General features: G+C 49.1%; 3 protein-coding genes across 12 annotated transcripts; 2 read left to right on the top strand and 1 right to left on the bottom strand.

The window, feature by feature from the left end:
- Nucleotides 1-1,545: 1,545 nt before the first annotated feature.
- On the top strand, nucleotides 1,546-30,542 carry LOC122367840 (centrosomal protein of 104 kDa-like). Of its 4 annotated transcripts, XR_006254121.1 has the most exons (17): nucleotides 1,586-1,912; nucleotides 3,038-3,182; nucleotides 3,763-3,901; nucleotides 5,282-5,502; nucleotides 5,940-6,132; nucleotides 8,876-9,087; nucleotides 9,517-9,929; nucleotides 10,837-10,966; nucleotides 11,327-11,544; nucleotides 11,783-12,046; nucleotides 13,599-13,806; nucleotides 18,005-18,309; nucleotides 19,335-19,483; nucleotides 20,672-20,773; nucleotides 26,974-27,096; nucleotides 27,927-28,984; nucleotides 30,323-30,542. XR_006254121.1 is itself a non-coding variant. In XM_043341280.1 (16 exons), exons 2-16 carry the CDS (start codon nucleotides 3,117-3,119, stop codon nucleotides 28,742-28,744), a joined length of 3,561 nt encoding a protein of 1,186 aa, XP_043197215.1. In that variant the 5' UTR covers nucleotides 1,546-1,912; nucleotides 3,058-3,116; the 3' UTR covers nucleotides 28,745-28,857. The 4 variants fall into 4 exon arrangements, 3 of the variants coding, with proteins under 3 accessions (XP_043197215.1, XP_043197216.1, XP_043197218.1); XM_043341280.1 differs by lacking the exon at nucleotides 30,323-30,542 and having other exon boundaries at nucleotides 1,546-1,912; nucleotides 3,058-3,182; nucleotides 27,927-28,857; XM_043341281.1 differs by lacking the exons at nucleotides 3,763-3,901; nucleotides 5,282-5,502; nucleotides 30,323-30,542 and having other exon boundaries at nucleotides 1,617-1,912; nucleotides 27,927-28,857.
- Nucleotides 30,543-30,568: 26 nt separating this feature from the next.
- LOC122367841 (threonylcarbamoyladenosine tRNA methylthiotransferase-like) lies at nucleotides 30,569-37,548 on the bottom strand. 4 transcript variants are annotated; one of them, XM_043341284.1, is made up of 10 exons: nucleotides 37,296-37,548; nucleotides 35,225-35,518; nucleotides 34,797-34,876; nucleotides 33,981-34,131; nucleotides 33,479-33,667; nucleotides 33,024-33,226; nucleotides 32,519-32,664; nucleotides 32,016-32,196; nucleotides 31,533-31,679; nucleotides 30,569-31,147 (listed from the first exon to the last, which is right to left on the bottom strand). In XM_043341284.1, exons 2-10 carry the CDS (start codon nucleotides 35,511-35,513, stop codon nucleotides 30,917-30,919), a joined length of 1,617 nt encoding a protein of 538 aa, XP_043197219.1. In that variant the 5' UTR covers nucleotides 35,514-35,518; nucleotides 37,296-37,548; the 3' UTR covers nucleotides 30,569-30,916. The 4 variants fall into 4 exon arrangements, with proteins under 4 accessions (XP_043197219.1, XP_043197222.1, XP_043197221.1 ...); XM_043341287.1 differs by having other exon boundaries at nucleotides 37,355-37,517; XM_043341286.1 differs by having other exon boundaries at nucleotides 37,147-37,347.
- A 230-nt stretch (nucleotides 37,549-37,778) lies between these two features.
- Nucleotides 37,779-51,394, top strand: LOC122367842 (transmembrane channel-like protein 7). Of its 4 annotated transcripts, none has more exons than XM_043341288.1 (24): nucleotides 37,808-38,099; nucleotides 38,750-38,829; nucleotides 39,127-39,285; nucleotides 39,845-39,947; nucleotides 40,710-40,799; nucleotides 41,247-41,394; nucleotides 41,736-41,887; nucleotides 42,507-42,583; nucleotides 42,891-42,979; nucleotides 43,348-43,496; nucleotides 43,869-44,019; nucleotides 44,346-44,540; nucleotides 44,911-45,062; nucleotides 45,333-45,435; nucleotides 46,681-46,790; nucleotides 46,921-47,077; nucleotides 47,418-47,548; nucleotides 47,963-48,040; nucleotides 48,289-48,378; nucleotides 48,752-48,882; nucleotides 49,085-49,285; nucleotides 50,016-50,192; nucleotides 50,723-50,789; nucleotides 51,151-51,394. In XM_043341288.1, the coding sequence occupies exons 1-24, from the start codon at nucleotides 37,996-37,998 to the stop codon at nucleotides 51,164-51,166; spliced, it is 2,910 nt and encodes a 969-aa protein (XP_043197223.1). In that variant the 5' UTR covers nucleotides 37,808-37,995; the 3' UTR covers nucleotides 51,167-51,394. The 4 variants fall into 4 exon arrangements, 2 of the variants coding, with proteins under 2 accessions (XP_043197224.1, XP_043197223.1); XR_006254123.1 differs by having other exon boundaries at nucleotides 37,840-38,099; nucleotides 49,987-50,192; XM_043341289.1 differs by lacking the exon at nucleotides 50,723-50,789 and having other exon boundaries at nucleotides 37,779-38,099.
- The last annotated feature ends 546 nt before the right edge of the window (nucleotides 51,395-51,940 follow it).

The raw sequence follows: 51,940 nt of genomic DNA on the forward strand, positions 1-51,940 counted from the left end.
GTTTTCATTACTGAATTATTTATTTATTAGCACCAGGCAGGCTCTAAGGTGTTTTGAATAAGAAGTGGTTAGCTGCACTCGACGGAACCTGCATAGTGCATGTAGGTAAGCCGCTAATCTACCATTCCGTTAAAATGTTCCATATCACATTGATTGATGATTATGATGATGATGATGATGATGATAATGACTAGGCGTCAGTCTTGGTACAGACAAGAACGATGGATATACAGTTACGCAGTATCGTTTTCTCGGATTTTTTTTTTACAACAATTAAAAACGAATTTAAAACACATACCATGCCCATTGCCCTCCTGCTAGCGTAAAGGTAGGGGTGCTTTTAATCAGCTGACCACATTAAGTCACATCACACCAACTAATTTTAGAATTCCATTTCACCTGCGGAATTTAGCGCTGGAGCTTTTCGTGTCCGTAGTGGTTCTTGTGCCGTCGGCAGCTATTCCAATCAGAGACGAATAGATAGGGTGCGTGCCTGAGACCGTTTGGAGGGCCATCCTTCTGTCCGAGAAATGAGCCGACCGTCCACCGCGACCATTTACGACAGAAAGGGAAAAGATGACAGAAACCTGGGGCGGAGGGCGCAGGGGACAAAAAGAAAGAAAGAAGGCCAGGAGGAGAGAGACTAGGGAGAATGAAAAAGAGTAAGAATAAGATAAATGGAAAGTGAGAGAGAGAGAGAGAGAGAGAGAGAGAGAGAGAGAGAGAGAGAGAGAGAGAGAGAGAGAGAGAGAGAGAGAAGGAGAGAGAGAGAGAGAGAGAGAGAGAGAGAGAGAGAGAGAGAGAGAGAGAGAGAGAGAGAGAGAGAGAGAGAGAGAGAGAGAGAGAGAGAGAGAGAGAGAGAGAGAGAGAGAGAGAGAGAGAGAGAGAGAGAGAGAGAGAGAGAGAGACAGGAGAGATAGCTTTTATGTATCATAAAACAACATGGCAATAGATAACGTTGTGGATGCCCTCTGAACAGTATCTAGATGTCAGCGATTGTCAGCGATTGAGCTGGTGCGACGTCGCGCCGGGACCCCGTGCCGTACGCTCTACTCTGGAAACACTCCCCGGGGCGCAGGTGCCCTCCACAGCCGGCACCCTGTCGAGTCGACACTCCTGTTCCACGCCAACATCCGACACTGATGGCGCCGATTGTGCTGTCAGCTGGACGCGCCTCGAACTAAATCTAGCACAATTTAGCCCGCCCATATTGCCTCTTCAGCAAGCCCGCATGCAATCTGAAAGGCAATATGTTGCCATCTGCGTCATTTAAGTCTAGCTGTATCGGTGGCCAAACCATTTGTATGCTTAATTTAGCGATAGTAACGGTTATTGTGTGCTGAGTTTTGTCGATTCTGTTCTGTTTTACGCGATTAAACAGGCATGTATTGAGATCCATTCGTCCCCATGGAGCTGGTCATGCCTTCAGCCGAGCACATTGATATCCTTTTGGAGTTGGTGATTGGGCCGTTTCGCTGGGCCGGCGCCCGCGGCGGTCGCTGTGGTGGCCTGTGGCGACCGATCGGGGAGGTCGGGGGAGGGGTGGGGGAGGGTAGGGAGGGGTGAGGCACGGTTACGTGCGAGGTTTGTATTCGGCGCGTGCCGTGTGACGGCTAGTGACGAGCCGCGGGGCGGCGGAGCTGCACGGCCGGGGGCCGCCCGGTCGGTGCCCATTAGACCTGTGGCGTCTGGCAGAGGGTGGGAGTGGTGGCTGGCGTTGGAGATTGGTGGAATCAGTGACTGATGCGATCAGGCGGCTCTGACAGACTTTACTGAAGAGTGCTACGATTGGCCAACACAACATGGGCTGAGGTGTACCAGACTTAGCGACAACTTGGTTGGACCGGCTCCAAACCTTGGAAGGACCACTTCGACCGACCGGTAGCTGCGTCTTCTTTCAGCCGGTTTGAAGGTAGGGATGATAGGAGCTATTTCTAGCACCAATCATCAGATTGCATAGGTATCTCTAACAAAGTTCGTCTATCGTTTATTTTAGAACGTAGTGTTTGACGAACTCAATCAGATATGAGCCTCATAGGGGTTATATCTACAGCCAACAGATAATGAATGCAGTAGCTTTTACTTGGTGCCAGTTGATTAATCATACTGCTGGCTATGTCATCTCTCCGAACTTCCTAGTGCGTGCGGTTCCTATGATCACCTCAAAGCTTGTTTTCAGGGTGCTGTCATTTACACTCAATGTTCACGGCACATTTGCTCAGTCATCCCTTCGACGCGAAATGGGAAAATACCGAGTGAATTCCTTCTGAGTTTCCTCGATATACCCACTAATCATTTTGTTTGCCGTTCACTGAGGCCCACTATGGCCTGTCTCTTAGAAAATAAGCCATTGCGGGCCACCGAAGCACACAAAACTGACGTCATCTTCTTCAAATTATGTTTACTGCATATAGGGTCGCCAGACGGAGGCCGATGCCTTCTTCTTCAGCTTTGGCGTAGCTACGTATAACATAGATATCTTTCTCTATGGCTACATAGCCCCCAACTTCCAGCAGACAGTGACACACCCACCCGTCCATTGGTCTCTTTTATCCGTCTTTTGATCAAACAATACAAAAGTCCGAAATTTACCGTATTGGCCACCAATACCGAGCGCATAGTTATGCAATGGAGTAGCAGGATTCTAAGCTGCTGCACAAGAGAGGCGGGATAATACTTGGCGCAGTCTAAATGCAGACATGTTAGAATATCAAGGCGATGATGAAGCGTCTTTATTAAAATACTTTGCATTTTAATGCTCTTTTAAAGAGACAGTTAGTTCCTGCTGGGGAGTGCTGTGAGGCACAACGACCTAAAATTAGTCATCTGCTTCAAGGAATTTATTTCATATAGCAACGCTCTTAGAATTTTTGAACGAAATACCTACCAGGGTTTTACCACATACAACATGTTGCCTTATATGTGTGTTACAAAATACTTCCGTCTCCATAGAGATACGAGCGTGTCCAATTTAGTGTTGTCGACTGAGAGGTCACAAGACTTTGGGACAATCTGTCGTTCTCCGAATGGCCGGCAGATTGGTGCCATCATTTGCAGTGTCACCGAAGCGCATCCGGGACTGATCACGATACTCGACGGAGACGTAACCCGTTGCCATGGCGACCAGAATCGGTTACCACGCGGCGTTCTCGACTAGTGAAGATCATGAGCACCCGGCTAAGGTGAGGTGGAGCGCCAGAGTTGTGTGGGCTTGCCGTGAAAATTCTGCCTGCGGGGTCCCTTTGTGTCTGTTCATGGTCATTGTCAGCGGCACCTTTGTGTCTTTCTATGCCAGAGAATGTCTCAGCACTTTTGTGTCCGTCCATGGAGAATATGATGAGAGCCATAGGGCATATCTCCACAGGAGATAACACCAGAAATCACGTGACCGACACAGCGCCAGCGGATGCTTCTCACATTCCGGGGATCCGATAATCCGATAAATTATTATCCTTTGTCGTCTTACTTTATATATTTATAAATCCGTTTGCGGTGTGCCGTTTTGTATGCAGTTCAGTCACGCCAATTCTTTGCTAAACGTGTTCATTAATATGAACTTTCTATTTGTGCACCGCTATTACTGAGATAACAAGTTGCATTATTCATATTGGCGACGCTGTAAACATGCGAATCAAACGGTTCCGGTAATTACATGGGCTGCGCCTGCGGAGGCGATTCGATCAGCAGACGCGGAGCGTGCCACGAACGCTGATTGGTGGCCTGGTGGCGACAGCTGTCTGACTGATAGGATCACGTCGCCAGGAACTGGACCAGCAGGGCCCGCACACCAGGGGATGGAAGTCGCGCCAGTTCTGCATCTATCCGCAGGAGCTGGCATTCAAACTGGCCAGCCGCACACATGTCAGCAAGATACAGGTGCTTCTACATCAGCTGCTCATTCGTAAGTCGCGGCTAAACAGAAAGATCAGATTTTGTTGACAGTGTGTGACAGTGTGATTTTAGCTCAAACAAGATGCTGAGGCTAGAATGCCGATGTTTATTGCGATTAGTTTGCTGTCGTGCTCATTGCGGAACGATGCAAGAGAGATCGATATGTCGAGTGATGCTGCCACCTGACAAATTTTATTTGGCTACATAGGGTCTTTCATAATGAATGTTACTTTTAAAACGCGAAGTTGAAGGTGTTTGTAAATAATTAAACCATAAATTTTTGTATTTACCTTATTGCAAATTTCTTGGAAATTCTGTTGATGTAATTAAAACTGCCACACTTCACCAAACTTCCCTTTTGTGTGGACATGAAATGCATCCCCCTATAACACGGGTCAGCTCTTTTTTTCACGTAGGCGTTTTGGGTGGTCGTGGGAAACGGCTCACTGAAGCGCACGGCTGTCCACCGTAAGATTCGGGGACACTTTTAAAAGAAGCACAATGTCCGCTCTAAAATGATCACAGGCTTGTGAACAGATTCCAGAATGTCACGACTCACGGTTGATTGCAAGGAACAAAACGCACGAAAGGTCATGTTTTGGGCTGCCGTGGTCGACGGGCGTGTCTTCGTCCACTGCTTCGCTTCTGGCTCATCAGTGACCGGGCCAGCTTATCTGAGGCTGCTCAGTGCTCAAGGAAGAATTCTGGCCTCATGTGCCTGGCGGGGTTCAAAGACAAGGCCGCTGGTTTCAGCAGGACGGCGCTGAAGTGACAACGGCGGCTGGGCGCCAGTGGTTGGATGGCAACTTTGACAGACGAGTGATCAGCCGTCTCACTGAGCGGCCATGGCCAGCTTGGAGCCCTGATCTCTCGCCGATGTACTTCTGATTTTGGACAGTCGTCTTGGAGGCCCCAAGCAGAGACCCTTCCAGTGACCCTCATAGAGCTACAGGTCACAGTGGAGAGGTTTGCTGCAATGCTGTGCGCGGAGGATGTGAAGCGCGTGGTGCACCATTTACGGCCGCGGGCCGAAATCTGTGTTCCAAAGCGAGGCGACACAGTTAAAAATCGATGAAGGGTACCTAAATGCGAGTCATGTGTACATACTTTCCCATGATTTGTTATTTCATTCGGGTATTGACAATAACTTTGTGATGTATATCACCTGAGCTATGGCTATTTCAAAAATAGCATTCATTATGAAAGACCCTGTATTTGTCGCAAGGGAACATGACTTCCATGCTGCTGACAGCAACATCATTGCATGCAAACTCAGTCAACATGCAGCCCCCCGCTGCACGTCCCACAGCAGTGGCACAAAGCAGGCGGACTCTGTACCTCCCATGTGCCTCGTTTCTGTTGATTGTGAGGCCGCATAACCACATTCCAGCCGAGAAAATCGAGTTCCACATTGGAGACGTGGAGCGAGGCAAGGATGAGAGCTATGCCAACGCCAAGTTTACACCACTAGGCAGCGTCACGCCGTCTACCAATGAAGAGTCGGGACACAAAGCCAGAGAGGTCACGGCTGTGAATGTCGACTGCGAGGGTCTCTTCGTCAAACTGGTCATTTATAAAAATCACCTAAACAAGAGCAATAGATTTAACCAGGTGAGTCCATGGCTTTATATAGCTGTTGGAAGGGTGGGTGCCTGTTGTAACATATTGCTGAAATAAAACACATTTCCCTTCTACGTTAGCTACTTCCCAGTTCAATGCAATAAATCCATTTTCATGTGAAGGACAATCGTGTATTTTCATCAAGTAATGATACATATCGTACATGCTAGTAGTGTTGATTGTAACCATGATTGGATTACTTCAGTGTAATGATGTAATCTGTAGTCCAAACGAGTCGTAGCGTGCAACATCCCGTTGGTCTCAACCCCAAATGAGAAAATTATTCCTCCGCTCCAGAGTGTGGAATGGTAAACAAACTTATTGCAGCCAAACGGGGACGCCGGGATCCCGGCGGTCTTATATGGGCCGGCGATACATTTTACCACGCCGTCAATGTAGAATTTCCGCCCAGCGCCTTATTCCCTTAGGTGAGTATAATGGGAATTAACTTCCTCGGCGAAGAAAAAGAAACTAACAACAACACGGTCGCGAAGGAGACCTCTGGTGCATCTGATCCCAGTCTACCGAACTACGAGGATTTGACGTTCAACATGTACGTTGACCACGACTGCGTCAAGTACATGCAGAAGCTGGATGCACGGAAGGCAGTTGCAGCAAGAAGTAAGTTTATACAAATCATTTATTATTGTTTAGTCTAGAAAAAATAACATGACGTATTTCAACTCGAGGTAAATGGGCCATTTATTTGTCCAATCACTATATAATATACATTGCTAAAACTTAATGTAGATAAGCACACAGTTTTTTTCATCTACAATATTTCATCCACAGAAATACAAATTTTGAATAGCGCTGTGATCCGTAAGGCTTCATCTTACTGGTTGCCATACAGCCACAGTGTGCCTACACACTGCAAAGGAAAACACTGAACAGTTGAACACTAAGGACCTTTGTTGTAATCACTAATGTGTGTAAGGATACCTCTGATAGACTTTACAGACATCGCGCAATATTGCCAAGCACATGATGGACAAATCACGTCTGTATTCGGGTTCCTAAACGCCGAGCCGCACGGCGCAGTGCAGCATACGGCAACACGTGTACGGCGGCACAGCATACTATTCAGGCATGCGACTACAGAGCCATCTCTGGGCTGGCGCGGGAACTATAAAGCGACACGCGTTATTCTGTCGACTCTCGCCGTTCATATGAGAAAATTGTGCGTCAGTGCGCGCTGATATAATTGGTCAAAGTGTCAGAATGCTGCTAGAGAGCTCGCACAGCATGATCTCTTACTGTCGGGGCAACTTTGTGCTTTTCTAAAACTCGCACTGTCAGGGCGGTCGCGTGCGTCGCTTCTCTTGGATGTGGACACTTGGACCTCTGCGTACTAGTGCAAATTCATCCATCTGAAATATACATCTACCAAAAATTTCTAGCTAAATTACTACATCTAATAACATAAAAGTTCTAATTAGTAGTTAGGTATAAATGACAAAACCCTAACAAAACAATATAGTAGTCGGTACTCACGGGCCCTTTCCGTCATCATCATTAGGAGCTGTCTGGTATCAATCACGCAGCAAGGTCCCGTACATGACTGGATGGAAAATAAGGTTTGTAACGAAATGGCACAGGAAGGTGCACATTAGATATGAAAGATCGTTTCGCAGTTTCGCGGATTAGTCTCACCCCTGGTTATCTGCTAATCTAAGGTGTCCAGCCAGCCGGTTGCAGCTGTAAGAATACCCGCCAGACGGTGGATATTAAATATGTAATACCACGGCTGGCAGGACGGCCTTGGGAGCAAATAAGATATTGTGTGATGTCCTCTTTTCTTGGTGATGCCTCTGCAGGCACTTTGGTAGATCTCGACTGTTTCGCGTATGAATTACGTATTTGGCCACATAGACTTGATTGATAAATAATATCCCTTTACCATAAAGCTTAGAAAGAAAACATCCTTAGGACTGTCTGCATGTGTCACACATATTCTAAGTGCTAAGCTCCGCTGAGTGACTGGCCACTCAGTGCCAGTTGAACTCGGATGGCATGGCCCGCGGCGATACCAGTGAAGGTCCGGACCTTGAGCGTTCCGTGATCGATGCTATGAACTGTCGGTTTGCCAGCGGACTGCGCGGGGCAGCGCTAGCCGGTCGGCCCGTAACGTTGCCACAACAGTTACAGTACGATCCATAGCTGCACCGGCCAGTGACGTCACGCCCTAGTGCTCTCGGCATGGCAACCTATAACCAGCGCGCCCCGCGTCCCCATTGCGGAACGCTGTGAGGAGGGACGGGGTGGGGGGCGGGCTGAACGCACTATCTATGTCGGAACGCCGAGGTATGCTCACACGAGCTAAAGTTAACGCGATGGAGTTCTGTCACCGAAGAGAGCCACAGGAGGAGAGTTCACACCGTCGTGTGTTTTGCAAGTGCTGCTGAATAATTCAGAGGGTATTGTGTCTAACGGTCTGTTTGGCTGTGGCTAGGGAGATAAACGTAAGGAGCAGACGCGAGTCTCAGTCCAGTTGACTCCGTGGTTTTCCGCGACTAACATCGCCTTAATTCGAAGGTGGTTCACTATAGTTGGAAGACACGTATGGGCCCTGGGCATTTACTCAGCTAGGTAATGAAGCTTATAGTCCCGTACTAAATGTTTATCCCCCGGCCCGTGAGTTGCCTCAGAACACATATATTGGTTTTCTCGTTGTTGCCTGTTTGACAGGCGCTGGGTGGCGCGCCTGTCAAACCTATCTCCCAGTTTTCTCATCGATCACACTGCTTCTTCATCAGTTTACATGGATTGAAAGGCTTTAAATGGATGGTTTCATATCAACGAACACCAGAGCCAGCGTGACTTGGGATTTGCGGGAAGTTATGAATGAATATGTTTTTTTTTTACCATCCGGCCTTGGTCTGAGGGCTTCGACTATCTGTTTGATGTGGCCACCATTTCTTTTTCTGTATGTGCTTTTGAAATAGCTGGAGCCATGTTCCACTTGAATTATCAATGCAACAAATACGCACATTATTTCAGCGACTTGTGCGAGCCGCTAGCCTTTCAAGTGTCTCGGAATTGTGAAAGTGACACCGATGTTCTCAACATCTACTCTCTGGTAAATGGTGCACACTCACGAATTCAGATTGAAAGTGACAGTACTATTTGTACGATTTTATCCACCGAGTGATCGTGAATTATTCAAAGCGCGCTACCTTGGTGCATCAGTCAAGTTACTGACAACAATTATGTACCTTTTTTCTTTTGCAGAAACGCGAAAACGTGGCTCGCAGTCTTGGAAGTGTTGATCATGGATCTCTTGTCTATCGAGTGTGAAGGGTTGGAGTCAGAGTAAGTTGGTGCTTACGCATGCAAACATATAAAACCTTTCCGATTTTGTCAGATGAACGATTCGAGTATGCCAAGAACTGCCGAGACGCGGTGGGCCTGCTTCATAAAGCCGGACTACGTCTTGGAAAGTACCACATCGAAAAGCGAATGGCCATCGAAGAGGAAAGCTACGACAAGGCTAAATTGAAGAAGGACCACGCCGAGGAGTATAAAGAGGCGGTGATGGAGGCGCTGAGGGTCGACCAGCTTCTGGAATCAGACGGGGTGAGGCGGTACTCTTGGCAGTAAGTTTGACGCTCGTAGCCATTGGTAACATAATGTACCAGGTAGGGTAGCCACAGTATTCGGTATTCATAGAAGTTGGTTTGTAGTAGGTAATGAGAAGCGTGCGTGTTAGGAACATGTTTGTTGGGCTACGTGTGTTTCGCGTGTTTAATGCTGTCACAGTGATGATTGATTATAAAAGCTAGTCCGGTGAGGTAGGTATACCTTGAATTAGCAAAATGTTCTTACAGATTCTGTGGCACGGATTTTTAGGAACAATATCGGTCAAGGTAAACAATGTATTAGGCAAAAAATACAACAACAATGTATTAAGCCCTTCGCTTGGCCTTTTATCACGATAATTCAACGATAGATTGGCCGATGAAACACATTGACTGCTTCGCTTAAAATTATGCGCACGCTCTCCAGGTGGATCCAAAGAACAACAAGACTCTGAACCTGGAGCTTCCGCCGCCGCCGGGGAAGAAGAAGCGACCTCCGACGCCGCCCCCCGAGCCGTCACCGCCGCCCCGACCCAAGTCCGACCCACTGCCGCCCATCCCTCGCACCCCCGACCACCGCCAGAACTCGTCACAGTCCACCAAGAAACCGATGACGCCGCCTCCGCCGATTGTCAGCCCTCCGGCCCCGGCTCCTGCTCCCGCCCCGGCTCCGGCTCCACCTCCTGCTCCGGCCCCTGTACCCGCCCCGGCACCCATCCCCTCCCCACGGGGCCGGTCCCCTCCCCCGGCCCCCAGCTACCAGCCAGCCCCCGTCGCACCTTCACCGCTGCCGCCCCCTCGAATCCGCTCACCGCGGCTCTACCAGGAGCCTATATCCAGGTAAGAAATGAGATAATTGTGGGTGAAAATGACGCCTTTGCTTGCACGCACTTTTCAAGTAATCGCGATATTGGTTTATGGTGCTAAATTGATATAGTTTATTGGAATGATATTGCAAAGAACCGAGCCAACTGAGAAGGCGAAGCACCTTTTAGACTTACCTCGACAACTTTAGGAGCTTTCAGCGGAGTTTCATTGAAGTGCAGAAGCACACGTTCGAGCTGCTGCTCACGGTAAAAGTTCTTCGAAGTTCGCTGTTCGCCGCATTGTTTCTTCCGACCTCGAGTTTGACTAGTACTGCTATTGCCGTGCATTAGGTTTGTTTTTGTTTTCTGATCAAATAACCAAGTTTGAGATAGAGTTTTCACGCTTTTTTATCGATCGAAACCTTTTTGTTCCTGAGGGTGAGTGTAGCCCATGCGCACATGCACATGCATCCTAGCTATTGATCGCTAATGCAAAGCATACAGGCCAGGGCGGCTTTGATTTCATGCTGTCAGACGAAGGTGGTGACCAATATGATATGACATTCCGTTTCCATGCCTGCGCATTCAGTGCTAACAGTGTGACCTTGTCCCCGTCCATAGTGAGTTATTGCAATGGTATTAGATCAGATGACGTCACCGTTTCAGGCGTAAGCTGTATGTAAGTATGCCGTAATGTGGCGACGTCCTGTTTCAGCCATAAACTGAATATGGTCGGTGTTACATCAAGCGACGTTCCTTTTCAGACGTACAACCTAAGCTGATGGCCTGTACAGTGTACAGTGTAATATCACGTCAGGTGACATCCCTTTTCAGTCATAACCTGATGGCCTGTAGACTATATCACGTCAGGTGACGTCCCTTTTCAGACATGAACCTGATGGCCTGCACACTGTGTAAAGTCAGCTGACGTTCCTTTTCAGACGTAAGCTGATGGCCGGTTTGATGGTGGGTGACGTGGGTGGCTCCAACCCGCGTCAGATGTCCTCAATTCTGACCGATGCCGACCGTAAGGCCGCCGCCCTTCCTATCGAGGTCTTCGGAGAACCAATGGTAAGGCGATGCCGAATTTGGTCAGCACTGCTTGGGCTGTTACTATGTTTATACGCCTTATGCAACAACACATCAGATTAACCTTTTTTAGATATGAAGAATGCACGTACACTTATTCACAAATACAATGAAAGATGGATTCAATACCTTGGTACTGTAAACTGTTGCCTGCGAAACCCATTTGTTGACTTGCACTTAATACCGTAATGGGCGTAACAAAATTGCCAATAATCGATGAGTTGCAAGTAATTGAATCTACCTTTTGATACCTTATAAAATTCAACATATTCAACACTGCACGGAATTAGGCTAAACAAATTCGATATCTTGTTTCACCTATTTTTTACCCATGACGCTCAGGTGGAAAGTTTCTACTCGAAGAGTTTCATTCAGAAGGAGGAGGGTTTCCGTAACCTGATGACCAGCCTCCGAACTGAGGACGACATCCGGGCGGATAAGAAGACGCGCGCAGCCACTTTCCTCCTGGTGCGCGGACTGAAGGACAAGATGTACACCGTCTGCCAGCAGGCGGTCGAGGCGCTGGCTTATCTCACCGGCCCGTTCGCTAACAAACACAGGTAAGAACAATAGTCAGAATGGGGGTACTGCTCTGAGCTCATCAGTGATTGTTATGCGATTAGGTTACGTATGAACAGCTTATGGTTATAAATCAGTTTGTATCGATATTTAGCACATGATCTTCAGTAGGCTCAAATGACCGTGTTTTCGTGCCGATTCTTCTGAATAAGAAGTGAAGTTTCTGATTACAAAACACGGTACATAATGGTTTACCTTATACGAGCACTATTCCAACAGGACCTCCAAACGCGAGCTGAGCAACACGCTGGAAGCCACAGTGCCTGAGCTGATTCAGAAGCTGGGTGAAAACGCCACGCGCGTGCAGGCACTGGCCTCTGAGAGTCTGCTGCAACTGGCCAACACGGCGGCAGGCCGCGGTCTGCCGGCCGTCTGTGACGCCCTCGCTGTCCCGCTCCGGGGGTCCGAGTATGCCCGGCTGGCCCTGGCCAGAATCGACACGCTGGAGAGGATTGTCGTCAAACATGGTGTCAGCGAGTCGGGGTAGGTGGCACACGGAGGGCCATTAGAGGAGGGGAGCTGGCATGGGGAGAGATCAGAGGGGAGGGCTAAGTGGCACGGAGAGCGACGTCGAGGGACGAGAGGAGGTGGCACAAGTAGAGGTCGGAAGGGGCAATGGGTGACATGAGAAGTCAGCAGAGGGCAAGGCAGTGGGTGTCATGGGGAAAGATCACGGATAGATCGGGTTGAACGAATGGTTTAACCCGCGCCCCAGTGGCGGTCTCAGCCAACTTCGCCCTAGTGGGGGGGGGGGGGGGCATATGTTACCACCCACCTCTAACTCAAAAACTAAGAGGGCTAGAAAGACGCGGTAAAAAGCAGTCGATAGCTCTCAATGCGTACGTTTGAAAGTACTTCGGTCATTTTTCACCTTAGAGCAATATTGGGGTCACCAGAGGTCATCAAAGGTCAAAATTTGCCAATTGTCACAATATTTTTTTTTCAGAAAACATGCCGCTATCTCAGGAACTATGGTAGCTAGAAAAACGCATGGAAGAGCAAACGATAGCTTTTGAACTCTTCTTTTGAAAAGGTCATTTATCAATATTGACCTCAGGTCAACGGTTTAGCCTCCAGAGGGCAAAAACTCCAAAAATAGCTGTTTTTACGAAAAGCGTTTTTCGACAATAACTTTCGACTACAAAAAGCCACGACATTTCTATGGCCAGAATCGTGTTCCCCTCGCCGAGACGCGTCGAATGAACTATAATTTGACCTTGAAAGGTCAACTTGAAAACTTGACCTCAGGTCAAGGTCATGACCTTACCGGAAAAGGTCATGTTGCATATCAGTCGATACGTCTCAACAAGACAAACACAATGAGACCATCCCCAGCGTTCTAGCTCTTTCCAATCGCGAGTTATTGGCAAAAAACTGTTTGTAGCCTCAAGTGACCTCGGATGACCTGTCTAGAGGCTATCAGCAAAAATGACACCTTGGTCATCACGAGTGGACTAAATCATTGTGATTCTGAAATATTTGGACTGTTCCGATGCGTACACACGGATCTAGAGGTATTTTCATTTTCTCAATTGACTTGTAATGCAAAGGTCACGCCACTGACCTGACCTTAGGTCACAGATATAAAAAATCCGAGATAGGTATACAAACTGTAGGCGCCCATAACAGCATGCAATCCACCAAGTTTAAAACCTTTCTGACAAACACTGCAGGCTAGACATGATTGCAAACTTTTTTAGGCTTGGTCAGTTAACTTGACCTGGTGACCTGACCTGACATGACCTGGGGTCAAAAATTTCACACATCGTCCAAAATTGATGTACCAAACCAAAAGCTACCCCAAGCGGCGCGGCGCTACGCGCCGCGGTTTTTTATTCACACGCAAAAAACGCGACAGGGTGGTAACATATGCCCCCCCCCCCCCACTGGGGCGAAGGTTAAGATGACAGTGAACAGGGCTCAGGGCTGAGTTAAGGATAGGAAAGTTAGGTTTGTGTGTGGGAGGGATGGGGCTAACTAAAGCCTTTTGTTCATTCATCTTATAAACCAATCGTCCCCTTTCTGCCATTTTCAGTCCACATTTTTCGAGTCACGTAGCCGAGTTCGCCATCTCCGCGTTGGACCAGCCCAGCGACCAGGTGCGGGCGGCCGGCTCACGACTGCTCGTGCTCATCTACCCGGAGCACAAGAGGCTGGTGCGCAGCATGCTGCCATCTAGCGGCCAGGTTAAGAACTCGAGCTACCGCTCTCTGCTGGCAGAGCTCGACCGTATTGACGGAAAGGTGAGGGGCGTGAGGGCTGCGGAGCGAAATAACCATGGACGGCGACTCTGAAACGGACCGGAGTAGTATGACACAAGGAGATCAAAACAGAACATCGTCTCTGAATATGGCTAGAATTGCAATCAAACTTTAACTTTAAGGTAGCTTGTTGTCACACTTGAGCCTTCCAGCCATGGAGAGTCGTGGCTCAACCCGGTCCAAATCCCAATCAGACACAGAGTGGCAAATCGGAGGAGACATAGGTACCTTCTCTTATGACCATCGCGACACGTACCTACTTTTGCATATCATATGAAATTTGATTAAGCTAGTCGTTCGAGCCTCGAGTTACAGTTTACATAGGTCACAGTAACATCACAATACAAATAATGCCAGGGCCGGCGACATACAGAGTGTTGCTCTTTTTAAAATATTTGTAATTAATAGCATTGAAGGAGCGTTGAAAAAATAATTGGCTGCTTGAAATTCTCACCATGGTGCGTGTTAGGTTAGATCTGTACCTTTGTTCTAGATTGATAGAAGTAAAAAATGAGATTTGTGTCTTGCATTTTTGCTAAACGGCTTTTGAAACTGCACTCTTCTAGATGTTGGCTGTATGTCTTTGTGTGCTCTTAGCTCACGCACTGGCGGATTCACAACCCGTTTGCCTCATGTTCCTAAAAAAGACGTTCAATAGTCAAGACATCACGGAGGATCCCTTCATGGTGCAATAAAATGTAATGCTGGCTAACGACTAACGGCTACCCGTCCTGCTCCGCTCAGCAGCTCTACTGTTTCGACCGACAGTCCTGTCGGTCATGAGCGGTTATCTCAGAATTTCACCGGGTTTAATCCGCCAGTGACACCACTTGCAGTGAGCGATGTGCATTGTGCATCTTGCATAGCTAGGTATGCGATTGTACTTTCATCTATCATATATATGTAGTTGTCTAGTATAAACGTACATTTTTGTTTGCGCTTGAGTAATTGTGGCATGAATGCGGGTCTTTTTTTGCTCTTTTGTGGTGAATGATGTAGTTTATTGGTAAGCGCATTCCACGACGATTGAACGTTTTCTTTTTTCCGTGTCTACGTCCATACGTCCATTTAAGTTATTTAAAACTATCAATGTTTAGCCCTCACGGGACCTATCGGTCTCATTCACACGTCCAGCCGAGACAGAGAAGTGGATGCAATTCGAGTGGACTAATTCGCTTCTAATTGAGCTGGAGCTTTTCTGACCTATACATAGACATCTGTACACTGTATGTATACAGAGCTCTATGACCTATGAGGTCAGGTCAATGACCCCATGGTCGGGTTTTGGGTGTTGGTAAGCCACTGATTTCGGTAAAATCTTGCGCCGATTATTCTGTAGCCCATTGGTGCCTTTTTCGTCTCCCTAACTTAATGTGATCGGGGCTATTGATGCAAAACTCCGATGATCTCAAAAGGCCTCCGTGACGTCATGTTTGATGTCATATATGGGTCTTACTCCAAAAGTAAACATTTATGAGTGCATTTGTAAATTCAAGATGTTTTCCGTTCGAAACAATGCATATTCAGAGATAAATTAAACTAAATAAGTAATCACCATTTCATCACCCCACAACTTGGAAAAAGTCATGAATAATAGGGCTCCTCCATTCGCTATTTAAATGCCTTTTTGCAGCAGGAATAACCGAATGGCTTAGTCAAAATGGCTCGGCCTTTGCACAAACTGAAAAGGTGAATTACCAGAGCTGGAATAAATTGCAAGAAATTATCTTTACGTTTCATCGTCGTGGAATGCCTTTGCTATATAAAATATTGTTATTTGCTGTACTTCTGGGGAAATAGCGACCGTTTCAAGATTTCTTGTAAGCCTGTGTCTGACGTAGACAGACACTTTGAAGGCAAAACGGACTGTTTTCGTGACCACATCTGATGGAAACCATTTATTGCCAAGAGAACAACAGCGCAAAACCACTTTATAGCTACAGCAGATCGGCAAGCTGAAGTTTCTCAGTAGCTTAGGTATACCTATGGTTTCTGTACGTGCAATGTGCATTCAATTTCATTACAGCTTTCAGCTTGTTCAATGTCTCATATCAGCATTTAAGGTTTTGCCGATCAATCGTATTTGGCGACCAGCCTTGCTCTGACAAACAATTATCTGAGTTCTGAACACGTTGCACAGAAAAAAGGATTAATTTCATCCGGTGAATATTCCCGGGAAGTCATCGGAGTGCGACAAAGCCGTTCAGCCGCAGACGATAGCCTGCCAGAAGTAGATTTGCATACCAATTGATCCTTCAGGCCACTATACCTTCAGGCTTTACGCTTCTGGGTATATGAGAGTGCGGCTGCGCTGATTTTGCTGCCATTTGCTTTCCAGATTTGATCACGAAAGCGGCTCCATTCGATGTTGTGGTAGTTCGTTTGTGAACGCCAGCAATTCACCCTATGATTCACCATTAGCGATTGTTGGCACGTCGTTTATTTTGTTTCATCTAGTGGCTAAATACAAAATAACAATAAAAATCTGCTGTCTGTTGGTCGGAAATAGAAATCGATGACGAGTTTTAACTTATTTTTTAGTCATAGCTTCATCTTTTATTTTTGTTTGCGTTGGTGCACTGGCACATCACTGACCGAAAAATGCAAGCATGAGTTCAGCGAAACGTTTACAAAACAACAGCAAAACTATGCCATAAAGAACTGCTGTAACCGTTTTCGTTAAAAAACATAATAACATCAGGTTACGTGTCAAATAATGGAAGCAAAGGTGGCAAAATCACGATTAATAGAACATACCGGCACCGCTGAACTGTTTAGAACAAAAATCATTATACAGAAAGTTTGGATGAAAACTAATCACTCAATCTGTTGCATTTGATATTGAATTTGTGGTAAAGAACTAATTAATCGACATGCAACAGTGAACACACATCATTTCCATACCTACTGAGACATTTACTTATGCTACAGGAGCTACCAACTGCAAACAAATCACGAATACCAAGTGCTGTAAACCCTACAACAGCGAAATTATGTTTTATACTTCGTTCTTTCACGCTCCATTCTCAGGCGCCGCCACTGACACGCATGCAAATGCGTGGGTACTATTGACGGCTGAAGACATATTATCGACCACTTGGTAACTACGGAATGCTCATCACCGGTCACTCAGCGTGCGCTCCCAGTTCCCACTGACCTGGCCACTCAGGAATTCCGAATCTGTTGTGGTCGCCGGTTAGGGGCGGTGGCACGCAGTCAATCAGCCGCCCCTCAGATGGAGCGCGGTCAGATCACTGTGTGGTCAGATCATCTGACACCAGTTCGTGTTCAGGTTGTTCTATATGGGCAGACCGTAACCGGTAGACCGATATAAGAAAATATCAGGCAGTTCTTATGATACTTACACGATTCATTTGTCAGCCAACGAGACTTTACTGACGCTAACAGCTACTGAAAAACATGGGACTCTTAAAGGGACCCTCCCACCTTAACATTAGTTTTGAGTTGAGATAGCCAAGTTTGCGGCCAGGCTCAGAAACAACCATTTATCCTGGTCGCAACCCCCGCAGCTTTATGGTGTTCAAGAAATTTCTTCCCTTTACTTGCAGGGTGGGACCAGCGTGGTCCCTATCTCTTAACCATTACGGGAATCTGATGACGTCATCAGGCTTTCGAACGTCCGTTAAATGTTTGACTAAAACGTTTTGTAGCACGCGGTGGTATATGCTGCTTTGCGCGCAACAAATGCCGCACTTTCAAATAAAGTCGCTAGGAACAGCAGAGATCCCAAAAAGTAAACAAAAGTAAAAGTCTAATATCTTGAAAACCGGTGAATATTTTTCGATGAAATTTGGTAGATATTCGTTTTTGCTCTTTCTGAACCGAGCGACATCACTTTCATGCCAATTCATTAACTTTTTTGAAGGTGGGAGAGTCCCTTTAACTTTTAGTCAATCACCCGCCATACGGTATATACCTGTGGGTAATCAAAAATGACTTGCCGCAGTTTCTCAGTATGTTACAAGTCAGTTGTTAGTTGGCTACTTCTAGACGGCAACCGATAAGCATCCAGTCAGTATTCAGTTATCAGTCGGTTTCAGTCAGTCACTAACCACTTACCAGTCACTTACCAGTCATTTACCAGTCGTCTACCAATCAGTGACTGATTAGCCAGGGCGGCTGATATCACCGATACGGTATCGGGGCGGGCTGGTTTCAGCGAGGCGTGCCGTCTCTGCGACTCGACTCGCCCGCTGAGCTCCGCGCTGTGCCCGAGGACGACGAGGAAGAGTATGAGGAGGAGGAGGACGAGGACAGTGAGGAGGAGGACCAGTACCAGCGTGCGCTCAGGGCAGAGGCCGAGCAGGAGCAGAGGGAACAGGAGCAGGAGAGACAACAGGAGCGGCACCAGGAGCAGGAGAAACCCCGGCCGCTGGCAGCAGAGAACCCCACTCTCAGCCGATCGTTGCGCTCCAAAACGATGGGAGCCATGCTTGGACATACATCGTCTGAGGAGAATGGCAGGTGGGTACCCAAAGGAGAGGACGAATGTGGTATGGGTGGGTGGAAATAGCAAGTAGATGCCTACTGGAGGAGGGATACAATAGGTGGGACTGGGAAGAAGGAACCCAGTGATACAGGATCCCACGGGGGGGGAGGGATGAGAACTGTGGAGTTTGGGACAGTGGGAGGATAAAATATGACATCCACAACCGGTTCAGTTCCAGAGACCATATAGTGATAGCATTTTTCACCACAGAGATCGTCAGCAATTCAGAACAGATGAGGTCAGATACGTGTCAAAACCCTCAGCAATGATGAGAATGGATATTGGATTGGCAAATAGAATGTTAACTGTGGTAGTTACTGGTAAACGTTTCTTATAAAACAGCGCAGTAAACCAACTTATGTCGTTCACTGATAATGAGTAATTTTGCGCTAAAGCTACTTGTGAGTTATACCTTCTTGCACTTGCTTTACATTCGTGAGTACGGATCTCATTAAAGCTTTAATACAAAGTGAATTTGATACTGCTATCTAACAAAGGCAGTCTTCTGGTAGATGATATAAATTAAACAAATCACATTGACATCTGCTACGTTATATACAAGGAAAATAGTTTGGGGTTATATGAAACCTGACTATTCTACTACGAAAATTCACCAACCGTAATCCCATTTGCCCTGAATGATATTTGTTGCAGTGATATTAGGTACCTGGAACGTCAAAGTGTCATGTTCATAGCGTCTAAAGCTTCATCATTTCCAGTCAGACTTTGCACGTAATAATATCAAAATATCGGTAATTAGTTAGGCGTTAATGAGATCTTGAACATAGATCTGCAGAAAAGTTATAAAAACAACATTCGTAGTTGAGGAATGGTGTGTGCCGCCATATCTAGGACATTCAAAATGGTCCCAAACATAGCAACAGACTCGAATTAGCAAGGTCATGGCAAATAAAAGCAGGGTCCGCCGTTCCGTTGCTGATCTGTGTCACGACCAAGTCACGACCACGTTCACGACCCGCCAACGTCTCGTTCTCCTCAGCACGTGCGTGTTTTGCGGTGCCACCGACGACCGATTCGAGACGGAGGAGGGCATGGAATACCACTTCTGGAAGAGCTGTCCGCTGCTCACCCGCTGCAAGGATTGCAAACAGGCCGTGGAGGTGTCCGAGTACACCGAGCACAAACTCCGTGAGTTACAAACCGAACACAAGCTCCGTGAGTGATACTGAGCACAAACTCGGCGAGTTAAGTGAGCGCAAAGACCGTGACTTAACCCTATTCCTGGCGGGGGGGGGGCCTCAGGAGCCCCCCTGAGGTTTTTTGGTTATTTCTCCCAAACGCGTTGAGCTAGGAAGCTCAAATTTTCTGACTTTTCCTAAAAGGCTTCTACGCAACATGTCTGAAAATTTTGAGTTGATCTGACCTCAGGTCAGGTCACCAGAGGCGGTTTGGTGACCCTACCTCAGAAAAGTTTGCAATCACGCCAGAGCTAGAGTTTTTAACCGATCAATTTCTTCTCTTCAGGATTTAGTTAGGGTACCAGTATGTGCAATTTGTTTATCTCGGAATTTTGATATCGGTGACCTAAGGTCAGGTCAGTTTCGCGACCTCCCCATTATAAGTCAATGGGGGAAAAACCAACTCCCTGTTTTTACCACTAAAACGGGTCGGAATGGCCCCATATACCATACATGACTTCATATACGATCAACCTTCACTACCTTGAGGTCTGTTTTGCTGTTGGGCAGCTGTGAGGTCATGTGACGTCATCAAAGGTCACCAAAGGTTTTTGGCCAATAACTCCGTACAGGAACAAGATACAGACGCGTGGATGGTCTCATTGTGTTCAGCTCGTCAAGACGCATCGAATGATATACATGATGACCTCGAGGTCACGTGACCTGAGGTCAACCTTTGACCTTGACCTTTCGAGGTCAACATATATATCATTCGATGCAGATTGACGAGAGGATCACGATGATGCCCTTAGTTGGTTCCTATCTTGACTAATTCGAAAGTTATTCGAGAAAAACCCTCTCCATATCTAGCGCCGCCATTTTGACTTTTTCGACCCCTGTGACGTCATCTTTGACCTGACCTGAAAATGACCTTAGTAAAAATTGTAGATCTTGACCGTGCGTATCCGATGCCGTTTACCGTTTGTCGCTGCGATGTGTAGTTTTTGAGATCTGAAGGGGGGCCGAATCGGCCCCCCCCCGCCAGTTTCTTGTCCCGGCGGAGCCCGCCAGGAATAGGGTTAAACCGAGCATAAACTCAATGAGTGAGCTATGCCAAACATCAACTTTGTTAGTTGCACCAAACATCCACTCTGTAAGTTATATGAGTCATGTGTCAAAACGCTCCAACCCTTTCCAGGTGACTGTAGGGAGCACAAGAACTACCGGTGCTGCAAACGATGTCAGGAGGCGATTCCGAAGGGCGACTACGACTACCACGTCCGGTCCTACCAATGTATCCGTAAGTTTAACTCGGGACGATGAGAAGTGTTTGACACCATCCTAATTAGCTAGGTACGTTATAGACTGTAGATTGCTGGCGTGTCATGATTGAAGAAAGTTTTTTTTTTATGTTTTTATGACAATATCACGCTTGCATTTGAATCTTCTATGTTATTATGTTCTCAGATAAATGTTTAGAGCTGCAATATTTTTGTTCAGTATTCAATGAGTTAACGACCATTTCTGGTTCAGGCGTCCATTTTTAACTACCTGCATTATTGAATGGGGAAAGGATTTTGTATTGGCCGTTGGCCGCCAAGTGAATGCGCAAGAATACGCTTTTACAATGTTCATCAGTCTGTGATAATTCCCTCTAGTAGAATACCAGCATGAGAACGGTATTGTACAATTATTCTGCGACTAGAAACATCAACGATTGGTAAGTGAGGAACATGAGCATTGACATTTCCACGCATCGTCTGAAGCTAGTTAATTGGGTATTTAGGGAGCGCCGACAGTAATTTTCACGATCAGCCGTGTAGATATCGTCTGAAGAAAGTTTATAAGTATCATGCCTATAGCGTTACAATACTTGTAAATACATATGCGCAACAGCATTATATCTATAGCCACTAATGTTACCCACCCACTGGCATTGGCTTCATTTCGCTGATCGATTCAATTGGTAAAATAGACAATACATTGTAGCTATGTGTTCCACGGCCGGCTCAACGAAACAAAGGTTGAGTTGGGTAATGGGTTGCATTGTTTTTACATTGTAACAGCGAACAAGCTATTATGGTATTGACAAATGACATTTCCGTTTTGTGGTATTTTCAACGGGCACCCGCTTTTTGAAACTACTTAGCCGGATTGATTTTCAGTACCCATGCAATAGGTAATATTATCCGAATACACGTTCTAACTTCTAATATACTTACGAAACTTAAGCAGTACGCAATCCATTCAATTGTCTGATATAATTGAATAACCATAATAATTCATGTAGCCAATGCCACAATAGAGCATGCTCACTTCTGGAAGCCACCTTACAGCAATCGAGGTAACCATAAACTCCACCTAGACCTTTAGAAATTAGGAAAGGCGATAACACTTTCTCGAACAGTAAATATTGAGAACATTACAGTATGAAAGGCTGATTACTTTGATATGTCTTCCTATGGCGTCAGCGCTCTCTGACCTGAGTGACCTGACCACTGTTTTGATAATATTGACAGGTCCCCAGCTGACCATAGTGCGTAACAGACGCCGTATGGGGTCCGAAATTACCTGCAGTTCTCTGTATGGGCCCCGACCTCGACCGTATTACCGCAATGACCCAATATCCAAACTCCCCTGTAACTCCGGTCGCCCAGACAAGCGGGGACTCGAGCCGACGACCACACCCGCTCCGCGTGTTCCTAACCCAATCACATCAAGTACCTAGCCGTGATTAGCTACCGCTGACTGAATCGCATCCTCTTCCTGCTCTAGCTGAGAGATAAGCACCAGGTCAATCCGCTGTCTTATCCAAGTACCGACGATTGACCTTTGAAACAGACTCAGACATATGACTTAGAGCGGTAATACATAGTTATATTGTGAGTTGTAACATTTTTTTTTTTAATATGCTCCCTGAAGCCTGCACTCCACCATTGCATACCAGTCAATATAAGTTTTGTGTTGCCCAATCATGTTTGGTAGATTCCATGACGCGCGCGATCCCGCGCCATCAGCTAACGGTGGTATAGTCGACCACAGAATGATGTTCCACTTTTCACAGGCAATTATTTGCCTGGAGTGGTAGGCTGTGCCGCATCACACGGGCTGAGTTAACAAATTATAGCTTTGTCCCAATGCTCACAATCGACACGCTTAATTGCGTGATAAACGGCACAACTTAGCGCTCCGGTCAACTGATAGCTTCTGAGGAGTGGAACATCATTCTGTAGTCGACTATACATACGTTAGTATGTGTGTGTACGGCTAATGTTTCTAAATATACGTCACATAGCCCGGGGCACCACCAGCTTACACGACAATCGGGCTCTGACTCCATAAATTGCCAATAATCGGTGGCGCAGAGGATTTGAGGAATGTCTTGTCATGCGTGGGCTGGGACGCGTATCGTCGTCTCCGGAATGATAATAATGTTGGATATATCTTTTTGCAGCCTTTACTTGGTCGGTCACCTAGCGTGTGGGTGGCGCACCAGAGATGACTACCCGAAAAACATAAATGCCTTCTAACACGGAATGTAACATTAATCAGTACCTGTGTTCTGTCGTTAATTGCATGAGCTCCATGTAATAATCAAACAGCGGCGGTGAAGAACAGCGGTAACCTCCTCAGGTCAGGTCAAGGCTCCCACGGCGGGGGTCCCGTTTTTTGTAAATAGTTTCGCCAAAAAGTTATCATGAAGCCCCTTTTTGCGGTCATCGTTTACAATCGATCGTGTTTACCATGCTCAACGTTCAACCACGTCAAATAATATTCTTTTGTTTAAAAATGATATGATGTTAGGTGTTGACATCAGGTCAAGGTCAGGTCGATGCCGCTCAGATTTAGACGTTGGTTGAATGAGGTCATACCGCAGTGCATATCATTCGATTCGACAAGGCTTTCTGAGCCAATTGTTGGCTTTCCCAAGTTTCTAACCCAATTCAATTGGGAGTTATTGGGGTGACCGTTTCAGCGACTGAGTAATGTTTGCTAAGGACCACGCCTGTTTCTATCCTACAGGAGTGGTCCAGCAACTGCTTCCGGATCAAGTGTGTGCGCCAATTTTGGACGTGGCGGGAGGCTCAAATATCCAAAATGTCCCCCTTGGATCCACCAGTGTCTCTCCCTCCCTATGTTCTTGGCCATCGTCTCCTCCATTAAACGTCTAAATTTACATAAACACAAATGTAGTATACACATAACACCTGTATTAAATGCACAGCACACAGACGTTCAATGCCAAAACACCGCGACATCGTCCGCAAATAGTCCCACGGTTCGAGTTCCTACGATTTCCAGCCCACCAATTTCCTACGCAGATGTCGGAAACTCTTCCTGAAGTCTCGACTGAACACGACACAGACGAGCGGGTTAAACACGGCCGTGATGCCACCGCTGACAATTACCACCATCATCAGGTACATCCTCGTGTCCGGCATCATCAGGCACTGCTGACCACGCTCCTTCTCGTAGTAGATCAGCGCCACGTACGGCGTGAACGACACGACGAAGGTCACCAGGAAGGCCACCATGGCCATTGTGGCCACCACGTCCGTCCGTGCGCCGCGCCGCGGGCCAGCCCTTCTTTGAGAGGTGCCTGACTGACCATGCGAGCTGGGCGCTGGTGATGGTGAGGAGGCGGAGGGCGGCGGACGTAGCTCCTCCACAGAGAGCACGACACCGGCGGAGAGGCCCGGCTCGGGCCGGAGAGGGGCCGAAGGAGACGTTTTTGAGTCGTCTCTGGACGGTGGAGCCCGGTGAGAAGTCGGACTGGGCTCCGGTAACTGACCGTTCTCAGCGCGAGACTCCGCAGCCGCAGATGATGCCTCGGCGACGCGAACTCGAGCCGCCAACTCCATGGGAGTCGGCTGACTTGGATGACCCGACTCGAGTTTCTCGTTAGCGTGAATAATCATACGCTTGCCGCTGGCAAACGTCTTGACGAGAATCCTGGCATAGCAGAACGCTATCGCTCCCAGACCAATGATGTGCTCGGTGATCAGAATGATAAAAGTCCGTAGCTGCCTCTTTCGCTCTGGTATGGTGTTAATTATGTAGCCGTCCGGTGTCTCGGCGATAAAATGACCACACAAACCATTGTCGGCCTGATCGAACAGCAGTACGCGACAAACACACGGCAAGATGGCGATGATGGTAAACAGCGCCATGTTTTGTGCGTTCGGCGGATAGCTATGATTTCGAACGACCATCAGATATCGGAGCAGGGTTATGGTAACAATCAAACCAAAGTTAGCCGAAGTGGTCGTCTGCAGAACATAATGCCGAAGCGCGCACAGACCTTCGATCAGAAACCCGTCCATCTTGATCTCCATGACGGGGAAGATGGTCCACACCAGTTGGTTGAAGCAGAGTAGCGAGGTGAGATAGTTGACCAGCGTGTGCAGCTCCCGGTTCAGTCCAATGGTGAGAATCACCATCAGGTTCAGCACGATCGCCAGGGTGACCGTGACGCCGATCACGGCCAGGAACGTGCGGTGCACGGAGGCCGTGTCTGCAGCGCCGGTATCTGTCTCTCTGAGCGCACACACCGGTCGGGAGGTGTTGTCGGCGCCGAACCGCTCCTGACAGCGGAGCAGCTCGTGCGTCAGAGCGCGGCACTCACCAGACAGGACGTCCATCGGTGCTGTCCCGACGGCGGCGACGGACCGTCTGCCGTCGGCGCCGACGGCCTCTCGGAGCGCCGGAGAAGAGCCGCCCACGAGCGCGCAGATCGGGAGCGTCTCGCGGAACCGCCGAGAAGATCCCACGCCATCCGTCCGCCGAGCGGAGCCACTGGCTCGTCAGGGAGCTTACAGGGACGACTGAACGCTAACGGCGGCCCTGACCACATCGTTAAACAAAGTGGTATCAACGGAATCTTCCACCTGAGGCTATTCCAGATCTGGTTTGGATAGGTACCTACTTTCGACGCCTAATGAGGAACTTTCAGGACAGGAATGAATCAAAATAACTAACTGACATGCGTTTCGAGATGAAATGAGTTAATTACGATCGACGAAATGAACCATTTTTTCCTCGGTGTTTTGGTCTCGACCTGAAATGACCTGATACCTGAATGAAGTCATCCAAAGTGCTATAAATTTCCCGTAATGCCTAATCATCAAGTTGGATTTCACAATATGAGGCCATTGGCCATGGTTGAGCTCAGAATCAGACGCGGAAGATGTCTGGTCATGCCAGCTTCGTCACAGGATAGTGCCACGATTCAGCGGCATTGCTGACTTCCGCAGCTAGTTATATGAGTAGACACCAGTCAATGCGAATCTGGCCTTTACGATAAGTGTGCAATTGTTCGTCATACTTGTAGGGATAAGTATCCACACCCTCACCTAGGATATAACTGTGCATACTCAAGTAGGGATTGGCCAACTGCATGAATGAACACTCTCACAAACTGAAGGGGATACGCGATAAAAATTCCTGGTATGTGCCCTCAGTGAACGCCCCAGACAGCAACGGGACATCCCCGGCCCCGGTGAAGACATTAACCCTCGCCATGTTAGCCTCATTTTGACTACACCTATCACCGTTAGGACTGCCGTGTGCGCTCCTGCTCACATCGGGCGTAGGTGGGCAGACAGTAGACACATTCTATTGAAAATGCATGACGTAAGCACACCCACGTCAGTGCATTTCTATACTTATTACAAACAGACGCCCTTGTGCAGCACTTGGACAAGTGTTAAGGCTGAAACAGACTCTTTCCGCAGTCAGGAAATCGCATGCGAGAGCCTATTCAAATACATGATAATTCTTCCCGCATCAATCGCATCCGGGAGGTGCGTGCGATTGATGCGAGCGTGCTTCCATGTATTTGAATAGGCTCTCGCATGCGATTTCCTGACTGCGGAAAGAGTCTGTTTCAGCCTTTAGACAGGCTGATGTAATACGTTCACTTGATAAAGAAGACCGTGTCTGTATTAGCTGAATGGACGAGGCATGCGATGATGGGGCTGATGGCAATGCTTTTCCGTAAAATGATTGCGAATAACATCCGATTTCGAATATCTATAAAGCCGCCTGCAAGCAATAACTGAACTATCAATGATCCTTGACAATGGCTCAGAGCATCGTGAATAGCCCGGATAATAATGGGTCCGACCGTAAAGAATGACCAACACAAAGCTGTATCTCAGCTCCAATCAAACATTCCTCGAGGATTTTTATATTTATGGCGACTTATATAACGTTATTAGTACCTGGCAGGGTGTGCCCTTTTTTAGGCAAATGACGCACAGCTCTGTAATTCAACATATCGCAAACGATTGAGAAAGCAAAATGCTGATAAAGTGTAGGGGTGTTACAATCCACATTCCCACTTTCATCACATACGTCGCATATTTTCCATTTTCTGCCTCAGGATGTCCTTTTTGCGCAGCCCGTGCTGTCAGAGCGACATTACATTGCCGTATTTATTGTCGTACTTACATATATTGTCGTAATAATATGACACCACGTCGTGTTCTCCTTCCGCAGCGGCCAAGACGGGTCCGGCGGGCAACCACTGTCCGCTGTGCCACCAGAACACGGCGCCGTACGAGGATGGCTTCCGACAACACCTGATGGAGGACTGTAAGGCCAACTGCAGGAACCCGCACGGTGAGACACGGCCTTCTCTATTGGGGAGGGGAGGAATCAGCAGGGTGACAGTCTTTGACGGAGTCAGAGGAGAGGGGGGAATCGCTTGGTGAGCGGCCTCCGGAATGGGGAGTCCCCGGGGGAGTGACGGGTTGCGAGCAGTGTGATGAGAGGAACGATATCATGAGATAGGTAGCTACTAGCTAGTTACCCCGCCACTGTCGGGACAAATACAAAGGACCCAAATTAGGTCTAGCAAGAACCACATCAGAATGGAGGTAGTCGTGAACTCTCGTTTCTCCGCGGCTGCCAAGACGGGTCCTGCGGGAAATCACTGTACACTGTGCCACCTGAAAAAAGCTGCGGTGTTTTGCTAAAATGGCAAAACACCGCAGTACACTTCCTTACGACATCGCGACAGTTATAAAAACGTCTAATAAAGAACCTGATACAAATGTCGGAGACCTAGCGGACTGTGTCAACGAATGCGAAGACAAAAAGTCGGTTAGAGCACGCCTTTCCGGGTTATTGTGCGGCTTAAAGAAACTCATAATTAAAATCGCCGAAGACAATAACCTAAGTCAGAGGGTAATCGATAAAGCTGCGCTGGTCCTAGGCTTCCAGATTGGAGAAGTTGGCCTCCAGGTCGGCCGCGGCCCTCGTTGGTTCGACCACTGCGAACGACCAGCCCCATTTTTATACTTTATGACGAGAGGTACCCCAAGTGGAACACTTCAATAAATGTCTGAGTCTGAGTTTGAGTCGTTGACTCGATCGTACCTAAATGAACAAGTGAAATACTCCTCGACTGATGCCCACCTGACCGCTCGGCGCCCACTGTTTGTTTCCAGGACTGGCGAGGGCCGGCCGGACGTCGACCACTACCCCGCCCGGTCCGGCTAGCCGCGGTTCGACCACTACCCCTCCGGGCACCACGGGCAGCCGCGCGGGCCGATCGCGCGGCGGTCGTATCCAGACGGAGCTCCACTCCCGGCGGCGTGGGTCACTGACCGACCAGCTAGCTCCGACCCCACAGCCGCCGCCGGCACCGCGGCGTTCCCACTCTGACCTGGGTCCGCGCCGCAGGACCCCGCCCGGGACCCAGCAGGGATCCACCGGACGGACCCCGCCCGCGGCACGGGACAGGAAACCAGGAGGAACCGACAGCAGGGGGAAGAGGACCCCTCCACAGGGACGCCAGAATAGAACTCCACCAGGGAGACAGAACAAGACTCCTCCGGGGTCACGGCAAAATAAAACCACGCCCGGCACACGACAAGGGAAGACCCCTACGAGAGGTCAACAGTCGCGTACACCACCGACAACCAAAACTCCAGCCAAGCGGGCATTGCCGGGGAAGATTCAATCCACCCGTACCCCTCCCGGAGGTCGGCAGCCCACCAGAACCCCTCCTAAGAAGAGCACCACACCACCGAGCCGCGAGCGGGGCCGGCAGGCGACCAAACAGACCCCGAAAGGAGGAGGGAGGAGGCAGCAGTCGGTGCCAGCGACGGTGGGTCGGGGGAGAGACGACAGGAAGGGACAGACGGGGGCCTCCAGAGGGAGGGAAACCAAGAACGGGCAGGGGAAGAGCAGGATGGATGTGCCGCAAGACCGACGGGCACGTAGTCAATCCGTCAGCCGGATCCCAACCAAATCATGGCGGTAGGCGTGTAAGGTGATCACCCAATCACCACTACGAGCAAATAATAGTCCGAGAATATCTACTGAGCTTGGAAATATGATCATAATCATCCGGCAATAGCAGAAGACAATCACTTCTGAGTTCTGACACGCGCTGGCGTCTCGAGGTAGAATTTGACCTGTGTGATGTGATGTGTACTTCTACCGTTCTCTTCATGTCGATACTATACTAATGGTGCCGAGCTCGCGCCCAAGCGAGCTGCGTCAACGCACAGTGTGGCCGAAGACCAGTTTAGCGCGAATTTAATCCCAGCGCCGCTCGGATTCACTGAAAATGGTTCTCTGGTTTCAAAACTGACATTTACCCCTCGCCGGACCTATTGGTTTTCAAAATACGCGCCGGCCGAAGGAGGGGAGGGGGGGGGGGGTACGACCCCCGCCGCTGTTTTGCCCCTGATGAAACTAGAGCCTCGCGGGAAAAAAACGAGCGTGTGTGCCGTTACGAGACGCAGCAACTGGTATCCAATTTTAAGGTCTCTGGTTAACCTGTGACCTCTGAGGTCAGATCAAGTGGCCCAAGGCACGGATTCGTTTTTTATTAATAACTTCGCGAAAAAATGCCGCAGAGCCGCAATTTTGGCATCATCGTGTTCGCCTCGCTCAGGTGCGTCGAATGGTATACTTTTTGTTCGGCTGAAGTCAACTTAAGGTGTTGACCTCGGGTCAAGGTCAGGTTAGAGCCCCCCAGATCACGAAGTTGGTCGAAGGAGGTCATGTTGCATATCATTCGATTCGGCAGGTCTTCCTGAGTCCATTGGTGGCTTTCCCGACTCGCTAGCTCAATTTGATCGGGAGTTATTGACGAAAAACTCTTATTACCCTAGTGACGTCATAAATGACGTCACGTAAGGTCAATAATGCAAAAGTGAAGCATCGGACCTTGCAAGGAGTGCATGAAATCACGATTCCGTGTGCTTGAGATAGATAATTAGGCTGGAGCCTGTTCGGCCGCGCCGCCCCCGACCTTGGTCAGGTCACGCCGGGCGGCCGACTAGACATGTTCAAAGCTGAATTGACGGCAAATAGGCAAAAAGTGGCAGCTGAAACTTGCTCGCTTATGTTCAGAAATGTGCGGAGAGTTCAGCCATGCCCTATTCGTCATATCCATTTTTATCCATTTTGACATTTTCCAACTTCTTTATGAAATACTATCGTGAGAACGATACACATGCAAGGCTCCTGTTCTAACTCATTAAACTCAGAAACCATTCATTGAAAAGCTACCATGATAGCAGAAACAGCTTCATCATGAATTGTGCTATCCGGTGATATGCTATTTTCTCATATATCTTCTCGAAGCTTCCGTAAAATTTACATTGAAAACTGGACATATTTCTCAGTACCATAGCCCGATTTCAGGAACCGGAGCGTGGGTCTACTTTCGGCAGGGATATAAGTCCTCAAATGATAAAGCGGCTTAAAAATAAGGTTCTATCCGATAACTTTGGACAATTTCCTACCCATTGATAGGTATAAATAACAGGTTATTGAAAGTCGGGTTTTTGATTAAATTCGCGCTAATCTGGTATTCGGCAACACCGTGCAACGGTGACCGTCAATGTGCAATACGCTATGATCTGTCTGACAATATCCGATTTTACTTACAGAACGATAAGTTCTGAAGCCATATATCAAAGAATTTCAGACAGGTTCTGTGTGGCAAGCAGCAGCTTCACGCGTGAACTGTAAGAGGAAACTGCAGCATGTAGTTTAGTGAATTCAGTATTGAAAATGCAATTATAATTCAACTATCAACCACAAAATCTGTCAAAGAAGTGTCATGTGTCAGTGTGTCACGAGTTTATAAACCACAAGCCTCATTTCACAATACAACTGGACTTACATACCACAACGATACGAAAGTGCACTCAAGCCACTCAAGCATTCAAGCAAAGTGCACAGTGAGAACAGCATTCTCGAAGAAGACCGTCGCTCAATTCCGGCATCTTCGACAAACAACTACTAATTTACAACACTTTTTGAGGCCATTCAAGCAAATCACACCGCAAACACACATCACATTCCCTCTCACAAATCACTTCTAACACTTACTCAGAATGCCGTTCATGTTCTGACTTATACTCCGATGAAGCGAATGACACATCAACACCGCCCCACCCTCCCGCCGAGACCGCTCCTACCACACACTTATCAACCTCAGCACCAGGTACGCCACCGCCGCCACAAAGGTCGCCACCAGGGGCAGGGGCAGGGACCGACCAGAGCTCACCAGTTGAGCCGGCGCCGGGGCGCGCACCGCAGTACCCTCCGAGCCCACCACTCGAGAGATCATGGAGAACTTTGAGGCGGAGACGATCTCGACTGTCACCAACTGCCCCATGAAGTCGGCATCCATCGGCACCAGCACCTGTGGAAGGCGGGGGTGGAGGGAGGTGAGACGTGCTTCAAGGACGAGGGTATAGCCACGCTGGATGGATGGAGAGCTGATGAATGATGTGGAAGAAAGGATAAGCAAAGCTTTCCGCCACCTCCATAATTATACCAGCCTAGGCAATGACATGAAAACAAGTGACTCATTAATGATACCAATGGATGGCAGTGTCATTGCATACCACATAGCTGTTGAAGTTATTCAGTTAGGACAAAACAGCTCAGTCCAAAAGTGGAATAACGTATTTCCCTCACAGTACGGCTAATCTTTGATAGCCTTCGTCAACATGATCAACACCGACGACACACATTAGCCACCCCCTCCTCCCTCCCTCCCCCCTAATCGTCCACTACCCACTGACCTGCTGGTAGGCCTTGTTGTGTCCGACAAAGTACTGTCTGTCGTGCGATATCTCGGTGACCAGTACCCTCTGTCGTCTCCCCACCAGGTGGTCGTACGGCCGGTACGAGTGGAAGAGTTCCGTCAGCGCGCGGGTCCGACGCTTCACCTGGGGGGAGAGTAGGGGAAGTGAGGGTCTGTTATAGAGGGTCTGGGGGTCTGGAAAAGGAATGATAAAGCTACCAATAAATACGCATACGATAAAATGTCAGGTATGAACGCTTTGAAAAAAAAAGAAACTGGAGATATTCTGTTCGTGATATCAAACAACCTACCAAAATGAATGCATCCACATTCCAGATAATAGACGAATTTCGTCATTATCCGATCACAAATGGAACAATGTTTTTGTTTATCCCTCATGACGTCAGCAACTGACGTCATGAGACAGTTGTGAGACATCCAATCCCGCTCCCCCCCCCCCCACCTACTCTTAGTTACATACCTCCTGTGTGGGCACCCGCTGCATCTTGGCGGCCGGTGTGCCGGGCCGTGGGTAGAACTGATTGATGAACAGGCTGGGGAACTTGTACTCGGCGCAGAGCTCCAGCGTGCGCTCAAAGTCCTTCTCAGTCTCCGTGGGGAAGCCGCAGATTATGTCTGTGCAGATGGTCACGTCAGGAACTCTGAAAAAGTAATGAATGTGTCGGGAACAGACGTAATAAACTAAAGGAGCCCATCGTCTGATTGAGGTTCTCTGATCACAAGCGAAATATAAAAAGGTTAATAGAAACGAACATTAATAATGTTAAAGAAGTTGAGACACAGCTATATAAAAACATTTCGCTCAACTGTACCTATCCATCCTTCCTATAAACAATGAACTAGAAGCATCATCAAAAGAGCTCAATTAAATGAACACTAATAAAATGTGTACACATCAGCCCGTGTAATGCCGTATAAATCTTACACAAATAATGAAGGCTAGCATCGATCCATCTTGCCTACCTCTCCTTGAGGAAGTCGACCACGCGGCGGAAGTCCTTGACGAAGTACTCTCGTTTCATGTCCTCTAGGACGGAGTCGCTGCCGGACTGGACCGGCACGTGTAGGAAGGAGTAGACCCGCGGGTGGCGCAGTACTCGACTGATTTCCTGAGCGTGGCGGACAGAAAAGGGGTAGGGGATAGTGGGTGTCACAATGCCATGGGGTAACGCGCTGAAAACTCGTTTGGAAGAAGCACCATCGGGGCCAGGGAAAAAACCAACAGACACTATTAGGCTTTCCGCTGGTAAAGATTAGTAAATTATCTTAAATGAGGTAGGGGATTCAGTTACTTGATTCAAAACATCATGGCAGAAGCAAATATAGGAGCATCAAACTTTTGTAGACTGATTTTGACGTGAAAAAATCGGACACTTAGGACGTCATTGACAATAAAATTATGTTAAGGTACTGAAAATATGTTGTTGAAACATATCTGTAGAGCTACCCCGGTGGCCCGGTCTCTCACCTCCAGGTGGTCGAGGATGTAGGGCGGGTTGGTCATGCCGACCCTGAGCATGCCGCCCTCGGGGACCACCTCGACCAGCCTCCAGAGTAGCTGCGGCAGCGTCACGCCCAGGTCGATACCGTAGGCGCCCGTGTCCTCAGAGGTGAGCCATACCTCGCACACGCCCTCGGAGAAGGCGGCCGACGCGCGGGACACGATCTCCTCTGTAAAAGGGGGGTGATTATAAATTAGCTGCTCGGGGAACGTCAAGCGAGCTAAATGCCCTGGAATTGCCACAATCTTCACAAATTGCTCATCACCAAGCACCGAGCTGAACAGCAGCAACAAACAGAACCTCCGATTTTTGTAGCTCAAGAAAGAAAACAGGCAGACGGTCCATTCAATGTAGATCCAAGCGCTTAGCATAAGAGGTGCAAATGTGATTCTTCCTTCCCAACCACCTTCCAATGGCTTACCGATAGGATAGCTTCCCAGCTCTCCTCTTGCGTGCTTGGTCTTACAGTAGGTGCACTGGTTCAGACATCCAGTGTTGATCGGAATGATCTCAATCAGCGGGTTCTTCCTGATCTTGGGCAGCAGGAGCGGCGCGCCTCCCAGCTTCTTACCGGCGTCCTTCTTCTGACCGTACAGACGTACTGTGTGACCTGAAAGAAAGGGAGTAACGACACGACTGTATACTGCGTGCCCTGAAAGAGCCCGAAGGTTAACGAAACTACTTGGACGACGAACCAGAGGGAAGGAGGTACCGATACAGCCGTATCGTGTGACACGATTGACATTTAACAGCAAACAATTTTCCCTCGTGGGATGCCGCAAATGGCAAATACGAGAAGCATAACATTCACAATAAGGAATAATAATGTATCTCTCTACCACGGCCCGTCTCCCCAGTAACCAGACAGTCGCCATCCCGATCCCCCAAATCCCCCACCCGTCCCCATCCCCCATCGTCCCCACCTTTGAGCGTCTCCTCGACCACCTCTACGACTCTGTCGATCTGCTGCACGCCGATGACGCTGAGCCCCTGCAGGTAGTCGGAGCGAGGAGCGCCCTGAGGCACACAGCCGGCCACCACTACGTGCTTACCGGCCCGACGGCCGCGCTCCACCTATGATACAGAAGGGGGTGGGGTGGTTGATTGTGGGGATTTTAGAGGCACGTCGATGGTGAGATCATTCTTTGCTCATGGGGTATGCAAGGGTGAAGTAGGCAGTAGCTGCATAACACTACACTAATTGCCAATGGGCTTACATGCTGGGTGAGATACAGGCAACAAACATAATTATGATCAATCATGTTGCTACCGACATCTGAGACAAGCACCGTGATCGGGGTCAAAGCGTTCAATATATACCTCGCACCAACACCGGACTTACGAGCTAGGATTTGCCATCGGTACTTTTCACAAATACTGAACATATCGACCCAATATATAACATTTAAAGCCAATCAAAATGAATTTCTAGACTTCTTCATTTGGGGCGAGTCAAGAAAGGAGCAAAATATCCCAATAACATGAAACGCCAACTTGAGCAATATACCAAATATGGCTGACATTTTACGCCAACCTTTGTTGGGCGCATTGATCAGAATAGCGGAATCTCGAAAAAAAATCAGTCAATAAGCTCCCAAAAAGCTCAGATTGAAATGTTCACCTCAGACAACTTACCAAGAATAGATCAACTCTACCGCCGGAAGAAATGATTTAATTTAGCAAAATGGTTCGCAACAAATTTGATCAAAGAATGGGTAATAGATTGCTATTGCGTTTACCTCATTTCTAAAATGGCTCTCCGCTGGAGATTTGACGGTGCAGCTATTTAAGAGCCACAGGTCCGCAGAATCGGCATCATCTGGAACAAAAACGTAAAAAGACAATCCATTTAAGTGCCGATCATATGTCTTCTGGCTCAGCATGGCAAATACATACCCATACTGGAGCATATTAGTTCGATTAATCTGGAATATCATGGCACAGTACTTCACAGTGGGAAATGTATGTGCATGAAGTTCGAGCTGGGAGTATCACTTCATAATTTCCTAAATGTATCTAAATTGATGTAAGAATGAGCGATTGAACAAATGAATCAAAAAATCAATGACAATAAAAACTTACAGGTTGCCACAAGACCGTTGGGCATGTTTCGATCACACCGCCCAGCTGGCAGCTACCAGATAGACGACCTCCCCAGCTACCTCACCTGTGACGATGTATCCATACGCAGCCAGCTGTCCGGCCATGTACTCGCTGTCAGAGCTGTTGTGGGTGCAGCCCCAGGTGCGCACATGCACCCGCTGAGTCCCCGGCACCACACTGTCACACACAGGCGGGTCGGGCAGCGGCTCGGCAGCGGCGGTCTCGGTCTTCTTACGACGGGCGCGCACTACCGGACCAGTGCGCACCCGGCGGGGTCGTTCGCCGTCACCAATCAGGTCCTCGATGTCATCGAGTTCCATCAGACCGGTACAGGGATCGCCCGTGTGTTCCATGGTGTCTGGGGGAGGGGAGGAGTTTTGTCAGACCAGAACACAGGTCGCCTGTGTGCTTCATTGTGTCTGGGGGGGAGGGATATGGATCAATCAGCCCAGAACATGGGCCACTTGTGTCACGTGTGTGTCCATGGTGTCATTCTGGGGGGAGGAGGGGGGGGGTCTGTCAGACCAGTGCACCACACAGGTCACCAGTGTCAGCCATGTGTTCCAATCCACAGTGTCTGTGGAGGGTAAATGTACTCCACTAGACTACATCAGGATCATTTGAGAATTGAGCCTGGTTTCTCTGGAATTGCTAGGAGCTGGGCTGGAGCAGCTGGATGCTTATCTTAGACAATCTGCACTATTGCAGTGCAGTCTGCAATTCAAATCTGGCACGCCATTGAAGTCAATTGTTCAGCTGATCTATCAGTTCACTAACCTTGTCCCCAGATTACAGATTAGAACACCCTCAAAGAGCCAAAATGAGTAATATTGTGGCATCCACTGGTGGATCCAATGGGCGGGGGGGGGGGGGGGGCAGGGGCAACTGGGCCAAACTGGGCCAAAGTCAAGACTAGGGGCGGCCAAAACATGATTTGGCCCCACCCCCTTTTCAAATCAAATTCTCGTTTAAAATCTCCTTTGGACAATTCACAAAAATGATGACATGCATGCAAGATAAGCTAATAAAACCTCATTTCTGATCCCCACTTAGCTAAAGTATCTCAAAAGTGGGAAATTTTGTTGTTGACAATCTTCAGATACCTGACCTTTTGGCCACCTTTGGCGGTTGGCCCCTCACTTTGCAAACAACTGGATTCGCCAGTGATGACAGCACTAGTAAGAAGAATTAAACAGCTTCAATTGCAAAGAAATACTATGGAAAATGATCCAACCTTAAAAATATTTCAAGCTAAATAAATATTGATCACATTTTTTTTGCACACATTTTATGACTTAGACCCTATTCAACTATAACTGAAGTCATGCATAACCCCACTTTTGCTGCTGTTTACTTAGTGTTAATGCCATTACAAATCACTAGTAGGAGAATTCAGGAAACAGCTTTTATCAAGCTAAGATCCACAAATCAGTTGACTTAGACCCACTGTCTTAGCAGCCGTCAGCACACTGCTAATATACAGCCTGTAAGAATTTGATTTTTTTTTTAATTGCCACAACTTGTGCTGTAGTCTCAAAATACATGCCCTCTATTTTTCTCCCTGAACGTCCACTGCAAAGCTTCCAAACAAAGTGTGAACATGGTTAGGAAACACCTGAGATACGAGCTTGTACATACATAGCCTTTCTACTGAGGGGTGTGTGCGGTGTGTCCAGCAGGCGTGGGGGTAGGGGATGGGTAGGCGGTTCTGACGTCACGGCTGCATGCGGTGGACTGTCCGCTGTGGCCGGTCCCTACCGGCCACAGCGGTCGCTGTGTGCGGTGACGGAAGGCTGACGTACGGACGCAGTGGGCGGAGCTTGGAGACGGCCCGTGAACAGCCCTCTGGAGACTGGACATGCTATTGGGTGAATCTGAAATGGCTCTAAGGTGGCACAGAGGCATCTTGCATGATGGATAACTGGAAGACTTAGGTAGGTATGTCAATATCATGAATGGCATATCAATATTGATATCGCACTGAACTTTGCAATTTGCAGGCTTCACTGTGCAGGTTCAGTGTTATCTGTGCAGTAAGCAGTTTGCAGGTTCCTGGTTCCGGTGAGCTAAATATAATAACCAACACGCTATAACATGACAAGCTGTCAAGTCAAAATTATGATATTTCAATTTACCTATTAACTGGAATACCAATCATAAATGTCGATGCATGCAGCATATAATAGAAACCCACGCCGTTTTTTTCACATCATGCTGTGATCAATAATGTTCAGTATTAATCTGTAATGCTGCATAAAGGAGTTTGAGCATTAATTGCCACGGAAATATGATGTACAGGCAAAGTCATTGGAGCTCGCTGAAAACTTAATCCGTCAGCAAACATAATTCTCATGAATAGAACATTCAAAATGTCACAGCTGCGCCGTTGTATTTTCACACTTTTTACACCATATTTAGCTGGAAAAGTAGAAGAAAAAACCAGGAAAACTAAAACCCGTACTATAAATTTTTGTATTTGTTCGTTTGAATGTTAACTATTCGAATTATAAAACATAATTTACATTTATATTTGAAACTCATAGCTTATGCGCGAAATTCGAAGTCGTTTCAAGTATATCAAAGAAACAAAGCTTTTAGATGCCTTTAGTTTATTTAGAAGCTAATCTGGTAGCTCATTTTAACAGCAGAACGGTCGCTGCGGACGGCGCGGATATTTTGATTTCGGACCATATATGGGATATATGGGACCGTGGGTATGATATCTCTATATATCTTATGTTTTCCACAGACTTTCTGGCCTTGGACTTTACCGTGACTGTTTTCGGAATGAGTACCTAACCAAGGTGGACAGTAAAGCACCAAAATTAGGGAAAAATGGTGAATACTACTGGTAATTCCGAACCTACAACGCCACAAGCAGCAGCAAATGTTGATCGAAGGCGCATCACCCGAGAAGTGGGCAGGACTGCACGGCCGAGGTGAGACCGAGACTGAAACGGGTCAGGGTGGAGTGGGTCATAAAAGTGGGCATTGGACAACACTGGTATTGCTTGACGAGGTATCGAGTCCTCCTCACGTAACCGAGTCAAGGTCAAACTCGACAGGGCGGTCGAGACTCGCGCACGTCTCCTACAAATGATCGGCGCTCGGCGGTCAAACAAATGATTGATCATCGTTCGTTTCAACCATGGGGATGCGGAGCCGTGAAAATTTCAGACGACTCGGCGGCTCCGGCTCCGGCTCCGGAGAAAAAATCGGCTCCACTCCGGCTCCGGCTCCGGGTGAAATGTCATGGCAGCTCCGGCTCCGGCTCCGAGTAAAATGGTCCGGCTCCGGCGGCTCGGGCTCCGGCTTCGGCTCCGACTCAGTACATCCCCTATGCGCACTGCGCAGGGATGCAGAACCGTGGAAATTTCAGACAGCTCCGGTTCCGGCTCCGGCTTCGGCACCGCATCCCTGGTTTCAACTGTAGCAGCCTTCACGCTGTGTCTCGATGCCGGCTGCATTTGGACGCAATCGGACCGAACCATGGGCGTGTCGTGTCAGTGTGCGTTGCCTGTCCTGACGCCAACCACAGTGTAGGTGTAGCAGATATGATTATGAATAACGCGAACTTCTCTCCTTCCAGCGGCGGCCCCTGCCCCAGTGTTCGCTGCGATAACTTGGAGACGGACAATGATCGCGCAGAAACGCCGCCGCCGCTCCGCGGTATGTTGGCGAGAAGACGGAATAGTAATTTTCACACCATGCTCATCTAACTAGTTATGCCACTTAGGCCTTGCGTCTTAGAATGTATAGGGTGACATACCGGCCGTTTGTAAGCTTCACTTCACGTCACCTCCGTGTTGCAGTGACCGGCCCGTAGCTAAAAAGTACAGCGTGACGCTCGCCGTCGCTTTGTTCGTTTCACGACACATGCTGTGTAGGCCGACTAGGGATCGTGACGTCCAGCTGACCATTGCCTCCCATACTTACTAGCACCGGGTAACCCGTCGTGTGTTCCAGGCAGCGGCGTGCAGCTGGCCCGGGACGGCGTGCCGGCCGCTGACTCTAGCCAGATGAGACTACCCAGTCGCTCCCGGCCCAGTATAGAGAACTGCGGCTTCGCCCGCGCCATGATGAAACAGATGCCCTCCAAAATGGCCCTGTCCGCCAGCGGTATCGGTATGTGGCCGAGCGCCCTCGTTGTGATGAGTGTCCGAGTACGCTGAAAAGCGATGGAATGGCTACTAGCTGAGAGAGGACCGGTGCGGGACGGTGTTATCGCGATGGTCTGTATGATCAGGTGGTAGGCATCGCCTTGATTGGTTTATTTTGCGTGACTGCTCATCGGAGTTATGAAACCGTGTATTCTGTCATGCCGGCTTTCTTATTTCTTACTCCAGGAATAACTGCTAAATGATTTACCATTATTTGCTACTTTTCCAGCGTCCCTTCCCGCTGCTCACACCTCCATGCGACCACGGCCATGCCGTCGGCATCGGGGAATCTGTCCGGACTCCGGCAATCACTGTCCGTCCTATTTACCGTGACGGTAGCACCGTCCCTACTATTGCTACTCTGCTTCCTCGGCGTTTCTCCGCCCTCCCTCTTACCCGCCAAGCTTCCCTCCCGTCCCCTCCCCTTCCCCACTTTATCACCTCCCCTTCCCACCGCCGCGCTGTTCCCTCCCCTCCCCACATCCCCACCCCACTACCGACTACCCCCTCTTGTGTATCGTCAGCCAACCTGGGGTACGGCCGCTCGGCGCCGGACGTTACCATGACAGGAGCCGGCCTGGGCACATCGTCCACCAGCTTCTTCCGCGCCACACCCTCCCTCATCAGGTGGGTGCGGAAGGTTCAGGAACTCGTGAGAGACATGGTCTATAGCTCGTAAGATGTGACGAGTTTATCGGCCGGGCAGGCGGGCAGATATGGTATAGGTATTCATGGAATGGTAATTGGTAGGATATGTCAGAAGAAAGGATGCTTACAGACTCGTTCGGTTTGATGGACTTATCAACTCAGTACGCGTGTCAGATATAGCAGATTTAACAGATCACCAAGTGCAATATATTCAGGACTTGTTGGATATCTCGGGCTTGTGTCTCGTTGTTGTGGCCCATGGGTGTCGATATCTGCCGAGTCGGGGGTGCCCGGGCGCAGCTAATCCGCCGCCGCCCTAGCGGTGACCTTGACCTGCGCCGTCTGTTGCGGCTCCAACCAAAGCCAAGGCGGCCGAACCGGCGTGGAATTTGGAGAGCTTGGGCACCCCCCAACTCGGCGGAAATCTCCCCCTCCCCCTCCTTTGCTCAAGTTAAGGATGGTTCCTGATATGCTCGTGCTTTATATGCCCCTCCCTTATTTGGACCGCCTCTGCGGCACCACGGCGCCCGGCGCCTGGCGCCGCCCCTGCCCGACCTGCCCTGAGGCGAGGTCCAAGCGGCCCGCCTGCTGTAATGGAACGAACGGGGCAGTCGAGTGGTATCGAGCCGCGTGTGTTGCGAATAAAGCCGTGTTCCACCCGCGTATCATCGTTTTAACCTCCAAGAACCAGATAACCGAATTCAAACATAACAGTTCCTAGCACTTTTCGTCCACTCACAGGTACGAGAAGGACGTGGCGAGGCTCGCCGAAATCATTGAGGCGGAAGTGAGGGCGCAGAAGAACTCAATGTTCATCGAGGACCGGAAAATGTGAGTCACTATTGCGCGGCTCCGTCTAATCATATCTTCCCGTTATCCCGTCTCTCCAGTCCACCGGCTGTCAGCCCTCGTACCGCAGCCTCTCAAGTATCAACGCCTGCCTGCTCTGTTTCTGACCCGACCTGGCACCGCCTGCTTTCCCTCCTGCCTGGCCCGATCATGCCGTGCTTTGAAGTCCAATACCTTCTCCAGTCCTTCCCTTCTCTACCAACTTAACAGCTCCCCCGTTTCCTCTCTCTCTCTCTCTCTCTCTCTCTCTCTCTCTCTCTCTCTCTCTCTCTCTCTCTCTCTCTCTCTCTCTCTCTCTCTCTCTCTCTCTCTCTCTCTCTCTCTCTCTCTCTCTCTCTCTCTCTTTCACTTTATCTGTCGTCCCATGACATGACCTTACCTCCACTACCCTCAATTCCCCTCTCCTAACGTTCCCTCCCCGTCCCCCAGCACGCGGCTGCGGGAGCTCCCCGTCAGTCTGACGGTGAAGCGCAAGGTCCGCCAGCGGCTGGAGACTAACCTGATGGAACGGAAGGCGCTCGTCAAGCAGACGCGACTGATGCGCTGGAGCGCAGACGCCGGCCGCGCCCTCGTGCTGGTGAGGGATTGAAGTCGAAAGATGGGACTGGGGTTTGATGCGGTAGTTGGTGGTGTTAGGAAGGCCCATCAGCGGTATGTCTTTGAACGTTTTATTAACAGTTTTGTTTGCGTGTCTAGTGAATATTGAGATGATAGCAAAACTGCGGCGCTTTTGAAACGGGAAGCCCAGTTGATTACTGCTCGTCGTGGCATAGTTGTAGCGTATGATTCGGAACCAAATCTTATTAATTGTGCTCAAACATCAGAAGCTCTGTTCGGAGTCGGCCGAGTCTCATTTCGGATTGATGGCTGTATGCCGGTGCTGTTCAGTGTTCACTGTCTTACTCCGTCGTCCGACAGACCAAACGGTACATGGCCGAGGCCCACGGTCTCGTTCACATCTGGCACGAGCAGATGAAGACGATCGAGGGCAACTTTGGCCAGAACGTCGGCCTCTACTTCCGCTTCATGCGCTGGCTGCTGATCGTCAACATGGAGGTCCTCCTCATCAGGTCAGTGAGTGAATGTGCCGGAGTCGTGGATGTCAGATAGCGTAACGTGCAGCTATTGTTGTTATTGTAGTTGTTATGAGCGCCCAATGCAGCTCATTAATCTGGTTTCATGCGTAATTGATTCTCTCGAATTGTTTTAATGTGATGATTTCGGCAAGAGATGAATACGTTTCTAACCCCGGATTCGGAGTCTCCCAGACGAAGATTCTACGTCGTCCGGCCAATGCCGTTCAATGTAGGCGGGGGCTGAGCTGCGGTTATCGAACGGGATTGGCCGGACAACGTAGAACGTTCTTCGTCCGAGGGGACTGCGAACACGCCCTAAATGATACCGAATTAAATTTATGAATGGGTTAGCTGTATTTCCACACGGCCTTTGTAACTGCGCCAGGAGTATCCCTTTGTGGCTAAGTAAACGATCGTCTGCTGCTGTCACTCAAGAATCAATCAAGAATCAAGGTTGTTTGGACTCTAGAAGAAGACGTCGAGGTCTATGTTGTAGCCCATTTCTTTTTTGAATCACGCGTTCTTCTACATCAGTTTGATTTCTTGTTTGTCCCTTCCTATCCGTGTCTCCGCCGCCCATTCCTATAATCCTCCTCCCTTCTCCCCCCGCCAGTTTCCTGTTCCTGGTGGTGCCCCAGCTGGTGATGACCATCTACGATCCCGAGGCCGCCCGTCGCAGCGCTCTCGGACGTAAGACATCACAACCTAACCTACCGTGCTCATTAACCACTGCCTTTCGCCTACTTCAGCTCATGAAGGCGTAATACTCTACTAAGTCGTCATTAGTGGCCATTGAAGATGAATAGGGAATCGAGCTTGAGAGTCGGTAGTTATTTTCAGCGTTTATGTAATGGTGCTTATCGACGAAATGCTGTTCAGCAAAAAAGGCATGTGATGCTTTTTCTAGCATGTGTTTTGTTAAAATCGAATAGTTTTGCACCATTACAAATCGTAGAGCAGGATCGTTACATAATGACCTCTCGAGTTTTTTTGCCAGTCCCGGATCCGATCCATGCGCGAATGGAGATGGAGAACAGAACGATACCGAACCTGCACTTCTTCCTGAGTAACCTGCTTACCGGACAGGTGAGCTAGCAGCTTGGGGACTGCTCAGCTCACATTTACCCACTCACCTGTGATTGGAGAGGACGAGAAATAATCTATCTGCTGAGCGATAGGAACTCAGGGACTGTTCAGAATACTGCTGTGCTAAGGTAAAGATGATTACGTTCGGATGACCTTTGACCTGACGTAATGACCTCTGATCTAACGTAATCGCTTTTCTTTGCACAGTAGAGTAACCTTTTCACCGGGACATTAGTCGGGTCTTTGGCTAAATAGATATGACGCTTTCTATCATCGCAGTTTGTGACGATTCTGTGCGGCAGGTTTGTCTGCACATACTCGGTTCCTATGTTCTCTACCCTAAGCTCAGTACTGCCTTTGCTCGGCAGGGGTGGCTGTACTCGACGCCCATGTACTACGGCTACTACTACCGCGACTCGATCCGGACGTCGTCCTACACGCACTACCACATGCCGTCCGCCTACCTAGCCATCACCACCTTCTGCATCACCTACCAGCTGATGAAGCTGGCCACCAGGTCAGTGGCGGCAGCGTAGCTGCGGTACTGTCACACACTAATATAGGGAGTAGGGGCAGTTGTTGTTGTTGGAATAGGACGCGTGGCCTTGCGACCCAGGCGTCCAACTTCACTGTAGTCGTTCTCTTGACTAGTAGTCACGTCCTGTCTTTTTTGGTAGGGACAGTTGGTGTGATCTGAAGAAGAAATTGATTAGCGGGGCAATGACACCTCGGTCTCAATTAAGAAATGATACCATTTCACTTCAGCTTTGCATGTGGCCCAATGTTGGCAGTGCCTATTTCCCGATCGTGGCACTAATGTACCGGCCATTAGCATTTGTGTCAGACGAGCCTGTGCCGAGTAATCCATTCATCCCTCCGCTACCCCTAGCACGGCGCGCTCCTACCGTAAGAACTTTATCGACGTGTCCACCGACACCAGCGGCAACGTGGCCAACCTGATCTTCGCCGGGTGGGACGCTCGCGTCACATCCCAGGAGCTGGCCGAGCTGAAACGCACCGGACTCTACCAGGCATTCCAGGTGAGGTTCGGCTGTTGCGGGGAGGCGGGAGGGGAGACCGGAGTCACTGGTCTGTGAGTGGAGCTTAGTATGGGGTTCAGAGAAACTACGTCTATCCCCGACAAAGTCCTCTTGTTATTTGTTGGCATCAAACAATTTCCTTTGCAAAACGACTTAATGCTCGTTTTCCACCCTTGTCGACTGGCTTCCTTCAGAACAGTTGTAGCTTAAGTATCCTTCCTAATCGTGTCATCACGTTCCTCATTCAATCATTACGCTACCATTGTGTCTGTCATCATTCCTTTCGCCCTTTCCTCATTCTTCCCTTCCACTCCTCTATCCCTCAGCGGAAGCTCAAGAAGAAGGAGGAGCTGCACGCGGCCGAGCAGGCTGCTGCGGCCGGGGAAGACCCGGCGGCGGCCGCCCAGCGCCGGCGTGCTCAGCTGTACACGGTGCTGGGCCGGCTGGCCAGCAACCTGCTGGTGGTGGCCGTGCTGGGCGCCGTGGCCGTGCTCACCTGGAACGTCATGGGCATGGACGCGGTACGTCCGGGGAAGGGGAGAGGGGGATCATATGGGAAAGAGTGTTGAGGTGAGACAGAGGGTAACCTACGGACAGACAATGATGGGTTTTGCGGACTAGTTCAGGCGCTCTCCTGCTCCCGCTTTTTATTCCTCGCTGTCCTGGTACTACTCTGCGCCGTCTCTCGCTATTCCATTTTCCGTTGTCATTCTTCGCGACTTTTCTCTGCCACTCTGTCTCGTGCTCAGTCCTTGGCTCTTTTGCACCGCCCTGTCCCTAGTCCTCGTGGCCTTTCCATCTAACCTTTTCTACCCTGCTCTATCCCGTCCAACCCCATTCGACATGCCCTGTCCCGTCCTGACCTGACGCGATCCCCATCCGCTTCCACAGACGCTGGGCCCGGACGGCAGCTTCATCTCCCTCCTGGGCTCCGCCATCATGATCAGCGCCTCCATGGCGCTCTTCCCAATGCTCTTCCAGTTCCTCGGCATGCTGGAGAACTTCAAACACCCCCGAGCGCTCATGTTCATCACGTTGATCAGGTGGGAAGACAGGGCCGTGGAAGGCTAACAGGGATGGGTGGTATAAAAGTTAATTAGATGAGAAGAAGTAGCGTGACGTGACTCGGACCTGAGCCTGGGCCGACCCTGAATCAATCATGACCTGACTGACCTGAATATCCTAACGTGACTGACCAGCTGACGCTGATTTGACTCTGACCTCACCCGACTCAGACCTTGACCCCTATCTTACCTAACCCTGACCTGATCCTGACCAGACCCTCACCCTGATCTGACCTACACTCCCCGTAGGATGGTGGTGATGGCCATCATCATCCTGGGCACCATCGTGATCTACTGGGTGCAGCAGGTCAACAACCGCTCCACCGATACTGACTCGGGCGCCCGGGACGAGGTGGGTGCCTGTACTGCAGCGAATTCGCTGATTGGGGAGGCAGTTCACTGTAATGCTCGTGGGTTGTGGCTGAGGGGGTTACAGGCCCAGGGCTGAAACGAAACGTCCGATTGGGTCCAGCTGACGAAGCTCCAAAAATAATTGAGCAATCGGCATACATATTTTCGATACTTGGCTTACAAAACAAAATGCAGGCAAGATGCAGACGAGTTAAAGCTACGACTTAATCGCCACGCCATATGATATGGATCGCTCATGATTGACCCTCGCCCGCACATGGGGGGGGGGGGTGCCACCCCACCCCACCCCAGGTAGTCTTTCTGCTCTGCAATCAACATTTTTAGAGCTAGAAGGCTGATTTTTCGTATAGCTGCTCCTCTATCCTTTCTTGATGTCCACTGAAAATTTCAAGTTTCTGCGGTTTTCGGTTTCGGAGATATGACCTTGTTTTTAAGGTCATGTCATGACCCAAATGGCCAATTCTCAACATCTTGCGTTGGCTATGGGCCTTGTGAGCTTTTGACACCTTGATTTCGGCCTTTTTTGTCAGTTTTACCTCCGACCTATCATGGAACATGTTGTTTGACGATGTACAGATGTCAAGGTCAAGGTCAAGGTCAACCTAGGTCATCTAAGATAATTGCGTTTTAGGCAAGCGGAATTTACTTTTTGTGATTTTTTTTACTGCTTTTTTGGTAAAAGCTTCCCAGATCATGATTTCATGTAATATGGACACATAAACAATCGGTGCACACATCAGTATACACACAGACACACACAGACATACAAACACATATAATTGACCTTGACCTAACTTGACCTGAAATGACCTCAGCAGCAAAAACCTGGTCGGATAGTGTGACAAAGAGGTTCTAGCTGGCTTGGCACCAGAAAACGGCATCGTCATCGGTATATGATAAGCAGCGCACTTGATATCCAACGGTGACCCAAAACAGCAACATTTTTTAGTTTGACCTGACCTGGAAGGTCAATGACTGACCTGAGAAGGCAAAACTGGGTATCATTGGATTCATCTCTTCCCAAAGAATCTTTTTGGTCACTTACCGCTAAGCTCTATCTCCAACAGGAACGAAATGGCGCGGGGGGGGGGGTGCCAACCCCCCCCCCCATGTGCGCGGTTCTAGGATGGGAAAATGGCATGTGCGGGCGAGGGTTGAAATGCATTCATAAATGACTTCAGGTAAAGAGTCCGGTTGGTCTTGACTTTGTCATCTATTCCGGCAGTGTTGGGAGAATGAGGTGGGATCGGAGCTGTACCAGCTGATGATCGTCGACCTGTTCTTCATGTTCGTCTTCGAGCTGGGACTCGAGTTCGCCAGAAAAGTGGCACACGAGTGAGTACCGACTCCGGCTCGGATTTCCGAAATCGACTCTGACTCCGACTCCAGTCACAACTGTCGACTCCGACTCCGACTCCGCAGCCCTGCAGCCTCCCTCTGTAACAACCCTCCCCGCTCTCCTCAGGCACGGTCTCTGGGTGGAGGAGCCGCACTTTGACATCCCACGGAACACCATGTTCCTGATCTACAGTCAGACACTGGTGTGGACGGGCGCCTACTTCAGTCCGCTGCTGTCGCTCGTGGGATCCGCCAAACTCGCCATCATGTTCTACGTTCGAAAGGTGAGGACGTTTGTAGTTCTGTGCATATCGGTGAATTTAGTTCCGTGTCTGTAGATCCGATGTTTTTCAGAAAGCATTGGTGAGGAAAGGAATCCTCATTAACATTAATACAAGACAACGGTGAAGAATAGAGCAGTTAACCTGATAGCCGCTGGAATAACTGGTATTACTCTCGACACATATTTTCAGACGGATAAGTCCGGTTTTTATATCTGCGCAGTATCCCGTTACGCAGCTCGCTCATTTACACCTCGCAGCGGGAGTAAACCTATATCTTTCACCAGTCTGGCACTTGTTCCTCCCAATGCGATATGACCGGCGTCCGTCACGTCTCCCACAGTGGTCCATGTTCCGTCACTGCACGCCCCAGTCGCGCTCCGTGAGGGCCTCCCAGACGCAGACCCTGTTCAGAATGGTGGCCTTCATCGTGTGCTTTCTGGCCGCCTGCTTCACCGGCTACATCGTCACCAAGTGAGTCGTATAGGGAGTCGTGGTGAGTCGCATACGGAGTCATGTCAGTTAGGGAGTCATGTGGAGTCAGGGAGTAAGATATGTTGAATGTGAAGTCGTGAGGCATAAATCCGCTCGTCATTGAGTGATCTCACTTCGCTGGTGTCATGATCTTCGCTAGACTCCACAAATAACTCCTATTCCTTATCCGTGCATGCATCATTGAGCGAATATATTGCCCGTCGAATATATCGAAACTATCGCCTATAGCAACCCTGAATTATAGTCATAGTCATAGTCAAAGTGCATCCAGAAATGCAAATACTGGTGATGGTGGGAGTTTGTTGCGGCCTGCTATTTTGCTTGTTACCGAAGAACAGTTTCGTTGGATTCATCTGCAGAGCTAACCGGTCCGACCTTTTCCTCTCCCCGCAGTGTGCGTCCGTCGGCTACCTGCGGTCCGTTCCAGCAGAAATCACTGCCCTCCGTAGTCGTCAACGATACTTTCACAAGGTCGGTCACCGGTGGCTCCGTGAAACGTTGTAGCTATGGTGCCGCGCCTTCTTTCGGAATCAGAAACGTCGAAAGATAAGATAGTCCCCTTTTCCTCAACTTATGTACGGAAGTTTTCACGATCTGAGGATTTTGTTCATTTGAAGGAATCTCTAATTTAAATGTTTTGCTTTAAGATGTGTGCGCAGGTTTGCTTGTGCTGCCTCTCGATCGGTTGATCACTGTAATGACTCGCACGGTGTTTGCAGATGGAAGGACGAGGGTCACACGGCGCCCTACACCATGGCTATGTACTCTAGCCGACCGGGCGTGGTGGCTGTGTGGCTGCTCATCTTCAGGTCAGACCAACCCTCCACACACATATAGACACAGACACAAACACAAACAGACAGGCTAATAGACAGAGGTGCTGTATGTACTCTAGCCGACCGGGCGTGGTGGCCGTGTGGCTGCTCATCTTCAGGTCAGTGAAACAATTATTGTCCCACTTTCCTTTTCAACCTCCAATCTACCATTTCCTTTTCAAGGTAAATCGGATATATTTACGATGAAACGTACGTATTTATTTGTTCACGCGAGATTGACAGCAGCCGGCATAGCCCTTTATCGACTCGACTTTACGTTCATGTCGCTCAGAACACAGCTCGTCCCCCTATTGTGGTGGCGTACCCTGACTTTCCCATCCCTTCCCTCCCCCTCCCGTTCCCCCAGTGTTGTGGCCTACTACCTGCGCTCTCTGGCGCTGGCCCGTCAGGAGATGATTGTCCTGCTGCGCGGACAGCTAGTGCTGGAGGGACAGGATAAGGTCATGCTGCTGCAGCTCATCGACGAGGCCGCCACGCGTGAGTCAGAGTTCTGAATATATCCTGAATATAACCTGAAGCAGAATATCAGCTACCCACCGGATATCTAGGTATCGATGGATATCTTACTGATGTCAGGCCCTCTACTTGAATATCAACAATTCGCGGCGGCTCGTATATTGCCCTAATTCCTCACTCCACTCTAGTCGGTCTAACCCAGAGCCCCCCTTCCTCTTTGCAGGACTGCAGGGGATGCGTCGTATCAACCGTCCCGGCCTGCCAGACGTCGAGGAAGAGGACGATGACCAGCAAGTACTCCCCGTGGACGACCCGCGCGCCATCATCAAGGTGCTCTTCGAGCCGGCTAAAGATGATGAACCGGAACCGGAGGCCCAGCCGCCGCCGCCGCCGCCGCCCCCGCCATCCCCGCACTCACTCTCAGGTATGGGAGGGTGGAAACCGCGAGGAGTGGGCTTGTATGGGTGTATGGTATGGCCAGGCCCGTGGGATGTATGGGTTAGAGACGCGGGGAGGGAATAGTAGCGGTAGATAGGTCAATGTATACGGGCACCAGAGTGACGTGGTGATTTCAGTACCTATGCGGTTGATTATAAGTTAGGACGTTGTGGATGCTATGAAGGAAACGGTTGTCAGATATAACAGCAGCATTTAAACGTATATATTTCATGAAGCACTTATTCAATGCCTTTGCACTCTTAAAATGTTTATAGTGTTGTCAGACGTGGGATGAGATATCGAGTTACACGTACAGCTGTTATCGACGTCGATGTCGATAACTAATGTCGGTCCTCTACCACCCTTCACACAATGGCTATAACTGACAGCCGGACGTCATATCCCCCACCCCACCCCACCCACCCTCGCAAACTCAGTCTTTCCTCAAAGAATTCCTACATCTCATATACCTACAACTTCAAAGACTACGCCCCGGCCTCTTCTCACACGCATTTCCCGAGCCTATGACATTTCTCTTCCGCCCTCACACCCACTCACCCCCTAACCCCTGAAATTTTCGTCAACCTATTCCTCCCACACCCCATCAAGCCTCCTCACATCAATTCCGTCCATCCCACCACCACCTCCCACAATTGATGAGCCGGTCCGGCCTGCGCGGCGCGCTAGCATAAACCGATACCTCCGCCGCGCGGCAGCGGCCGCTGAGCTGGCCGAGGCGCGGTTGGCGGTGGAGCAGGCGGGAAAATCGCCGCCGCGCCTCTCCGTGGTGCGCCGCACACCGTTCCCGCTGGGTACGACCGGCACGGGCGGCCCCAGCAGCCAGATACGGCGACCCAGCAAGGTCACAAAGGCGGACGAGAAACGCCAGGCTGGTGAGTGCCGACCCCGGCGTGGACAAGGGGAATTAGTGTCTCTTTTGAAAGGGAGGTGGGGTGGTCTGAATAATAATTGCTATAATAGAATTATAGAGTACCAGAATTTGAGTGCGGCAGCGGGAATTAGGGAGCATAGCAATGCTGTTGGCATTTCGTACTCTTTCTGTTAAGTGTGGGAATCACAACAGCTGTTTTAATACATCGTGCCAAATGCGTTTTTTCAGCTGGGATGAGCCATGGAGGGACACTCCTACAATCTCTCCCAGTGCATTGCCGCCTCCGTCATACATTCACGTTTGATTCATATGAGACCGCCAACTTTGAAATGGCCATACTGTTTCCATCGTGAAAAGGTCCGTCATTTCTTTCCGAAAATCACATCAAACTAAACCTGGCACGCCTTTCTATCACTTTCTTACTAAATTCCTGGTTTAAACATTTCCGATTCTCTCGGGTCTGAGCTGCGCTGAACCGACCCGAGACGTCCTTAAATCGACGTTGCACACACTCGCTGCTGTCTGTTGCAGGCCAGTTCTGGCACTGGTTCAGGGACAAGCTGGAGGGGTCCTCGGACGAGGAGACCGACACGGACTCGTGAGTCTCTCACACTCTGTGCTTTCAAAGATTCCATAGTGCTTCGGTCCGAGGATAGCCTCTGGTTCATGAAAGTTTCAGATAAAATCCCTCCCTGGCTCATCCCAGTTGATCGTCATGGCATGACAGTATGCGCTATGTCCGCATTATGATTTCTTTCTTAGTTAGCTCACTTGCTATTAATCGATTTCAAACTATTATCGTCGTGCGCTTCATAAATTTGTATTTTTCTTGTCATGTATTTTTTGGTCGGTATCTTTTTTGCACTGGGATTTTTATTTTGTCGTGGTTGATCATGTTTGACGTGTATCAAAGATTAATACGATCTTCTTTCCGATTGATTTGTCCCTTTTCGTTACAGCAACCTCAGCAGCTAAATACTGGTCGCGGCACGCCCAGGATGACGAAAAGCCACCTCAAAAATGAACGGACACCGGGCGCCGGAGCTGTGTTGAACGGCGCCATGGGAGGAAATGTTCGAGACAATCGACCTTTGTTTATTGATGGCGGTGCGTGTGTCACATGTTGGATTCCCAGCGCTTTATAAGTACATGCATCGTTCGCTGTATAAAATGTATAATAAAATAATATGTCGTAGTGTCATAGGCTTGAGCGTTTGTCATTTGCAGCGCAGGTAGGAAATATGGCACTTCTGTGATGCGAGTACAAGATATAAACTGGTCTGATGACTAGATCGTTACTCGTGAGCCTGCTCGGTCAAACGTCCACCGCTGCGATGTCTTGTGTGGACTGTCTTGTCGCTCACCAAGTTCACTGTTGGCCTGTCCTGTTCTCTGCCCGGGAGAACTGCACAATCTGCGTTCAGCAGATGGATCTCGAGCAGCTCAAGTGTATAACATGTATGTAGTTCGGTCTGCTTATGTCATAATAAGTTCGTGATCTCATTCGTGATTACGGAGCGAGCGAAGCGAGCGTAGTCTTTCCTTAGATTAACGGAAATTTCTGAGTATGAGCGGCCGGCCGGCCGGCCGGCCGGCCGGCCGTGGTCACGCTTTTGCGAGGCTTATATCTCAGCAACCACTTGACCGATTTACATGCGGTAAATTTTGTAGGGTAGCTTCATTCCTTCTACCAAGTATTGGACTATTCCCGATGCATGTGGGTGACCCCTTATGCACGTGCCACGTGCA

This window comes from Amphibalanus amphitrite, unplaced genomic scaffold (assembly GCF_019059575.1).
Source record: "Amphibalanus amphitrite isolate SeventyFive unplaced genomic scaffold, NRLGWU_Aamphi_draft 000900F_arrow, whole genome shotgun sequence".
In the NCBI taxonomy this organism is placed as follows: domain Eukaryota; kingdom Metazoa; phylum Arthropoda; class Thecostraca; order Balanomorpha; family Balanidae; genus Amphibalanus; species Amphibalanus amphitrite.

What these genes read in the sequence shown, in the direction of transcription:
- LOC122367840 (XM_043341280.1), top strand. Translation starts at nt 3,117, where the DNA reads ATGGCGACCAGAATCGGTTACCACGCGGCGTTCTCGACTAGTGAAGAT. An exon ending in CATGGTGTCAGCGAGTCGGG is followed by an intron (nt 12,047 to 13,598) that starts GTAGGTGGCACA and finishes TGCCATTTTCAG; the next exon opens with TCCACATTTTTCGAGTCACG. An exon ending in TCGACCGTATTGACGGAAAG is followed by an intron (nt 13,807 to 18,004) that starts GTGAGGGGCGTG and finishes GGCTGGTTTCAG; the next exon opens with CGAGGCGTGCCGTCTCTGCG.
- LOC122367841 (XM_043341284.1), bottom strand. Translation starts at nt 35,513, where the DNA reads ATGGAACACACGGGCGATCCCTGTACCGGTCTGATGGAACTCGATGAC. An exon ending in GGTCGAGGAGACGCTCAAAG is followed by an intron (nt 33,668 to 33,980) that starts GTGGGGACGATG and finishes CCTTTCTTTCAG; the next exon opens with GTCACACAGTACGTCTGTAC. An exon ending in GTCGACTTCCTCAAGGAGAG is followed by an intron (nt 32,197 to 32,518) that starts GTAGGCAAGATG and finishes TTACTTTTTCAG; the next exon opens with AGTTCCTGACGTGACCATCT.
- LOC122367842 (XM_043341288.1), top strand. Translation starts at nt 37,996, where the DNA reads ATGGTGAATACTACTGGTAATTCCGAACCTACAACGCCACAAGCAGCA. An exon ending in GCCAGAAAAGTGGCACACGA is followed by an intron (nt 46,791 to 46,920) that starts GTGAGTACCGAC and finishes CGCTCTCCTCAG; the next exon opens with GCACGGTCTCTGGGTGGAGG. An exon ending in GTCAACGATACTTTCACAAG is followed by an intron (nt 48,041 to 48,288) that starts GTCGGTCACCGG and finishes CGGTGTTTGCAG; the next exon opens with ATGGAAGGACGAGGGTCACA.